Consider the following 72,089-nt stretch of genomic DNA (forward strand, 5'->3'; position numbering starts at 1 on the left):
GAAAAAATCATCCTGGATTCATAATGTGGCTCAAAGTTCTTTTAAAAATGTTCAATGCATTCTTTATTGATGATCTCTCTCTTCTTTACATCTCCACATGCAGCTTTGCTCTTTCAGAATGTGAACACCAATCTGCTCTTAGTTCTGTTAATGACATTCTTGAGACACCACTGGAGGTGTCCAAGAGCAGTTAAAAGTTCTTCTCATCTCCCCATCAACACGTACACACACATTTTTTGATTGCATTGCCAAGATTAAGAACTCACTCTGTGCAAATATCATACTTGAGCCTATGTCCAAACCATCTTAACGACTGAAAAGCATATGCTTCTAAAGTCCATCTAATAGAATATATCGAGAAAGAACTCGCAATTGTGAAATGCATTTCACAACCTCAGGACATCCCAAAGCACTTCACAGCCGATGAAGTGCCTTTGCCACTGTCTTAATGTAGGTAATTGAAAACATTTAACATTTAAAAGTGAACAGAACAGAAAAAGTTGCATCTAAAACTATCTAAATCAAAAGAAGTAAAACTTGAGTTATTGAGGCTAAGAACTGAAGAGAATGAGAGGAGACCTTCTCGTGGGTATAACATACTAAGCAGATTAGACAAGATAAATTTAAGCCGTGTTTCAGGTTAAACCTTGATTGCAGGACAAGGGGCATAGGCATAAACTGGTAGAAAGCACTTCTTCACGCAGCGTGTTCATTACCAGGAGTGATCTTCCAGTGGAAGCACAGGCTTTCAAATCATTGAAGGAGTAGTTAGATGCGGCAATTGCGAGGCGATATGACAGGATTAGGTAGATGGGCTGAATGGCCTGACCTCCCTTATGTGCTTTGTGAAATCTAAGTAATTTGGAATGGGACGGGCTCCTCTTGCTTTAAAAAAAAGTGTATTTTGATGTATGTCACTCGTAACTGTGATGAGGGTGCCGTATATGTGACTGGGTTTTGTAGTTCTGACATTTCCCCAGTGTTGGCAGCTCTGGTCAGCCTGTGGCTTTAAAGGGCAAGTGTTGCTATGACGTCACCGAGCCCTGCGCATGCGGCGTGCCTCGGGCGCGGGGGCTGACGGGAGGTTCACTTCCAATATGGCTGAAGATCCCGGGGGAGTGTATTTTATTCACCGACTCTTTTTCTCTTTTCTCTTCGTCTTCCCTGTTGGTTTCGCAACATGGAAGAGCTCTCGATAGCGTGTTTCGGTCCCGTGTTGTCGTCGCAATGCCAAAGAAAGGGAACAGAAAACGGCTGAAACACCGGGGCAACATTTCTTCTGAAGCAGGTAAAAGAGCGAGAGAGAGAATTGAATCGGCGCGGCGGCGCAGCCCAACCTGCTACCCGGGCGGCCCGCCCATCGCCTCGCTCTGATTGGCCCGAGTTGTCCAATTCGTCTGATGATTGGCCGCTGGAGCTGTCAGCTCTGGAGCTGAGCCGTTATCAAGTTAGGTGGCGCTGGGTTCCTTTTTTGTCATAAACCCCAGGCCAGATTCCGTCCTCGTCCCGGAAGGCCTTTTTTTATTCGTTTGTGGGATGTGGGTGTTGCTGGCAAGGCCAGCATTTATTGCCTGTCCCTAATTGCCCTTGAGAAGGTGCTGGTGAGCTGCCTTCTTGAACCGCTGCAGTCCGTGTGGTGAAGGAACTCCCACAGTGCTGTTAGGCAGAGAGTTCCAGGATTTTGACCCAGCGATGATGAAGGAACCGAGATATACTTCTAAGTCAGGATGCTGTGTGACTTGGAGGGGAACTTGGAGGTGGTGGTGGTCCCATGCGCTTGTTGCCCTTGTCCTTCTAGGTGGTAGAGGTCGCAGGTTTGGGAGGTGCTGCCGAAGAAGCCTTGGCGAGTTGCAGCAATGCATTTTGTAGATGGTGTACACTGCAGCCACGGTACACTGGTGGTGGAGGGAGTGAATGTTTAAGGTGGTGGATGGGGTGCCAATCAAGCGGGCTGCTTTGTCCTGGATGGTGTTGAGCTTCTTGAGTGTTGTTGGAGCTGCACTCATGTCGCTTTCATTATGGACCCTGGAAACAGTCACATTCCATCCCAAAACACTGGTGTATTCTGGTCAATTGGGAGGGTTGAACAGTTGGACCAGTTTGAATGCACTCTGTGCCGAGAGATACTCTGAAGCGAAGTGTCTGATACCACCTGGTTGCAGTAATGTACAAATACATTACAGTAATTACAAATACAATGCGTTCCGCTTGAGGGGAGAGGCGCTGCTTCACCTTCAAAAGCAAAATACTGCAGATACTAGAAATCTAAAATAAAGACAGAAAACGTGGGACATACTCAGCAGGCCAGGCAGCATCTGTGGAGAGAGAAACAGAGTTAACGTTTCAGGTGTATGATCTTTCGTCAGAAGGTCTGAGAGGGTGGAAGGCAGGAGAGATTAAATGACAAAAGGAATGATGGTGCAAAGTAAGAAAGTGGTAATGGGACAAGAAAATAAACAAAAGGTGGGTCGAGAGGAGCTGAAAGTGACAAGCAGAATCATTAATAGCAACTGCTAGTTGAAAAAATGGGAGCAGTGGCTATGTCCTCATGCCTTCCTCCCTATCACAGACCTTTCCTTTTGTTTCCCCCCCCCCCCCCCCCCCTTTGCCTGCCTCTGTACTCGCTTACAACCTGTTCCATCTCTTAACTTTTTCCAGTTCTGATGAAAGGTCATTGACCTGAAACATTAACTCTGTTTCTCTCGCCACAGATGTTGCCTGATCATCTGAATATTTCCAGCTATTTCTGCTTTTGTTGCAGCTTCACCTTCCTTGCATTAAGCAACTTGAGCTCATCCAAAGCTCTGCTTATTGTATGCTAACTCGCACAAGTCCTGTTCATCCATCACCCCTATGCTCGCTGCTCTACATTGGCTCCTGGTGCCGCAACGCCTCAATTTTCAAATTCCTCTCTATCTCTGTAACCTCCTCCAGCCTGACAACCCTCTGAGATTTCTGCACTCTTCCAAATACGACCTCTTGAGCATCCCCAATTTTCATTGCTCCACCATTGGCGGCTGTGCCTTCAGCTGCCTGGTACCTAAGCTCTGGAATTCCCTTCCCTAAACCCCTCTACCTTTCCCCTGAGACGATCCTTAAAACCTACCTCTTTGACAAAGCTTTTGGTCACCTGGTTTAAAATCTCCTTATGTGGCTCGGTGTCAAATTTTGTCTGACAACACTCTTGTGAAGGGCCTTGGGACATTTTACCACGTTAAAGGCACTATATAAATGCAAGTTGTTCGGCACTTTGTTTATGGGTACTACACCCACCACCCTTTTTGTGCAGTTCGAAGGCGGAGCAGTGTTGCAATCATGGATGCTTGTTGATGAAAATGAATAACTTAATACACAAGAAAGATCAAAAAGTTGATGTTTATTTTACCAATCAGACTTTTGGCGTCAAGTTTCCTTATCGATTTCTGAACTTTGCGGTCCAACACCAGACCTAACTTTGTGCAGCTGTTTGTCTTGTGGTCTTGAATGACATTGATGGCATGTACTGTACTACTGCTGTGGTGTTTCCTGCAAGTCACCTGGGGAAGAGGAGGAGGAGAGCACTGCTGTACTCTCTCAAAGAAGTGCTTTATTTCCAAACTACAAAGGAGCACCCTTCTGCTGCATTAATGAGATATTTCTATTTCTCTCAAGCCATTCTTGTGCCCTCTTAACAGGATATTTGGATAAGCATAATTTAATAGGACAGAGTCAGCATGGTTTTACAAAGGGGAAGTCATGTTTGACAAATTTGCTCGAATTCTTTGAGGATGTAAAATACAGGGTGGATAAAGGGGAACCAGTGGATGTGGTGTATTTGGACTTCCAAAAGGCATTTGACAAGGTGCCACACAAAAGATTACTGCACAAGATAAAAAATCTCGGGATTGGGGGTAATATACTGGCATGGATGGAAGATTGGCTATCTAACAGAAAAGAGTTGGGATAAATGGTTCATTCTCGGGTTGGCAATCAGTAACTAGTGGTGTTCCGCAGGGGTCAGTGCTGGGACCCCAACTCTTTACAATCTATATTAACGATTTGGAGGAGGGGACCAAGTGCAATGTATCCAAGTTTGCCGATGATACAAAGATGGGAGGGAAAGCAGTGAGTGAGGAGGACGTAAAAAACCTGCAAAAGGACATAGACAGGCTAAGTGAGTGGGCAGAAATTTGGCAGATGGAATATAATGTTGGGAAGTGTGAGGTTATGCACTTTGGCAGAAAAAATCAAAGAGCAAGTTATTATCTAAATGGAAAGAAACTGCAAAGTGCTACAGTACAAAGGGATCTGGGGGTCCTGGTGCATGAAACACAGAAGGTTAGTATGCAGGTACAGCAGGTGATCAGGAAGGCCATTGGAATCTTGGCTTTTATTGCAAGGGGGATGGAGTATAAAAGCAGGGAAGTCTTGCTTCAGTTATACAGGGTACTGGTGAGGCCACACCTGGAATACTGCTTACAGTTTTGGTTTCCATATTTAAGAAAAGATATACTTGCTCTCGAGGCAGTTCAGAGAAGGTTCACTCGGTTGATTCCGGAGATGAGGGGGTTGACTTATGAGGAAAGGTTGAGTAGGTTGGGCCTCTACTCATTGGAATTCAGAAGAATGAGAGGCGATCTTATCGAAACATATAAGATTGTGAGGGGGCTTGATCGGGTGGATGCGGGGAGGATGTTTCCACTGATGGGTGAGACTAGAACTAGGGGGCATAATCTTAGAATAAGGGGCTGCCCTTTCAAACTGAGATGAGCAGAAACTTCTTCACTCAGAGGGTAGTAAATCTATGGAATTTGCTACCTCAGAGAGCTGTGGAAGCTGCGACATTAAATAAATTTAAAATGGAGATAGACAGTTTCCTAGCTGATAAGGGAATTAGGGGTTATGGAGAGCGGGCAGGGAAGTGGACGTGAGTCTAGGTTCGGATCAGCCATGATCCTATTGAATGGTGGAGCAGGCCCGAGGGGCCGTATGGCCTACTCCTGCTCCTACTTATGTTCTTTCTGCATGAAGTGTGAATTAGTGCCAAATGAACAACTTTTGTGCTGTGTGCCCGTACCTGCTAGGAATGAGGTTGAGCTTGTTTAATTTGATTTCATGTTGGAAGATTGCATCATCTAGGGATGCACTGAATTCATACCTGGACCCCAGAGATGAAAGGAAAATGTGTTATTCTATTGCACCCTGTCCTGTGACTATTGTATGTGTCAATAAATTTGGAGACCAGCTGCCAATTACACGCAAATCTAAATTTGCTTAGATTCCTGCCATTTAGCTTGTTGTACAAAGAGTACTGCTTTTTAGTTTAGTGTTGGCTGAGCACTGCAAAGCTAGTGTGACATGAAGCTTTCCAGTAACAGTGCCCTCTGCCCATATGATGTGGCAGAACAATTTTGTCGTAACATTTTCCTTATCTTCTGTCAGGCAAACATTAAATCATCCCAGATTGACTCCGCAATCTAAGTTGCCCGCTAATAATGTATATTATGTAAATTGAATTAGTTGTTGAGACACAGTCAAGGGGTCCTGATGTCCTAAAATATAAGAGCAAAGCTCAAGTTTCTGCAGTATTCCCTGTTCGAACACAATTCTTCTACATTCAGTGTATGAGTCATTTAAGTATTGGCATACAAGAGGCTTTTTGTTGTAATGGAGATTCAACTTCAAAAGTCAAATTAAGTGATTTGGTATTGGTGTAGACTTGCAGGATTCCAATTAATCTTCATAATAACATGCATCAGCCTCATTGCCAAATATCCACGTGTTTCTGATACCATTTTAACATAACTTGGCCTTTTATCTTGACTAAACACTTTAATATTAGTCATATTATTCTTTTTAGTAGAAGGAATGGTATATATTCAGTGGGTAGGCGATTTAAACACTGCTTGAATAGAGGGATAGCATTGTTCATATTTTTAACTTTAAAAAGAATCTGTTTATTAGTAGCTATTAAAAACATGAATGCTATGTCACAGAAAATGGTTTGGAGGAGCTGCATAATTAACGAGTGCTAAATTGTCAATGATCGACTGATTTAATAACTTCATCACAAATAATTCAGTTTCTTTTCCTGTTGTGTTTAATCCCACCAAACCAGTTGTTCTTAATAATGCCTTTGGTACTCTACCTGTTTCTGTCCATCTTTATGAAAGGAATACCAATGATCACATTATCTTTTCAGTTTGGCTCTTAGAGTTCCTCAACCTGGATTAGATGTAGGCATACTATTTATTCTCCTGAAAAGGGTAGAGGTGGGGCTGTAAATCCTATCTTGAACATGGCTATCCAAAGGATTGGATGGTTGAAAGAATTAGCATTGCCCTTTTTTTTGCTCGGGGAATTCAGTCCAGGCTCATTGGCTTGATGGTGCTTTCTGCTGAATGGAAAGGTCCTGTGTGAAATGAGTTTGGGAAAGTCTGTCCAATTCCGAGTGCTTGTATCAGGAAGAAGAACAACTAGTATGGTGTAGACTGTATGAAAGAACCAGATACGTTGAGATTTGAGAAAATGCAGTTTTTTTTTTTTAATTGCTCTTTCTTTGTACGTTAAAGATTGCTTTTGCTAAGTTTCCACACATTATGCTGTGTAGCAAACTCAGTTGAGAGCCTCCAATCACACTTACAAACTCACAACTGTATTGGCAACAAATAATGTTTGATTTCATTTGTTTTAATTTCACATCAGTTTACTACAGTTTAAATGTTTAACCTTTGTTTTTTCCAGTTACTGTGGCAGATTATGCCGATTCAGACCCAGCTATCGTGAAGACTGGCAGAGTAAAGAAAGCTGTAGCGAATGCAATTCAGAAAGAAGGTTGGTTTGTCTGAATAATTTCCAAAATACTGTAAGATTTTGTCCAGCTCTTAACTTCTCTTTTTGACCCATAGGTTTCCAACCAGACATTCTAGCACAAATGATTAAACTTTTATCTTGTTTGAATAACTTTATTGATGAAGTTTAAGTTGTAAAAACTGCAAGCAGATTAGCTGCGTGATTGTTAACCTAAAGCTTCTGTAGGTATGTGAAAAGGAAAAGACTGGCAAAGGTAAATGTAGGTCCTTTACAGTCAGACGGGAGAATTTATAATGGGGAAGGAGGAAATGGTAGAGAAATTAAATAAATACTTTTTCTGTCTTCACGGAGGAAGACACAAAAAACCTCCCAGAAATATGAGAAAACCAAGGGTGTGGCGAGAACGAGGAACTTAAAGAAATTATTAGTAAAAAAACAGTGCTAGCAAAATTAATGGGACTAAAAGTCAATAAGTCCCAAGGATCGGATGACCTACATCCTAGGGTTTTGAAAGAGGTGGCCATTGGGATAGTGGACGCATTGGTTGTCATCTTCCAAAATTCTATAGATTCTAGAACAGTTCCTGCAGATTGGAGGATAGCAAATGTAACCCCGCTATTTAAGAAAGGAGGGAAGAGAGAAAACAGGGAACTACAGACCTGTTAGCCTCTCATCAGTAGTTGGGAAAATGCTGGAATCTATTATAAAGGATGCAATAACTGGGCACTTAGAAACTAATAAGATTGGGCATAGTCAACATGGATTTATGAAAGGAAAATCCCATTTGACAAACCTAATTGGAGTTCTTTGAGAATGTAACTAGTGGAGTAGACAAAGGGGAACCAGTAGATGTGGTGTATTTTGATTTTCAGAAGGTCTTTGATAAGGTCCCACACAAGAGGTTGGTGAACAAAATTAGGGCTCATGAAATTGGGGGTAATATATTAGCATGGATTGAGAATTGGTTAACAGACAGAAAACAAAGAGTAGGGATAAATGGGTCTTTTTCAGGATGGCAGGCTGTTACTAGTGGGGTACCACAAGGATCGGTGCTTGGGCCCCAGCTGTTCACAATCTATATCAATGATTTGGATGAGGGGACTAAATGTAACATTTCCAAATTTGCTGATGATACAAAGCTAGGTGGCAGTGTCAGTTGTGAAGAGGCTTAAAGGGGACCTCGACAGGCTCAGTGAGTGGACGAGAATATGGCAGGTGGATAAATGTGAAGTTATCCACTTTGGTTAAAAAAACAGAAAAGCAGAGTATTTCCTAAATGGTGAAAGATTGGGGAATGCATATGCTCAAAGGGACCTGGGTGTCCTTGTTCATGTGTCACTGAAAGTGAATGTGCAGGTGCAGTAAGCCATTAGGAAGGCAAATGGTATGTTGGCCTTCATTACAAGAGGATTTGAGTACAGGAGTAATGAAGTCTTACTCCAATTTATATAGAGCCTTGGTGAGACCACACCTGGAGTACTGTGTACAATTTTGGTCTCCTTACTTAAGGAAGGATATACTTGCCATAGAGGGAGTGCAACGAAGGTTCAGGAGATTGATTCCAGGGATGGCGGGACTGTCGTATGAGAAGAGATTGAGAAAACTAGGCCAGTATTCTCTTGAATCCAGAAGAATGAGAGGGGATCTCATTGAAGCATGCAAAATTATTACAGGGCTTGATAGGGTGGATGCTGGGAGAATGTTTCCCTTGGCTGGGGAGTCTAGAACCAGGGGCCACAGCCTCAAGATAAAGGGTAGGCCATTCAGGACTGAGATGAGAAGAAATCTCTTCACACAGAGGGTGGTGAATCTTTGGAATTCTCTAGCCCAGAGGGCTGTGGAGGCTCGGTCATTGCAAAACAGAAGTCGATAGATTTCTGACTGGTAAGGGCATCAAGGGATATGGCGATGGGGCCGGTGAATGGAGTTGAGGCAGAAGATCAGCCATGATCTCATTGAATGGCGGAGCAGGCCCGAAGGGCCGAGTCCTGCTCCTATTTCTTATGTTCTTAACATTTATCCCTTTTATACACTTCATGTTTCAGGTTACTTGTGCAAAAAATGAACAATTGAACTAGTCCTATACCAGTATAGAGAGACCTTTTCTTTTTTTCCCCAAATTACTGAAATACCTGCTTATTATTTTAGTTTTCAATTCTATTGACGAATGCACACTAGGAATGTCACAACCTAGAAAGAAAGAACTTGCATTTATATAGCATCTTTTTCGACCTCTGAGCGCGCCAGAGTGCTTCACTGCCAATGAAGCATTTTTGAATTGTCGTCACCGTGGTAAATAAGGAAACAAGGCAGCCAATTTGCGCACAGCAAATTCCCACAAACAACGAGATAAATGACCTCCTCTGTTTTAATGATGTTGGTTGAGGGATAAATGTTGGCCAATGCATTGGGAGAACTCCCTGCTCCTCTTCGAATAGTGCCATGGGATCTTTCACATCCACCTGCGAGGGCAGCCAGGGCCTCGGTTTAATATCGCATCCAAAAGCCGACAACTCCAACAGTGCAGCACTCTCAGTACTGCGCTGAAGTGTCAGCCTAGATGGCGTGCTCAAGCCTCTGGATTGGGCTTGTACACATGACCTTCTGACTCAGGTGAGAGTGCTACAGCTGAGCCATTGCTGACTGATCTGTGTGGTTCCACTATTTGCTTAACATTATTTCAAATCTATTGTTGTCCTTGAGCTGATTGCACTTGTGTGTGGTTGTGTACAAAATTGCAGTTGTATACAGAATGGCGTGTGCCCTCCCTTCACTACTCCCGCTGCCTCAAGTGATATGGCTAAGACCAGGAACTCCTGGCGTGGGGCATCATGGGTGTGAGCAGTGCATTGGTGTAATAGTGTGCATCATTGTAGTTTTAGCAACTGTAGAATTTTTTTGTTGCATGTTGAACAGAGGGCGTCTCTGTGTGAGGAGGGCTCTTGGGAGGTTTGATGGCATAGGGCATAGCCTTAGCCTCTCTAACCCTATACCCAAGTGGTCTGCAATGCGTAGATTCAATTCTTCTATTGTCCATATGCAACCTGTAACCTAGTAATCCAAGTATGCATAATGGAAGGATTAAAGCAAACAAAGAGGACAAACCTCGTCTCCTAGATTGCAGCTGCGTGATGAAAGTGAACAGATTGTCTTGAGGGAAATGAGGTGGCATTTGAACGTGTGATCCAAGAGCAGAGAAGTATTCAATAAAATATTGCATGAATGTAAAGTTAGCGATCCTAAGAGGTAAATTATCCTTATCTGGATAATCTCACAAGCTTCTTGCCAGATATACGTCCTTCTAGTTTACTAAAACTTAACGAATACTCCTTCTGTAGATCCTAATCCAATGCCTCTTGGCTTCATCAATAATACTTTATTTAAAATAAGCTTGGATTTAAAACTGGTGCTATTCAATTGGAACATTTCAGATGTGGCGGGGGGGGGTGGGGAGGTAGGTGGTGTGTGGATTATGGCTGTTGTGCCTTACAGTAAAGTGTGAGTCTTAAATTTCCTTTGATAAGCAGTCTTTCATTATGAAGTAACAGTTGAAAGCTCCTGTCAGAGTCCAGCTTGTGGTTATTGCTTTGGATTCAGAGCTCATGGTACATGATGACCAAAAGGCCCTAAGGACTTATGAACCTTGATGCTGACTGTATTCTTGATTGCAAAAATGTTATTTTGATCTATTGTAAACCTCCTCATAAGTTCCTATATAGCAGTGGCTGAATGTTTTACCAGCTGTAACTTGTATGGAAGGGTTGGCTTATAAAGGAATCATTCAGGATTTTCTTTATACGTAGGGTTGGCTCAGTGGAGCTAAACCTGGCACTGATATCCATTTCCCCATGACTAAATTAACTTTTTTATAGTCTCTAGAATAAACAAAGATTGGAAAACAAATGTTAAACAAAAGTTTTATTTGCTGCAGTGGTACATAAAATCCAGCTGCTTTCTCACTAAAGTGAATATGTAAAATTTCTGTTAACTGAAAATATAATGCACAAATTTACAGGGTTTCTTCTCTAAATGTACTTTTTGCCTGTAGTTCTGGTAACTAATTATTGTAAAACATTGGAGATAGGATTTAGGTGCATAAAATCAGCCAATTCTGGAGGATTTATATAATTGATGAAATTGGTTGATTCCTACATATAATTAGGCTTATTTAAGCTAGTATCAAAATTCCTTGGGAGAATTGTACACCAACCAATGTCCTTTAATGACGTGTAATAGCCTTAATTCGTCATGCCACCACCGGCGACAGTCGCGTATCCACTGGAATTTTAACACCTCTGGTGTTGTATTTTCAAGAGGCTCTTTCCAGACTGAACCCAGGATAAGAGAGAGGAATATCTGGAATTGTATTGTGGGGTGCTTTTCACAGGATATAGCATGAAAATTTGGCATTCTGTCTTTACACATCACTGAAACCTTAGTGATCCCACTAGCTTTAACTGTCTCACTTGTACATTTATAAAACATTTCATACAATAGAATACAATTAGTTGTTGTAAACCCTTTGGAATTACAGGTCTGTAGAGTTTAATGATGAACAAACACTGATAATTTAGTGGTTTTATTTTAGTGAAGTTGCTGTGTGGTTTGGAAGCGTCTCAAGTCCCTGTAGCAGAAGAGGCTCTTTCCTCTGTTCCTGTGGATCATTTGGACTGTGACAGCAGTGATGAAGTAGATGTTGATGGCCACTCTAATGAGTTGAAGGCTTCTAGGAAAAAGAAAAGCAAAAGACAGCAAGGTAATCCACCCTTAATACTACAATAAAGCAATTGGAAATTTGCACAGGAACTCTTGATCTCGGGTTTTTCAGTCAAAGTTAACTTTTTTGCCTTTTTTTACTTGTTGTTTTGAGATTATACATTGCATGAGATTATACATTGCATGCATATAATGTATTGCTGTTCAAAATGAATTGTTAGCTTGACTGTCCAAAGCTGTCTGCTGCAGTATTCTGTACATTGCATGAATTGTATTTACTTTTGTACTTGGGGCTTCCTCCTATTGAGTCAACCTCCTTCCCTCTGGGGTTCTTGCAATACGCTTCGAGTAAGCACGAGGCAGTTGAGTATACGGAGCCGACTTTATTCACACAGCATAGGTGATCAGTCTATTTTCTCCTCTCTCTCTCACTACCTAACTAGCCCTAGAAACCCTCCTTGTATATCTTCAAAAGTACATTTCACAGATAAGCAGACCTTCGCACTTCTAACCCCTTCATGATTAACTACTTCCAGACTTCATAATTTAGCCACCTCCGGACCTTCCCAAGGACAGCTTGTTTACCCAAATTGTAACAGGCATCCATTCTGTACTATGGTTAATTGTTCCCTCTGCTTATATTTGTTACAGTAATAACTAAAGTTATACATTAATCACTTATGGTTGATGTTCGAGTCATGTATTTCCTTGTACAGACATTCCTTGCAGATGAGACACTTGGAGCAGAACATAATTAATTCCTCCTCGCTCACAGGCTGCTGCCTACATTGCCATCTCTCCTCATGTATCGAGGCAGCTTGTTGTCCCATCGACCAGTTATGGTTTATACAGTTGATTATTAACTCTTAATTCTCCAACACCTCCAAATCCCAGCTGTTAAACAAAGGCTGACAGTATAATTGAGGATTCTTGGAATTGGGAGGATATGGATGATGCAATCACACAAGTAGAGCTTGTGCATTTAATGCAAGTATAGGATCCCAGTGTTGCATCACTGGAAATTCTCAAATGCTTTAATCTATATCTTGTAATACTGTGGTGTTTTTTCCCCTTTCCCAATAGAGAATACAGAGGACTGTGGGGAACAGTACCCTATAGATATTTGGTTGTTTCTGTCATCCTACATACGACCTGAGGATATTGTCAAGTTTGCTCTAATTTGTAAAAGTGCCTGGACTGTTACCTGTACTGCTGCTTTTTGGACCAGATTATACAGGAGGTGAGGTTCTTTCATTACTTTTTAATTCTGTAAATTATTGCTAGCTGTAGAAACTGATTCTGAAGTTACTAACATTTTCTCAAGGTTTATAGGGGCAGTAAAGGACATGAGGATTTGCTTTTTATAAATGGAATTTACACACCATTTCTGAACAGCAAACATGCCCATTCAGCAAAAGACTCACGAGAAAAAAATGAAGTGAAACTTTCAAGTGCAGTTGCAAATTGTCTGCTTCAGTTCATGTTTGCACATCAAGTATTTGAGAGTTTCAGCTTGGAATCATGCATGCAGCCACAGTGAACATTGCAGTGACACCCAGTTCTGCTTCTCCACCACTTCACTAGACATAAGAATTAGGAGCAGGAGTAGGCCATTCGACCCTTCGAGCCTGCTCCACCATTCAATTAGATCATGGCTGATCTTTGACCTCACCTCCACTTTCCCGCCCAATCCCCATATCCCTTGATTCCCTTAGAGTCCAAAATTCTATCTACAGGAAACTTTGTGTTATCCGGAGACTAACTGTCCGGAATGCTCGAGCCACTGGCAAAAATCAGGAGCCGTTTCGTTAGGTTTTTTTCCTTTTCGTTGCTTTTTTCTCTCAACAGTCAAGTTCTGCAAGGTCTCGCTGAAGTTGTTGCTAAGCTACAGAGACGCTTGGACTGTTTAGAAGCTGTTGCTTAGCAACAGCTTCTATTGCCAGATATGGAGCTCAAAATCTCCGTATGTTTCAACATTAGCGCTGGTTTGTCTGGCAGTTTTGAAGGAACGGCAACAGCTCAGTCCCGTCGGTGCCGGATAGCACAGAGTTTCCTGTATCTCAGCCTTGAATGTAATCAACGACTCTGCATCCACAGCCCTTTGGGATAGAGAATTCCAAAGATTCACCACCTTCTAAGTGAAGAAATTCCTCCTCTCAGTCTTAAATGGCTAACTCCTTATCCTGAGACTATGTCCCCTAGTCCTAGACTCTCCAGCTAGGGGAAACAACCTCTCAGCATCTACCCTGTAAATGCCCCTCAGAAAACCCCTCATTTTTCTAAACTCCAGAGGGGATAGGCCCAATCTACTCAATCTCTCATGGGGCAATCCTCTCATCCCCACGACCACCTCCTTTGCTTCCAGGCTGACTGTCAGATATTGAGTTGTTGATGAGCCAAAATTTCTTTGAATTGCATATTGACAAGACTGAAGCTATTGTCTTCATCCCCCACCGAAAACTCTGTGCTCCCTTGACACCAGCTCCATCCCTTTCATGGTTGCACACTCGAGTTGAACCAATGTGTGAAACCGCAGCTCTGGTTGCTTCGATCCAAAGTTGCGTTTCAAATCCTGCATCCTATTCATCACCAAAACTGTTTAGTACCACCTTCACAACTTTGCCTGTGTCCAGCCCTTCCTCACCCACTGTTGCCAAAACCCCTTTGTCACGTCTCGATTCAATATCTCCGATGCCTTGCTTGCCGCCACCACTCCCTACAAATTCCAACTCATTCAAAATCCCACCATCTGCATCCTGTTGAGTACTAGCTGCCACATGACTGACGCTCCTGTCCTTGCTAACCTACACTGGCTCTCTGTTCCTCAAACACCCAAAATTTTAAATCTCTCTATGATCTCATCCCACCCTACCTCTGCAGCCGCCTTCAGCCTTGCATGCCAGTTCTTTGGACTTCAGTGTATCGCCAATGCCTTTCTCCTCCACATTCAGTGGCAGAACCTTCAACTGTCTTAGCTCCACTCTATGGAACTCGTTCCCTAAACTCCTGTACCTCTCTACTTCTCTCTCCGTCTTTAAAAGCATTCAGAAAATCTGTATCTTCGACCAAGCCTTCGACCACCTTTCAACTGTCCCACAAAAGCTCAGTATCTGTTCTTTTCCTTTGTGGAATTTTGTCTTTTTACAATCCTTTTTAGAATTTTTTTTAACAATATAATTTTTTTTTTTACAATAAATGCAATGTCTGTTGAGCTGAATAAAACTGCCTAATTGGACACTTGCACCATCTAACAGAGGCACAACCACACACACTGAGGGTGCAGAAGAGGAGAGACATCAGGGCCAGTTCCATGATTATGAAGCAGAGGGTACATAACCGATGCCAAAAAGAACCTCCATGATTCAATTGGGTCATCATGAAGCCTCACTCCCTTTTACCAAGGACAGCAAATGTAATTTCCTGTTCCTTGTGAGACTTGCATTTCTGTTACATGGAATCCCTTTTGTTGCTCCTCTCTGTGCCCTCTGAGGCAATAATATCCTAATGTTTAGTTGACCAGAACTGAACATAGTTCTGCAAGGTAGGAAATACTCTGCTGCAAATTGAGACAAAGCTTGTTTTGTGCTATTAGGATAATTCCTATCTTGTATATATTTAACTATCAGGGTGAAGTAATCAAATTATGAATATTTGGTAATGTACATCTTTTGATGTGCAAGCAAACTGGTCTATTCTGTGCCAGATTGCTCTGATCTTCTCAGAGCAGTGATTGTGTTGTGTGCTTGCGGCTTTGAACTTCATTATAAACCTAGCACTCCAAATGTACTTGTATTCTGTACTGATTACAGGAAACTTTGAGTTATCCGGAGGCGAACCGTCCGGCAAGCTTGAGCCACCGGCAAAAATCAGGAGCCGTTTTTTATTCTTTTCATTTCTCTTCTTTGCTTTTTTTGAACAGTCAAGCTCCGCAACGTCTGTAGCTAAGCAACAGCTTCAGCTAGAGACACTACAGAGACGCTTGCCGACTGTTTAGAGGCTGTTGCTAAGCAACAGGGTTTGTTGATTCATATGTTTCAACATTAGCTCTGGAGTGTATGGCAGTTTTGAAGGAATGGCAGCAGCTCGGTCCCGTCGGTGCCGGGTAACACAAAGTTTCCTGTACTTGCAGTACGATCTAGTGAAATTGACTGAGACTCCAAAACTGAATGTGTTCACCCAGCTCAGACCAGGTTTAAACCGTCTACGGTGCTCATTAGTATTTCCAAGTTCCACAGCTCCCACTGAGGGTAGTAGCTTTTTCTTGCATTTTGCCCACTTGAAGCCAGTGCTCCTTATAAAATGAGGTAAGCAAACTAACCTGGGCATTTTTTTAATGTAGTGGGCCAAAAATTTAAGCCTTTGTCTGCCAGAAGGAGATGCAAAGATTTTCAATTAGTTGTCAGTAGTGAGGGCAATTAAACCTATTCCTCAGCATTAACTATTAATTCGATTACTTCTAATTTTACACTATTATCCCTTTAAACATCAACTAGACATTGACTGGTAGATTGTGTCTGGTAGTCACTCGTTTCTGCCACCAATTGAATTCAGTTTGACTCACGAGCTCATTTGCCTGTTGGATAACCAACAATTGAATTTGGAATCTTCCCTACATGTGCAGAGGGTAATGGACATGTGCTTTCATTACTGATTATACCTTTTTAAAAAAAAAACCAGATGTTTCCTTAAATCTCTCTTATACATCGAAGTCTTGTTTCTGACAATTTTTAGCATGGGAGTGAATAAATCATTGGCATTTGAGAGTTGAGTGTGATAGTTAAAAGTAAATAGTCAGTTTTCGTTTACATCTAATTAGAACGTGAGCAGGAGTTTGCTTGGTGCAATTCTTGGATAGTTAGTTTTAGTTTGGTCTCTGGTTATAAAAATATGGGCCCAGAAATTCGGGTCGGCGGCTTCCCCGACCTGCACTTACCTAGCGCGCCTGCCGTTGTGCTGTGGGCCCGCGTGGGATTCCGATCCTGGGCATCCTCCAGCTGCCAGCGTGTATCCCAGGGGCGCAGTTAGTTAGAAGCGTCCCCTGGGATCACGTGGGCCATGGAGAGCCAATCGTAGCAGGGAATCTCCATTCATAAATGTGACAGGAAGACCTGTCAAGTCTATGAATAGAGATTGGCCCCAAAACCTAACTAAAACTTCAAATAATTTTTTTTTTAAATCACATTTGAAAAAATTAATTAGTTTTTAACGGGGCTAAAAATAAACTTACTTTTCTTTAAAGTATATTTAAAAATAATAAACCTGTGGGGGAAAAAATGTTTTCATTTTACTTAATTCACCACTTGCCTTGTTAAAAGCAGGCCTTGTGCCTGCTTTTTAAACGCACAGCTGCTAGAGACTTACCCTCCCGGAGAAATTTGTAAAAAAAAAACGGAAGTTCCAGGCGTATGCGCTGCTTCTCCGGCGCACGCGGTTGACCTGTGAACCCCTTCAAGAGAATGGAAGTTCGGGTTTCCAGTGCATGCACGAAACCGGCACTTTCGTTGGCCCTGTGCGTGAGTACACAGCGCGTACTCACCCGTGGGGACCCGAATTTCTGGCCCCATATGGTTAAATGCTACTTTAGTCATCTTAAACTATTAACCTGTACAGTAACTGGATTGTACAGTGAAACCGATAAATTACTGACACCTTGGGGACTGGGATCAGTCTTTTTTGCAGGAACCCTTATTTTCTAAATGGTCATTGTATGTACTTTTTTTAAAAAAGCAGTAGAATGGGAAGTGCTTTACCCAGCATCCATAGCGGCAGTGAAACTGCTCTATCTCTGGGATAGAGCCTTACAAGCATTCAATCCCAGAGAGAGCGAGTGATTTTTCTGCTACTATGTATGCTGGGTAAAGGGATCCCCATTCCACAAAAGCCATTTCTTTCACGAAACCTGCTGCCACCTTGCGCGGACCTGCATTCCTCGTGTTTTAAGTTGTAAAAGGGTTTGGTACGTTGAATGCTGTCCGCAGTTCGGAATTTGCGAGTGTCCATGGTTTCATAGTGCCTGCTGTATATTTTTTACCATGCGAGTTATTTGGGTCTCTGTGTCCATTTTTTGCAGCTGCCCATCTTTTTGGAGTGTTCGTTTATACAGGTTTCACTGTATATGTACATCAAGAATCTGGACTATATTTTTAATGTGCAAGTTAATCTTGAAGTCCTGTTTGCTGTGCTTTTCATTTAACTGATCCATAAATCTGCTTCATATATAGGTACTATTGTTCAGATGTGTACTTGCCTGTACGTTTGCAACGTGATGTCATAGGAAAGTTGAGTTCGCTGCGTGCCTGTGTGATTCGTTCTTTGTACCACATGTACGAGCCATTTCGTTCTCGTCTATCTGAAAAACCTACAATTCCTGAGTCTACTCCAAACACATTGCAGAACTGTAGTGTAAGTGGAAATTTAATCCTCTGATATTTGCCATTGTTTGAAACAGTGAATTCTGATTAAATAAGTTAGAAATCTTTTTAATTGTGATAAACAACCTCTAGTTTGCTCCTGATCGGATTAGCATTACACTAAAATAATGTGAAGTGCAGATTTCTCACTTTTCATGTCTGTAGTTACAGCTCTTGTCTGGGTGCTAAACCTTTCCGGAGCTACACTTATGGAGGTATCTGCATTATTACCTGTATTTATACATGGATTATTGTTTTGTGGGGGAATAAAAAAACATTTTATTTTTGCACCTTGTCTGTGACCTGTTTCAGATGGAAGTGTGTCTGCAGAGCTGCACTGCGTCTCTTCAGTGCCGCTCCATAGATGACAGTTTTGCAGATGTGCATGAGTGGGACAAATGGCTATCTTTTTCTCTGCTTCTTACAACAAAGTACCTGAAGTTAGGAGTTCATGGCTCATTGCAGGTGCAAACCCTCACCCTGCCAATCTGGAGTTTGGTGTGGCCTAAAATGGCACTCTTTTTTGTTTGTGGAAACTTCTAACACACTAGAAAAGTTACTAATGCATTAAAATGGAATGTGGTAATTAAAAAATATATATAATGGTTCCAACTACAAAACAATTCTTACGGAGTGGGTTATAGATTGAGCTGTATACCTGCCCCTATGCTAAGCTTAAGAATCTAGTGTACATGAAGCACTTTGAGAGATACATTTAAAACTTTCACTGGACCATGCTTCTGCAAATGCAGTTAGCACTGAGCTTTGATTATTCTAATGAATTAGCTGTTTTGAAACATGCCTTTTTAAATTACACCTACTTCCTATATCTTGCATTCACAGAACGACGCATGGATATTTCTGTTTATAGCTGAAGGTTTGTTGAAACTTAATTAAAATGTGCTGAAGTGGGTTTGTTTTAATGCAACCTTTTGGATTTTTGGTGCAGGGCTAATCCTTAGTAAAGGGGGTAAAATTAAATGATGCAAGTGCTTAACTGACGTGTGCTTGTACTGACTGGTTACGACAATTTGCTTGCTAGTTCAAAAAACCTGTCCACGGAAATGTGCGAATATATTTTTAAGCCCAATGTATCTTTTTAATGGTTTTAATTACAATGTGTTTAATAGATTTTGGTAACTAAAAACATTTTGTCATGTTTGCACATTACCAAGCCGTTATTGAAGCTGTAATTTCTCATTATTTGCCTTTCCTCTTTGCTGTGAAATTGGGACAGAACGAGCTTTGTGTGTGTGTGTATAACTAAGATGTGAAGCTGAACAGTTCACCATTAAGCACAATCGTATGTTCTGTTTCTAGTGCTTGCTCTACTGGTGCAAGAAAGGAAGTGGAAATCGATCAGACCAACGATGGGAGTTCAACTACAAATTCAAAAAGCAGGTGTGCAGTTGAAGTTTTAAGTTTGTAATTGGTGCTTTGTTTTAAAGACGGTGTCATTTCATTTTTTGTTTTTTTATTTTAGCAATAATATAAGTGCTTATTTCAATATCTGTGTAAAATATTAGACTATTTTGAAGCTGCGCTCCCACTTTCCTCCACCCTCAAATGAATTCAAAATCTGAATCTGTGTGTGGTTTAGTCCCACTGAGTGGTAAGTTTACAGTTCTGTTCCTAATTGCAGCAAAGTTGCTGTTAGGAAGTGCCAAGCAAAGTCCAACTTGCTCCCTATGGAGAACCAGTTTGCTTCTGTTCGGCTCTTGTTGATTGCAACATATTTGTAGTTAAACTAACTATAACCAGAGAAAATCTGGAGAAGTAAATGCACATTTTAGGGGCAGGTGAGCTGGTCAATGGGGATGGGAAGAGCCAAAGTTGAATCACGAAAGTAAGAGTTGCAGGCCAAACAGAAGTTCGCCAAAGCAGGAAAGGTCCCCCACCTGGTTCTCTCGCTTAACTTTCTAGCTTCTGTTCTCATTCTCGCTTTGGTAGACTGTCCTCATGTATACACCCTGAACTTTTTTTTGTTAACTCCAAATAGACATCTTGGGGGAAAAATTGGGTGAATAGCGCCACCTGTTAGCGCCTAAAGAGGCAGTCAGTGGCTGTAGCGCCACTGGCTGCGCCTCCCGTGATATTCAGCAGGGGCGCTAATGGTGGCGTTAGCCTTTTGCGCTGCGCCGCCACCGATGACGTCATCGGTGTGCGCAGCGCCTCGATCGCGATATTTGGTAGCGAACGCCGCTGTAGCGCCGTTCGCTACCCGCCCCCGGTTCACGGGGCCTTGCTGCGCCGGCAGAGGCGCAAGTTAAGGTGGAGGTGCGGGGCGGCCGCTTTTTCGGCGGCTGCCTGCCAGCACCTCCGTCCCTGGCCTCCTGGTCCCCCCCCCCCCCCCCACGCGGCATTGCCGGCTGTTTCCCGAGAGCCCGGCACCACTTCTTGGTGCCGGGCTCTCTTGCTGGCACTCGCGATCGGGGCTTGCGCTGTTGCAGGTCCCTCCCCCTTAACAGTGGGAGGAAGGCCTGCAGTACCACAGCGCGCCGTAGCGCTGCGAAATTCACTTTCAGCGCCCTAAGAGGGACGCGGAGCACCTCGAGCCGTGCCCCGTCTCCCTCTAGGGGCACTTCAACTGAATTTGCGGCGATCGCAGCGCAAATTCCAGCGCCCAGGTGAACTTGGCGCCTCGGGCCAATTTCTAGGCCCTTAAGTCTTTTATCCAGCTGTCCAATGGCTCAACAAGTTCAGGCAGTGAGCAGCTGAGCCCTATAGACTAAGAAGGTCCCAGGTTTGATTTGCCCAGTCATGAGTTAGCCAATCTTAGCTGGGGTAACGGAAGGGTGCTACGGTTGGCCTCGGCACCCCTGGACTAGGAGGCAAAAATTGGTCCGGAATCTCATTTCTGATCACTATCCAGCAACCCCTACTAGAAGGCACACGTGAAGTTGTTGATTGAGGACAAGATTGGACTCTGCTATAATACTCTCCCATAACTAAATAGCCTGTAAATGTTCATTGTTAAGGCTCACATGAATAATGGACACTTGGGCAAGTTACTGGAGGGTGAGTTGTACCTGTGGATTTCTAATGCAGCAAGGTGTTCACACCTTCAGGAGCAGCAAAGAGAAATTTGGCAGAAAATTAAATATTTAATCACCAGTAAGCTTTATAAGAGCAATAGCCTAATTCCTAGTTAAATTCTTGTCTTGGAGAAGTTTTGCTTTATGTTCCAAGAATTGCTGTCAGACCTTTGTTTGCCGAATCATAGAAAGTTACAGCACGGAAGGAGGCCATTTCGGCCCATCGTGTCCGCGCCGGCCAACAAAGAGCTATCCAGCCTAATCCCACTTCCCAGCTCTTGGTCCGTAGCCCTGCAGGTTACAGCATCCCAAGTGCACATCCAAGTACTTTTTAAATGTGGTTAGGGTTTCTGCCTCTACCACCCTTTCAGGCAGTGAGTTCCAGACCCCCATAACCCTCCTGGGTGAAGAAATTTCCCCTCAAATCCCCTCTAAACCTTCCACCAATTGCTTTAAATCTGTGCCCCCTGGTTTTTGACCCCTCTGCTAAGGGAAATAGGTCCTTCCTCTCCACTTTATCTATGCCCCTCATAATTTTATACACCTCAATAAGGTCTCCCCTCAGCCTCCTCTGTTCCAAGGCAAACAGACCCAGTCTTTCCTTGTAGCTAAGATTCTCTACTTCCGGCAACACCCTTGTAAATCTCCTCTGTAACCTCTCTAGTGCAATCTCATCTTTCCTGTAATGTGGTGACCAGAACTGCACGCAGTACTCTAGCTGAGGCCTAACTCAGTGTTTTATACAGTTGAAGCATAACCCCCCTGCTCTTGTATTCTATGCCATGGCTAATAAAGGCAAGCATTCTGTCTGCTGCCTTAACCACCTCATCTACCTGGCCTGCTACCTTCAGGGATCTGTGGATGTGCACTCCAAGGTCCCTTTGTTCCTCTACACTACTTGGTGTCCTACCATTTTAATGTGTATTCCCTTTCCTTGTTGGCCCTCCCCAAATGCATTACCTCACACTTCTCTGGATTAAATTCCATTTGCCACTGTTCTGGCCACCTGACCAATTTATTGATCTCTTCCTGCAGTCTACAGTTTCCTTCTTCAGTATCAACCATACAACCGATTTTAGTATCATCTGCAAACTTCTTAATCATACCCCTTATATTCAAGTCAAGATCGTTGATATATACCACAAAAAGCAAGGGACCTGGTACTGAGCCCAGTGGAACCCCACTGGAAGCGGCCTTCCAGTCACAAAAACACCCTTCAACCATTACCCTCTGCTTCCTGTCTCCGAGCCAGTTTTCCAACTTGACACTTTGCCCTGGATCCCATGGGCTTTTAACTTGTGATCAGTCTGCCATGTGGAACCTTGTCAAAAGCCTTGCTGAAGTCCATATACACTACATCAAACGCACTACCCTCATCTACCCTCCTTGTTACCTCCTCAAAAAATTCAGTCAAGTTTGTCAGACACGACCTTCCCTTAACAAATCCGTGCTGACTATCCTTGATTAATCCGTGTCTTTCTGAATGAAGATTTATCCTATCCTTCAGAATTCTTTCCAATAATTTTCCCACCACCGAGGTTAGGCTGACTGGCCTGTAATTACTCGGTCTATCCTTTTCTCCCTTTTTAAACAAGGGTACTACATTAGCAGTCCTCCGGCACCACACCTTAAGCCAGAGAGGATTGAAAAATGATGGTCAGGGCCTCTGCTATTTCCTCTTTTGCTTCGCTTAACAGCCTGGGATACATTTCATCTGGGCCTGGGGATTTATCCACTTTTAAAGCTGCTAAACCCCTTAATACTTCCTCCCTCACTATGTTTATTTCATCTAATATTTCACACTCCCCCCTGATAGCAATGTCTGCTTCGCCCCTCTCCTTTGTGAAAACAGACGCGAAGTATTCATTAAGAACCCTACCAACGTCTCCTGCCTCCACACACAGATTACCCTCATGATCTCTAATAGGCCCTACCCTTTCTTTAGTTATCCTCTTACTCTTAATATATTTATAAAACATCTTTGGGTTTTACTTGCCAAGAATATTTCATGCTCTCTCTTTGCTTTCCTAATATCCTTTTTAATTGCACCCTTGCACTTTCTGTATTCCTCTATAAAGATTCTGGAGTATTTAGCCCTCAGTATCTGTCATACGCCTCCCTTTTTTTCTTTATCCTACCATGTATGTCTCTAGACATCCAGGGGCCTCTAGATTTGTTAGTCCCACCTTTTTCTTTTAAGGCACATATTTGGTCTGAACCCTCCGGATCTCCTCCTTGAAAGCCTCCCACTGCTCTGACACTGATTTACCTTCAAGTAGCTGTTTCCAGTCCACTAGGCTAAATCCCCTCTGAGCTTAGTAAAATTTGCGTTTCCCCAATTTAGAATTTTTATTCCTGGTCTATCCTTGTCCTTTTCCATAACTACCTTAAACCTAACAGAATTATGGTCACTAGTACCAAAATGCTCCCCCACTGATACGCCTTCTACCTGCCCAGCTTCATTCCCTAAAACTAAGTCCAGAACCACCCCCTCCTTTGGGCTTGCTACAAACTGGCTAAAAAAGTTCTCCTGGTTGCATCTTAGGAATTCTGCACCCTCTATACCCTTCACACTAATTTTATCCCAGTTAATATTGGGATAGTTGAAATCCCCTACTATTACTGCCCTATAGTTTTTGCACTTCTCAGAAATTTGTCTACATATTTGTTCTTCTATTTCCTCCTCACTGTTTGGGGGTCTGTAGTACACTCCCAGCAGTGTGAGCGCCCCTTTTTTGTTTTTCAATTCGACCCATATGACCTTGTTTGATGATCCCTCCAACATATCATCCCTCCTCACAGCTGTAATAGTTTATTTAATCAATACCACGACCCCCCCCCTCCTTTTTTACCTCCCTCAATCTCCCGTCTGAAAATCCTGTAACCAGGAATGTTGAGCTACCATACCTGCCCCTCTTTCAGCCACGTCTCTGTAATAGCTATAATATCATAGTCCCAAGTATCTACCTGTGCCCTCAGCTCATCTGCCTTGTTCGCTATACTCCTTGCATTATTGTATTACAATAGATGAGTCAGGGTTTGCAGTTTGTTTTAAATTGCTCAGTGTATGTATATGTCACAATTTGTATCCTTCAGTCTCCCAAGTTGAAGAATGGCTGTCGAAATGGACTTCAGTTTCCCAGACAGTATGAACAGGTACACAAGAACCCTGACCAAGACTGCTACTTGTTACAGATCACCACTCTCAATTTCATCTTCACGCCTGTGGTTATGGGCATGACTCTAGCATTGGTAAGAGCAAATCTGAATGTTCCAAAGATGGATTCCAATAGTGTACATGATCTAAGAGTGTTTCATATTGAGACTTGGTTTTGTTTTCCTCCCTCTGTCTCCTGTTAAATTAGCCAGTGAAGAAAATTAATCAAGAAATGAAAAAATGGAAGGAAGATTTTTTCACTGGCCACAAATTCAGGGATGGCTTGGGGAAGGGAAATAAAGTCACGGGGAAAAATGACCCTTTTTTCAAGTAAGCTTGTCCTTTTTAATCATCTAGTCCAAGTCTTTGTAGCTCAAGTGCTATTTAAGATGTTGATCTATGTTTTCTCAGAGTTATGGGATAACTGGGACAATTTTCAAATTCCTGTAGTTCACTTGATAGTAAAAGAGCAGATCGTACACATGGAGTTGAAAATTATTGGCTTATTCTAATCGTTAAAGGTTTTGCCTGCTGTGACTTTTTTTTCATAGGTTATGAGTTCTCGCTTTGCACTGCATTTCTGCGCTCAATCAAAATGGATTCTGCAACTGCATACTGGGAGATTGCTTCTATTCTTTCAACTGTGTCTGCACAAGGGTCATAAAAACATATTTAATTGCTAATGGAGATGTTCGGGAAACTAGTCACCAAGCACACCCAAATGCTAGAAACAATTAATGTGCGTCACTAAGCTCTTAATCAAGCAACATATGTAATCGGGTTAGCCCTAGAATCGACAGTACAGAATGTATCCTGTGCACTCTTGTGAATGTGTTATGGGACTTGCTGTTCATTGTTTGAAGAAAATACCCCCGTCTCCCACATTGGCTTCTTAAAGGTGTGACTGTATTTCAGAGTTTCATGGATATAAGAATTGGACACTAGGTGCTCCAGTTAGTTATGCTTTGATCTAGTTGCAACAGATGCAGAAGCAAGCTCTGTAGTTAGAAATGCCAGCATCATTTTTGAGAGAATCTAACTGGTTGGGATCAGATGGCTATAAAAGCAAATCAATGGAGCTCAATTGACTGGTTTATCTGCTTAACCCTTTCATGAAGTGGCTCAAAGCTGCTGTTTTGTTTAAACTGACTTAAACTATTGGCTATTAGTTTCTGTAAAATGATTATTTGTGAATAAACCTATTTGGTAATGTAGTCTGCTGTGCCTGATGGTGATCTTCTTTTGAAGTGATATGGGCATAGTGGAAACTCTCCATGAAATCCGAGATAAATAGGTTTGTTATTTTGCCCAGGGCATGCTATCCCAGATTATTTGTGCTTACTTCAGGTCACAGGCTTCTATAGGAGCTGACTTTTGTGTTGGTCATGAGGAAAAGTATCTGTGGAAGCCCAAATCTCAACACTTGATTTTTGTTTTGGAGGAGTAATTGGGTTGCTTCTGAAATTATTTTACACCTAAACCATATTCATCAGATTCTATTGGAACACTGTACCTACTTATTTAGCATCTTGCAAGGTGTTTTTCTTGCATTACAACAGTGACTATACTTCAAAGTTAATTAAGCACTTTGGGACGTCCTGAGATTGTGAAAAGCATTCTATAAAATGCAAGTCCTTTACTTTTACTTTTTCTTCTACAGATTACAATAAATGTGAGCACTGATATGAGGCACCACCGTGTCCGGATGCTGTTTCAAGACTCCCCGCTTCTACATGGGAAGAAGCCTAAAAAGGACCAAGGACTCCAGGTTACCTTGGACCCTGTGCATAGTGTGCGTTTACTGGACTGGTGGCATCCACAGTATCCCTATTCTGCCAGCATTTAATACTCTTTCCCGTTAAAACAACTTAATGTGAAACCGCTGGACAAAAATTGGACACTGGAAAGTGCATTGCATGGTGGATATGGAAAATGAGTTCAGTTTTTAGAGCAATGATTTATGGAATTTAGAATTTTGAGATTCATATGTTTGTTATGTCAAAGGTAGAATTAGCAACTGAAGTGCAAAAATTAAGGGCTGAAATGTTAACACTATTTGGAGCCTGAGATCTGAGAAGCAGGGAAAATTAATCTTGTGTCTGAAAATAATTTTATATAAAGGCAGTGCTCAACTTTACACCTTTCTTGTTATTTTATAACTTCTGTTAATTTTGCAGAATGTTTGAGATGTGGTGTAGACCGTTTTCTCTTGTCTTGGAATGTATGAAATTGTTTCTCAGACACTTGCAGCGATGTACAACGGCTACGACAGTTGCTTACATACAGTACCCCCTCACTTAGGTTGCACTCATGTAGTGTGCAGTGTTTATTTGGCCTTAAAGGCAACCAATATAAAATATTTGTTTCCACTAAAGACTGTTATAAAATAGCTTTGCTGCACTACATAGAAATAGTGCTTTGTTAGGAGATTAAATTTAGCTCCGGTAAAAGTCACAAAGTCTCAGATGATCACCATGAATCACAAGAAAAATTAGTGCCAGCAGTTAACTCCTTCCCTAGAAAACATTTGTCTGGTACATTGTGTTTTGAAATTCAGTCTCTCTCTTTTTCCCCCCCTCCCTCCCCCAACATTTTTTATTCTAAAGAGTCAGAAATGGAGTAAAAAATAATAAAGTCCTATTCTCTGTTTTGTGTAACTTGGGGGTGGGGTCTTGATTGCCAGATTACTCCTGGAGTAGGGACAATGATTTAGTCAACTTCAACCTTAGAAATGAGCGAAAGGATTTTGAATTGTAAGGGAGTAATCTTGAACATTACCCACTCGCTATGTCTGGCCCATTATTTTCCTAACATTGCATGAAGTACAATGGAGTGAAGTCTCTGGAAATCCATCAGTGTTTTAATTGCCACATGTACTTTGGAAGTTAGTCCGATCATATTTTTGTGGGGGGGGGGGGTTCCTTGACCCTCCCTCAGAAAGAAGTTAAATTTAAACCTTTGCTTTTTGCTGTCCCTGGCCAGGAATTGCAGTTAGTGGCTGATGTGCAGAGTATCAGAAATGCTGATTTTTATGAAGCGCTTTCAGAATCTTAAACAAAAATGGCTAATTTTGTTTCAGTTGCAAACCTGTTGCTTGGTGCAGTTCAGTTTTTAAACAGGAATAACCGTTGAGCTGGATTTTTAATGATTTTGTTTTGAATTTGTCTTCACTACGTAACCTGCTGTGTGAGTCCTATAAAGACCAAAACACAGTGGGAGGTCGACCATTCTGTTGATCTATCCTGGAATGTTGTCTGACATGCTACTTATTCCCAAGTCAACATTATCTTTGTAAGCGGGATAGAAGACTGTACAAATGGAATTGTGCAATTTGAAGATGATCTGTACTATCATTGAACACAATATCCTGGATGCAGCTGAGTCTAGTGTTTCTGGTTGAGAAATTTGAATATGACAGGACATTGCTTTCTCCAGCAATACTGATTTATACACAGAACAATTGCAGCTTGTTTCGGTCTAATAGCACAAATATTTCAGTGCAATCTGAAGCTTGCAGAGTAATGTTTTTTTCTCAGAGCAGACACTTAAACTAATATGTGACTATGATAAGAGTTGAAGTATTTTGAGTTTCTTTGTCATTGGTGTTGCAGTCAATGTACTTTGTGCTTATGTTCTTCAAAAGCTATATTTCTCATTAAATATGTATACATACAGCACATTGAGGTACAATTTTGATTTGTGGACAGTTTACAGATGCAGCGGTCCCAAAATGGTGTGGAATGTGCACAAAATTTAGACTTGTATTTACTGCTGTGCTTAAGAAATATGCAGATTTTTTAATGTTCAGGAGAAACCATTTGGTCACTGCTGGTATTTTACCTCAAAGGACTTGTTCTTGAAATTGCTACGCAAAGCCTCTAATTGTGATGACCTGGTTCAGATTCCACCTTCTGGTACCAGAACTATTTACCTGTACAGGTATTTAACTGAAAAGCTCTTGAATAGAAAAGCAAATCAGTGAGAACAATTTTATTTTTAAAGCAGTATTGATTTAAGCATAAACTAAATTTAAACTTGTAATTTTCAGCTGGGAAAGACAAAATATTTGCAGACCCTAACTGCATAACTTAATACTGTTAATCCTAGTGAGCGTGTATTTCCTGCTAAACGTATAATTCCCGTATTACATTTTCTTGTATGTTTACTAAAAGCAGAAACTAGCTTTTGGTGAAATGTGATTGGTTGCTCATTGACACCAGTACTGTACAGAATGGAGCAGGGTACATGTTCCAAATCATTTGGAGAAATTCAGTTTGCAAACATTGAGGTTTTCGTTTGTTAGAAGTAACGGTGACGGACTTCCTGGAGTGTTTAACATTGAGAGAACCAGGTTCCCAAGTGTAGCACGATGTCCAGGATAGTCCAGCAAGTTCTCTGAATAATGTATTTCACGTGGAGCTTATTTCCTCCAAGAAACATTCCAATTGCTTTGAGATGCTGTTTCAATACAAACTTTATTTTCCCAACATCCAGTTTTTGCAGTTCAAATAGGAAGGCAGTCAAAACATTTAATAATTAGCAATCAAAAAAGATTTTTTTTTAACGGGTGAGATTGTACACTGGCTTACAATGGGTGATGTATTTTTTTAACACAGATACAAGAGGATATATTGATGGGATAGCTTTACATATTTAGACAGTAGTTTTCCATGGTTCAGGCAGCTGTTGAAGGATAATCTGACATGGGGATCCTGTACTGAGTTACTACGCACTAATGCAGATGCAAATTAAAACCATTTCTTCAATCACTCGTCTCCCTAGTAATTGACAAAACAAAACTGAAGAAAGAAAAAAAAGTGAAAACTGAAGTAACCAGAATTTTTTTTTTCAGCAAACACTATGTACTGCTGGCTAAGTGTATGGTACTGTAGTGCTGCTGTGATGAGCTAGATGTCCCTCCTGCTACATGCAATGGCTTCTGGACAGAAGTCTAATTAATGGTTTATACATCTATGCTGAGTAGCCAAATCTAACTAGTAATGAATCTTATGTTGCAAAGAAAATGATTTGCTTTTTAGGTTTAAGTTTTACATTTTTAATTTTCTGTGACTCATCATTCCAGTTTTTGTGCGATTGTGACATTTGAGTTGAGACTTGCCTATTCTATAACTGGAAAACTCATTCATTTTAGTTAAAGTAATGAAGTATCACCATGGAACATAACTGTAAATAGAGTTGTTGGGAAGTTGTTTTTAATGCCCTGGCCCATTTAAAATCGAGACTTGCACACTTATGGAAATTGATGTCCTGTTTTCATTAAACTTTTGTCTCTTGAGATTGAATATTTAATAAGTATTAGAGTTGAAGAAACCAGCGTGGATTTGTTTATGTAAAATACTGGTATAAACTGAAATTGCACCACTCACTGTTGATTGCTTATGCAGCAAGGCTTCTAGCAAGGCAGAAATCCATGAATTACAGGAAACTTTGTGCTATCCGGCACCGACGGGACCGAGCTGTTGCCGTCCCATCAAAACTGCCGGACAAACCAGCGCTAATGTTGAAACTTTTGAGCTCCGTATCTGGCAACAAACCCAACAGCTTCTAAACAGTCGGCCGTACCTTGCAAGCATCTCTAGCTTAGCAACAGCTTCAGCGAGACCTTGCAGAGCCTGACTGGTTGGAAAAAAAAAAGCAACAAAAAGGAAAAAAACCTAATGAAACGGCTCCTGATTTTTGCCGGTGGATCGAGCATTCCAGACCGTTAACCTCCGGATAAACCAAAGTTTCCTGTATATGCTAAGCTGTTCAATTCTACTCGAGCAATATATTGCAATTGTACTGTTAAAATCATTAAAACGTACTGGAATATATCATGGCTACTTCAACTGGACTTTGTAAGCAAATGTTTAACTTGACGTAGGTCGACAGCTCGTGAGCATGATTTCCTGCATTTATTTATTTCTTTCATAGTCTGAGATTCTATTGTCCAATTAAAAAAAGTAAAACTTAAAAATTTTACAAAAGTTGGAATTGCTTATGTGAAACTAAAATTATTTTTCAGATGGAATAGATTGCATTTTTACACTGTACAGTTTCATCAGCCCAATAAAGTTTGCGTAAGACCATCCGAGTTGCAAATTCTTTCATCTTTGCTACAAGATATATCAAGTTGAGCATCGTGCAACGGCTTTATCGGGCAATGGCCCTGATTTCTCACTGAAGAAACTTGGTTGACAAATTTCAGGACCAACAACCTATTAAAGAAAAATCGAATGAAGTTCTTCACTTGAATTTTGTTTAAATGAGGAATCTTTCATTTCAGTGTAGAGAGAGAGAGAATGGATGTTTGTTTTCAAATGAAAATGGGAGAGAAAATTCAGTATTGCAATAGACAGAAGAAATATTTCAGCACTTAGTCACTTCATTTCTGTTACTGATTTATGAACAATGCCACAACAGGTGTGACCTCCTTGTCTCCTGTAAACTTGTGGATGACTTTTGGTTACAAAGAATAAACATTTTATCATCTGTTACTGATATTGATCACTAGGTGGCAGTCTGTTACTGTTTCAAATATCTTGCCTTCCTGACTCAGACTATGCAGCATTACTGAATGAATATACATTCAACAAATCTAGCTGCAGTTCAATTTTATCACTGTTGAAAGCTTACAGCGGGTAGCCCATAAATAAAAGATTGTTGGGTGTCTTGTACAACAAATCAAATTGACTACATAACATGGGCAACTGTACAAATGCAGATTCTCATGTCTGTATTGTCCTGATACTGAAGGGGTGTACTATTGAATTGCTGAAAAATAAATGGAAGGTTTTTTCTTCAGTGGTTCAGCATATTTACTCAATGAGTGACTAAGCCCTTAAAATCATGAAGATCCAAGGTTCGATCCCAGGGCTGGTGCTGTTGATCTCAGGTAGGGGGTAAGGCGAAGGCACTATAATTGGCCACATGCACGCCTGGTTTAAGGGAGGGCAAATAGGTCAGGGTTCTTGCTCTGATTGGTATCCAGTATATCTTACTGGAAGTACAACTGTAGATGTTGGGTGAGGGCAATGTTGGGATTGGATGTGCTTGAATGCACTGGCAGACGCTCATGATCAAGGTTTATGTCTGACTGGGCAGTTGGTCCGGATACTTGAGGGCGACTGGCACTGTGAAACAAAAAAGGTGTTAACACCCTCAGGAGAGGAGAAACTTGGTGAGAAAAAGGGACCACATTTATTCACAAAGATGTTTTCAGCGTGGTTGCTTGTTTTGAAGACCCATAATATGATTTGAGCCATCTTGCAGCAAAGTGGGATAGGGATAGGCTTTCCAAACTGTTCTTGGGGCACATATAAAATCAGAAGTGTGGGGGATTGGAAGTTAATGCATTGAAAAACATGTGTTTCTGATATTTTGGTTACAGAATCCCAAGCTCTCATCAACTGGTACTAATCAATGTCCTACACATTCTACTCACTAGTGCATTTTATTCTGCGAGTAACCCTACACAATATGAATTTCCAGTTTGGTAATTAGTTCCTTTTGGGAGCTTCAGAAGTAATCTGTGGTATCCCACTACTTTCCGCCTCAATGTAATAGATTTTATTTAAACGTTGCTTTGAAGATTGAATTTCAAACTTCCTGCTACGAGGAAATACAAATACGAAGAATGACTTAAAATTGGGTCTTTTTCGTTAAAATAATGCAGGTTTTAGGGTGATTATATAAGTATTTAAAACTATGAAAGGAATGTGAGAGAGTAGAGAGAAGAAAACTTGTCGTTGAGGGGTCTAGAACAAGGGGCCATAATGCAAGAGATTTAGAACTTGAGGGCAGGATAAACTTTTTCATCCAGAGAGTTGTGAGGCTGTGGAATTCACTTCCAGCATTGGGGGCTGGGTCATAAACAATATCAACATCCAAGATCAGATTGAATAGGTGGATGAAGAAAAAGGAGTTGAATGGATACAGGTGGGTAACTGGGATTAGAACTTACTATTTGCATATTGGATTGGTATAAACCGAGAACTAGAGTAGGCCGTTTGGCCCATCAAACCTGTTTTGTCATTTTATTTGTCGATCAGCTCTATTTTACTAATCACAATTCCCTCCCTGCCAAATCACTTAATTAACTTACTCCCAAATATATGCTGATCAACCACTTTAAACAGTTCAATTGGTGCTGCATGTATATCTAACTGGGCAGTACATTCCATATCCTCCTCATTTTTTCTGGCATTCACTTTTGATGTCTTGCCTTTAATTTTAACATTGTTCCCTGGTCTGGATTCCCACAAGAGGGAAGAGTTGTTCGCTATCTTGTCAATTCCCTTCCTTATTTTTTGTTAGAGATTGCTACTTATTCTCCATCTCTAGGGTATATAATGCAGCAAGATGCATTGTGCTGAAATTTTTGTAAATTTTGTAAAGTGCACGGTCGAAAAATACTTACAAATCTGTTAAGCTTTAAGTTCAAATCCCACCACGGCAGCTGGGGAATTTAAATTCAATTAAATAATACAATCGGGAATAAAAAGCTAGTATAAAAACCATGAAACTATCGAATTGTTGTAAAAACCCATTTGGTTCACTAATGTCCTTTAGGGAAGGAAATCTGCCGTCCTTACCCGGTCTGGCCTCTATGTGACTCCAGACCCACAACAATGTGGTTCACTCTTAACTGCCCTCTGAAATGGCCTAGCAAGTCACTCAGTTGTAACTAACCGCTACGAAACATAAGAATGAAACTGGACAGACCACCCAGCATTGACCTCGTCACCGGCTACGGACACGGCAATGGCACACCCAGCCCAATCGACCCTGCAAAGTTCTCCTCACCAATATCTGAGGACTTGTGCCAAAATTGGGAGAGCTGTCCTGCAGCCTAGTCAAGCAACAGCCTGACATAGTCATACTCACAGAATCTCACCTTTCAGCCAATGTCCTGAACTCCTCCATTACCATCCCTGGGTATGTCCTGTCCCACGGGCAGGACAGACCCACCAGGGGTGGCGGCACAATGGTATACAGTTGGGGGGGAGTGGCCCTGGGAGTCCTCAACATTTACTCCAAACCCCATGAAGTCTCATGGCTTCAGGTCAAGCAGCAGCAAGGAAACCTCCTGCTGATTACCGCCCTCCCTCTGCTGATGAATCAGTACTCCGCCATGTTGAACACCACTTGGAAGAAGCACTGAGAGTAGCAAGGGCACAGAATGTACTCTGTGTGGGGGACTTCAATGTCCATCACCAAGAGTGGCTCAGTAGCACCACTACTGACCGAACTGGCCGAGTCCTGAAGGGCATAACTGCCAGTCTGGGCCTGCGACAGGTGGTGAGAGAACCAACATGAGGGAAAAACCTACTTGACCTCGTCCTCACCAATCTACCTGCCGCAGATGCATCTGTCCATGACAGCATTGGTAGCAGTGACTACCGCACAGTCATTGTGGAGACAAAGTCCCGTCTTCACACTGAGGACACCCTCCATCGTGTTGTGTGGCACCACCACCGTGCTAAATGGGATAGATTCAGAACAGATCTAGCAGCTCAAAATTGGGCATCCATGAGGCGCTGTGGGTCATCTGCAGCAGCAGAATTGTGTACCAACACAATCTGTAACCTCATGGCCCGGCATATCCCTCACTCTACCATTACCACCAAGCCAGGGAACCAACCCTGGTTCAATAAGGAGTGTGGAAGAGCATGCCAGGAGCAGCACCAGGCGTACCTAAAAATGAGGTGCCAACCTGGGGAAGCTGCAACACAGGACTACAAGCATGCTAAAAAGTGGAAGCAGCAAGCTATAGACAGGGCTAAGCGACCCCACATTCAACGGATCAGATCAAAGCTCTGCAGTCTGGCCACATCCATTCGTGAATGGTGGTGGACCATTAAACTACTAACGGGAGGAGGAGGCTCCATGAATATCCCCATCCTCAAAGATGGTGGAGCCCAGCATGAGAGTGCAAAAGACAAGGTTGAAGCATTTGCAACTATCAGCCAGAAGTGCCGAGTGGATGATCCATATTGGCCTACTCCTGGGGTTCCCACCATCACAGAAGCCAGTCTTCAGCCAATTCGATTCACTCCACATGATATCAAGAAACGGCTGAGCGCACTGGATACAGCAAAGGCTATGGTCCCTGACAACATCCCGGCTATTGTGCTGAAGGCTTGTGCTCCAGAACTAGCCACGCCTCTAGCCAAGCTGTTCCAGTACAGCTACAACACTGGCATCTATCCGACAATGTGGAAAACTGCCCAGGTATGTCCTGTCCACAAAAAGCAGGACAAATCCAACCCAGCCAATTACCGCCCCATCAGTCTACTCTCAATCATCAGCAAAGTGATGGAAGGTGTCATCGACAGTGCTGTCAACTGGCACTTACTCACCAATAACCTGCTCACTGATGCTCAGTTTGGGTTCTGCCAAGACCACTCGGCTCCCAACCTCATTGGTCTGAACATGGACAAAGGAGCTGAATTCCAGAGGTGAGGTGAGAGTGACTGCCCTTGACATCAAGGCAGCATTTGACCGAGTGTGGCATCAAGGAGCCCTAGTAAAACTGAAGTCAATGGGAATCAGGGGGAAAACGCTCCACTGGCTGGAGTCATACCTAGCACAAAGGAAGATGGTTGTGGTGATTGAAGGTCAATCATCACAGCCCCAGGACATCGCTGCAGGAGTTCCTCAGGGCAGTGTCCTAGGCCCAACCATCTTCAGCTGCTTCATCAATGAGCTTCCCTCCAATATAAGGTCAGAAATGGGTATGTTCGCTGATGACTGCACAGTTTTCAGCGCCATTCACAACTCCACAGATAATGAAGCAGTCCATGCCCGCATGCAACAAGACCTGGACGACATTCAGGCTTGCGCTGATAAGTGGCAGGTAACATTAGCACCACAGAAGTGCCAGGCAATGACTATCTCCAACAAGCGAGAGTCTAACCACCTCCCCTTGACATTCAACGGCATTACCATCGCCGAATCCCCCACCATCAACATCCTGGGAGTCACCATTGACCAGAAACTTAACTGGACCAGCCACATAAATACTGTGGCAACAAGAGCAGATCAGAGGCTGGGTATTCTGTGGTGAGTGTCTCACCTCCTGACTCCCCAAAGCCTTTCCACCATCTACAAGACACAAGTAAGGAGTGTGATGGAATACTCTCCACTTGCCTGGATGAGTGCAGCTCCAGCAATACTCAAGAAGCTCGACACCATCCAGGACAAAGCAGCCCACTTGATTGGCACCCCATCCACTGTTAAGTCTGTGTGTTATACTGAGAATTACTACACAGACCACAAGAGTAAATTTTAACAGGTCTTTACTAGTCGAAGGTCAGGGCTGAACTGCCCAATAAATCATTACACAGCACTTATATACCGGTGTGGTCACCACCGGTATTACAGTATACAGCAGCCAAGATAAAGTAGTGCAACTCTTAAAATAGTTCTCTTAAAGGTGGAACGGTTACATACACCACAATCCTCCCTTTTTAGCTTAACAGTATATGTTCCCCATTAACATAACATAATACATATATACACAACTTCATGTAAAAACAGTTCACAGATTCAGTCTCTCTGGCGGCTTCCTGACTCGGTCCGGATAACGCCTCGGTGGTGTAGTAGTTTTCGGTGGTGTAGTAGGTTCTTTTGGCAAGGTCGATTCGGCTTGAATGCCAGTGTCGGGTTCATCTGATTCCAGTATCACCGGATCGGAGGTAGATACTATGGGTATCTCTGCTTCATCATTAGGCGTATAGAGTTGTGGAGTAGGTTGTCCCTTTTCGGATGACTCTATGATCTGGTCAACATGGCGCCTTATTATGCTTTCACCAATGTCCACGGTATACATCAGCGGTCCTAGTCGTGTGCAAATAGTTCCAGGCTGCCATTTCTCGGTACGGTAGTCCCAGGCCAAAACTTGTTGACCTATCTGGAAGGTTCTAGTTGGCCTTTCATTCATGCCTTGAAATTGCCGGTTCTCTACGTCCCTTCTGATGTTTGGCTTGATCAAATCCAGCCGGCATCTTAGTCTTCTATTGAAAAACATCATGGCGGGAGTTTGGTTTGTAACCACGTGTTGCATTCCTGTACGCCAACAAGAAGTTATCTACCTTATGTTGTAGATTTATGTCTTCATTACCCATGGCCTTTATGGCCTTCTTGAAGGTCTGGACAAACCTTTCAGCTAATCCATTGGTGGCGGGATGGTATGGGGCGGACGTGTAGTGCTTAACCCCATTGTTTTTTAAGAACTTCCTGAATTCTTCGGACACAAATTGCGGTCCATTATCAGAACAGATCTGTTCCGGCAGCCCATTCCTGGCAAATATGGTCCTTAATACTGTGATGGTTTTTTCCGTGGTGGTGGAGGACATCTTTATTACCTCCGGCCACTTGGAGTGTGCATCCACCGCGATTAAGAACATTGAGTCCATAAATGGACCAGCAAAGTCGATATGTACCCTTTGCCATGGAGATGAGGGCCACTCCCATGGATGTAGAGGGGCTTGTGGTGGGGCGTTTTGGACCTTCTGGCATCCTAGACAGCTCTTGGTCATTTCTTCGATGTCTCCATCGATACCTGGCCACCACACAAATGCTCTGGCTAGGTTCTTCATTTTCACTCCACCCAGATGCCCCTCGTGAAGCTCCTTTAGCACTTTATGCTGGAGTTTGGGTGGAATCACCACTCTGGATCCACACATCAAAGTTCCTCGGCACACTGACAGCTACTCTCTTTGCGAGAATGCTGGCAACAGTGGTTCGCCATGTGCTGGCCATCCCTTCACCGTTAAATCGTAGACTCGTGAGAGAGTCAGGTCATTTCTCGTTTCCTTTTCGATGGTAGAATTTGTTACTGGTAGACATTCCACTATGGTTGAGTGGAACATCTCCACTGGGTCCACTGTAGGCGCCTCTTCTACCGTTGGCAACGGTAGGTGCGATAAACCGTCAGCATTCCCATGCTGTTTTGATCCTTTGTATTCTATGTCATATTGGTGTGCCCCTAGGAAAAGGGACCACCTCTTGTAGCCTTTGCACTGTCATAATGGAAACGCCCTTTTTAGGGTTGAATATGGATACCAACGGCTGGTGGTCTGTCAGCAGTGTAAACTTCTGGCCCTGCAGGTAATGATTAAACTTCTTTACTCCCCACACCAGGCTGAGAGCCTCCCTATCTATCTGAGCATAGTTGCGCTCAGCGGAGGTCAATGGTCTGGATGCAAATACGACTGGCCTTTCCAAGCCATTTGGCAACTTGTGTGAGAGTACTGCTCCAATACCATAAGGAGAAGCATCACAAGCTAAACGAATAGGTAGCGTTGGGTTGAAATGAGCCAACACTTCCTCTGAGGTGATCAATGCCTTGCTTTTGCAAAAGGCCTTCTTACAGTCCTCGCTCCACTTCCATGGTACTTCTTTCTGCAAAAGAGCATTCAGCGGGTGCAGCACCGTGGATAGATTTGGCAGAAACTTATGGTAATAGTTAATCAACCCTAGGAACGACCTCAACTGGGATACATTTTCCGGAGCGGGAGCCTTCACAACAGCTTCGATCTTGTCAGGTGACTTGTGCAGCCCCTCCTGGTCAATGACATGACCACAGTACGAGATCCGTTTCTGAAAGAACTCACATTTCTGGCGATTAACTCGAAGTCCATATTCCTTCAATCTGGTGAGCACCAGTTTCAAATTTGCAAGGTGTTCCTCATCGTCATCTCCTGTAATCAGGATATCGTCCAAGTAACATTGAGTGTTTGGAATTCCCTGTAATACCTGCTCCATGGCCCTCTGCCAAATTGCTGGAGCCGAAGCCACTCCAAAAACCAGTCTATTATATCGATACAAGCCTCTGTGCATGTTGATTGTGAGATACTGGCGCGACTCTTCCTCAACTTTCATCTGTAAGTACGCTTGCGCCAGGTCTATCTTGGTGAAGTGTTTCCCGCCAGACAATGAAGCAAAGATATCCTCAATCCGCGGAAGCGGATATTGCACCGTGTGAAGCACCGGATTAACTGTGATCTTGAAGTCTCCACAGATGCGGACCTTCCCCGGTTCCCCTGGCTTGTTACTCGATGAACGCTTCATGACGGGAACAATGGGCGTGGCCCACTCACTCCAGTCCACCTTAGACAGTACTCCTGAACGTTCTAGCCCTTCCAGCTCAGCTTCCACAGCAGGTCGTATCGCATAAGGTACCGGTCTGGCTTTGAAAAATTTTGGGTTTGCATGTTCTGCAATCTTGATTTTTGCCTTAATTCCTCTTAGTGTTCCCAGTCCCTGTTGGAACACCTCTTTAGCCTCATCCAATATTCTGGACAATCGTTCAGGTTTGACATTTTTTTTTCCGGAACCTACCGTCATTGCTTTTAGGGAGTGCCAGTCCATATTTATTTTCCTGATCCACTCCCGTCCCAGAAGTGGTGGACCTCCCTCAGGTAGTACATATAAGTCCATTCCTTGGTGTTCTTTGCCCTTGTGTATCACCTTGACTTTTATCTTTCCGATGGGGTATACTCTTTGCCCCGTGTATGTCTGCAGTACTATCTCCGTATCCCGTAGGGGAATGTGTGTGAATAACCTTTTGTAATCTTCATGACCGTCAACGCCGATCCGGTGTCCAATTCCATCTTCACTTGGACTCCTGCTATCTGCAGTGTGACCCAGATAGTTTGTAGGTCAGCTTCCTTACTCACATTGTGAATTCTCAGACTACCCAGTTCCTTGCTGTTGGAGTCTGAATCCGAATTCTGTTCATCCGAACTCTTCTCAGCCACCTTATGTACCTTTCTGCACTTTTCCTGCGGTGACTTTTTGTTGCTGGTCTTCTTTCCTGACCGGCATACTTTAGCTATGTGACCAAGCTTGCCACATTTTCTACATTCCTGGTTTTTAAACCAGCATTGGTTCTGATCGTGTGTTGTCTTTCCACAACGATAACATTTCGTTGTACCCAAAGCCATTTGATCTACGCTGAGTACCGCTGCCTTCAGCTGCATTTCCGCAGTGCCTCTCGCTGCGGCTTCGTGCGATGCTGCAATAGTGACAGCCTTATCAAGTGTAAGATCATTCTCTTCAAGCAGCCGCTTTTGTGTTCCTTCTTTCGACAATCCACACACGAATTTGTCTCTCAGTGCCTCTGTCAGACTTTCCCCAAACTGACAGTAATTCGCTAGATTACGCAGTTCAATTAAATACTCTGCGTTGCTTTCCTCTTTCAGTTGCGTTCTCGCATAAAATTTAAATTGTTCCGCTAACATCAGCGGTGTGAGGTTCAAATGATTTTTCAGGACAGCAACAATTTTAGCGAAAGTCTGATCCGCCGGTTTAGCTGGTGATAGAAGATGCTTCAATAGCCCGTATGTCTTCGCACCCATTGAGTTTAGTAAGGTTAGTGTTTTATCTTCATCTGATATTTTATTTGCCTTACAATATATCTCTATGCGTTCTACATACGTGGCCCAATCTTCAACATCGGGATCGAAATCGTTGATGTTACCACACTTAGGCATCCTCGCAATCTTCTTGAGAAACAAAAAGAAATTTTTCTTTTATTTTTTTTCTTCAAAATGGCGGTTTCCCACGCTTGTCTTCTTCCCCCGCCTACGAAAATGGCGGCTTCCCGCGTTTGCCTTTCTCCCCCGCTGGCTGTAATGGCGATTGCCGTATTGCTGCGTTCGCCCTCCCCAGCGGTTTTCAAATCGTGCCTCCCAGCCCCTCTTGCAGTCCGGTCCTTTCCCCCGGCTGCGGCTGAGTTCTCCGCAGTTTTTAAAAAAAAAATTCTCCCGCGCCTTACGCTGACCCGGTCGCTGCGCCTCGCGGCCTCGGTAGCTGCCCGGCCTTTTTCATCGGTCGCGGTCGAGCTCTCTCTCGACGCTGTTGCATCTCCCAACCCGCTTGCAGCCCGGTCTTTTGCACCGGCTGCATTTGCATTCACCGTGGCTCCCGTGCCTTACGCTGCCCCAGTCTCAGCGCCTCTGGCCCCGACTTCTGTCCGGCTCTTTTCCCCGGCCGTGGTCGAGTTCTCCGCCCTTATATCCTCCGTTTTTCCCTCCCCTACTTCACAGCCAACGTGGCCGACTTGCTGCTTGTCGCTGATCGGCTTACCCACCACCGTGATAGAAGGGATGATCACTGCCTATTGCTGATGGAAGACTTCATGTCAGGATTCTTCCTTTGCTCTTAAGATCTGCGTCTTTTCTCAGCAGGATGATGAGGGCGGATGCCTCCTCTCAACGCCCGTCAACTGCCTTGGATGTATCTCTGCCGCAGGGTAAGATCGTACTCGTCGCCACTGTTAAGTCTGTGTGTTATACTGAGAATTACTACACAGACCACAAGAGTAAATTTTAACAGGTCTTTACTAGTCGAAGGTCAGGGCTGAACTGCCCAATAAATCATTACACAGCACTTATGTAGCCTGGCGAAATGGAGCAGCACAGGACACGAACTTTCGTTTTTGGGGTTTTTTTATTCTGTATTAATAACTTGGGTCTAGGTTTAGGATGAAATTGTAAATACATAAAACACAGTCGATAAAATACGGCAGTGGCTTGCTGTAAAACAGAACATGAGGTAAACCACAGGTGCAGGTAGTTAATTAGCTAACAATCATTATACAAAACAAAACATATCATACCATACATTCGTATGTCCCATTATCACTTGTTACCTCTTACAAGCAAACAGAAAGTATTAAACTCATTCGAAACGTAGCCCCAAGGACTCAACAACAATTTTAACAAAGGTTAACACCAGCACATGGTGGGACAATCTGCAAGCATCCCCGTGATATCGAGTGATTTGGGAAACAATATCACTTTAAAACTATGTCTGGCTGCACTAAATGCTGTTTTAGTTGTACTTTACGCAGACTAAGTTCATTTCAAAAGTCATATTCACCCCAGCTCTCCTCAGAGCACATCTCTCACGCTGGATCTAGAAAATGGAGGCTGTGAAGAAAGGGGAGGTTCCTTTGGCATCACATGGCCCTACCCATAACCCTTTTCTCCTTTTTTTAAATTCTAAAGGGGAAAATGAACCGCGCCATCTAGTGGACTTAAATATTCACTGCATTTTCCCACTTGGCTACACTTATATACCGGTGTGGTCACCACCGGTATTACAGTATACAGCAGCCAAGATAAAGTAGTGCAACTCTTAAAATAGTTCTCTTAAAGGTGGAACGGTTACATACACCACATCCACCACCTTAAACATTCACTCCCTCCACCACTGGCGTACCGTGGCTGCAGTGTGTACCATCTACAAGATGCACTGCAGCAGCTCGCCAAGGCTTCTTCGGCAGCACCTCCCAAACCCGCGACCTCTTCCACCTAGAAGGACAAGGGCAGCAGGCGCATGGGAACACCACCACCTCCAAGTTCCCCTCCAAGTCACACACCATCTTGATTTGGAAGTATATTGCCGATCCTTCATCATCGCTGGGTCAAAATCCTGGAACTCCCTCCCTAACAGCACTGTGGGAGGACCTTCACCACACGGACTGCAGCGGTTCAAGAAGGCGGCTCACCACCACCTTCTCAAGGGCAACTAGGGATGGGCAATAAATGCTGACCTTGCCAGTGACGCCCAGATCACATAAGCGAATAAAAAAAAAGTTTGAATTTGTGGTGAACACTTCAGTATATGGAAAATTAGTGAACCGAGCAAGTCTGTATACTGCTAAAAAATGCACTTAATTTGAATCTAGTTTCATTTAAACTTGAGAGCTACAGCGGACGATTCCCACTTATATAGTTTTGAGTGTTATTCTAAGGAAACCAGACAGCTACTGCTCATATGTGATGTGATAGTGAAATCCAACCTTGAATTTTATTAAATATCCAGTAACGGTGCTTATGGAATTGTTTCTTAAAACGTTCTCTTTCAGGGGATACTACCTTCATTATGGAAGAGGAAAGAACTGAAGTAAGTGCCTACTTATTCTGATTGTGCGTGAAAGTGACATGACTGGTACATGAATGGTGCTGAGTGTTTGCCATGCTGAACTTCACATGCTTTGAAGAAGCCCGTTTGTTTCTGTAATGTGTAACAGAGGAACAAAAAATAGGAAATGAAGACCACATTTTTAGTCTTAACTCAGGAACCAAGAGAGTAAAGTTCCTCAGTGCAAATACAGAAAGCCTCTTTCACCACCCCCGCCCCGTGACAACAATCCATGAAATTGCAGTCTCAGAAATCAAGTTTCAAAGCCACGCTTCCTGCAATTTTGTTAAGGGGTCATTAATTCCTAAGAAAAATGTGCAGCATTCTATTTTTCATAAGGCTGAGCCGAGAGGATGTGATCAAATCAGACATTCCCCTGAAATGGTTGCAAATGTAAAAATTAAACAAAGTGACGGTGAAAAGAAATAAGGAAACAAAACAGCAAGGGGGATGGAGAAAGCAGAATGGAACAAGGAATGCAAAATAGCACAAAAATCAGTTAAAAGCAAAACATACCAGCAATAGTACAAGATCAAATGAAGTGACTACGTGAATGGCAAAAATGGATTCAAAAGTTTTGGGGCAGGATTTTCATTGTGCCGTGGAGTCGGGATTGGAGGCGTGCGGGGGGTTAAAATCCCGAAATCAGGGGTCCCGACCGCTTCCCACACTCAAACCCGCCTCCATGCCAGTTTCAAAGGAGGCGGGTACCCGCCCGGCACTGGGACCCGCCTACCCGAGGCGGGAAGGGAATAGTGCCAATTAACGGCCTGTTAACAGGTAGTTAACAGGCAGTTTTTAGCCTAATTCCTATTTTTGATGTTGAAGTGTGGGATTCCCGACGGCTCCAAACCACGCCAAGTTAGAGGAGGCGGGCCGTCGGGTTGAAGGACTTGGAGGGGTTGAGATGTCGGTGTTCAGGTGAGTGATGTGTGCATGAGTGCAAAGGTAAGTGTGTTTGGTGTGTCTAAAGTGATTAAATAAGTTTTACATACCTTTTTTTACCTTTTCAGCCTTCCTTCCTTTAGGTTCCGGGAGTCCCTCATCTCACCGGCACAGAAAGCAGAATGGCTGCGAACTGTCAAAAGTGACAGCCTTCAGCTTTCTGTGCAGGAGAGATTTCTAACTGAGTCTGTGGAGAAGGACTCAGGTTAGAAGTAAGACTGTCAGTGTTTGACAGCTTCAAACAGCTGTGAAACACTGATATTTCATCTGTCAAAATCTCTTGACAGATGAAATTTCAGTCTGTGATGTCACCTGTTGTCGGGTGGCCCTTAATTGGCCTGCTGAGCCCACTGGGCGGGCTCAACAAGGTCAATCAAGTTAAAATCGCGTGGATTGGCCGCATCTCGATGGAGGCGGGACTACAACCCCGAAAGTTGTAGTCCCGCCTCCAACCCGACTCCTGAGTTAAATTCCTGCCCTTGGTATCTGTACTGTCTGCATCTGTATCATTTATATCACTGCAACTATACTCTTAATTAATTTTCTTACCTTAAAGGAGTACAGTACCATCAGGCCTTGCAATACTTGCCGTTGAATGTCATAGAGTCACAACGGCACAGAAGGAGGCCATTCGGCCCATCGAGTCCGTGCCGGCTCTCTGTAGAGCAATCCAGTCAGTCCCATTCCCCCGCTCTATCCCCGTAGCCCTGCAAGTTTATTTCCCTCAAGTGCCTATCCAGTCTCCCCTTGAAAACATTGAGTGTCTCCGCTTCCACCACTTCCGTCGGCAGCGAGTTCCAGGTCCTCACCACTCGCTGCGTAAAAAAGTTTTTCTTCACGTCCCCCCTGTATCTCTTGCCCAAAACCTTAAATCTGTGTCCCCTAGTCCTTGTACCATCAACTAGTGGGAACAGCCTTTCCCCATCTAGCCTATCCAAACCCGTCATAATCTTGTACACCTCTATCAAATCACCCCTCAACCTCCTTTGCTCTAATGAAAACAAATTCAGCTTCTCCAACCTGTTCTTGTAGCTAAGATCCCCCTTCCCTGGAACGTGTATAAAATGGCTGCCACTTTATTTTTTTTTCAAATAAAATACCTTGCTGTGCTTTTCAGGATGTGAGTGCTGTAAGCAGGCAGTTTAATTCAGTCTGCTTTAATTTATGTTAAAAAGATTGTACCAGCAATCATCACAGTTTATGTTTCTAATGCTCATTCTCTCTTTTTCCTCTCCACTTCGAATTTACTGTTCCCCTTCCCTGTATCAGTGGACCATTTTTCAGCTGAAACGATGAGTAGAAAGCGTGCTGCCACCCAGGACTTTTCAATATGGCTCTTATGGCCAGTAATAGAATGTGAAGATTTCTGTTACTTGTTTTCTGTGTTTATCTTTTTCCCCGGCGGGAGCTTGTTATGAGAGAGGGCGAATTGCAGATGTAGCATCCTCCATGGGACAGGGTCTCGGTACTAATGTGCAGTTTACCCAGCACTGCAATACCAGGCCCATTTGTAACACTTTCAAATTTCTTTCATTGGCTTTTAGTACTGTTTACATCATTGGTGCAACCACTGACCGCTATGATGGGACAGTACTGGCCAACATTTAATATGAGATTGTAAATTTCTCACTCTTTCCCCCCTACCCCCCGCTCTTTATAAATCCCTGCTGCCCATGCTCTTTTTAAAACTCCACCTCTGCTCTGTTTAAAGTCCTTCTCCTCCTGCTCTGTCTAAAGCTCCGCTCCTCTATGCAGTCCTGTAACCGATCTGATTGAGAGGCCTGTCTAGCTCCCTCATCTTTCCTCTGTTGCTCCTCACACGGCAGCTCCAACACTGTAGGAAGGAAGCTGAAAAGAAAATCGTGGAAGAGGGGAAACTGAAAAAAAAATCAGAGAAAAGCGAGAGCTACAAAGTGAGAGTGAAAATTAAAATGAAGACAAAATAAGGGAACAGCAAGAAAGGGAAATGGAGGAGAGAGTGAGACACGTGGGAGGGATAAAACACGAAAGAAGAGAAAGAGGAACCAGTGAAGGAGTAAAGAGAGAAACACCTGAGGTAGCAGAGAGAGGCATTTTGTTTCAGACTTTACTATCATTATCCTTGGCTAAAGGGACTATGATTTTTTTTGGTGGGGCCCAACCTGAAAAGATTTGAGAACCGCTGAATCAGATCGTGTACAAATCTATTGTCAGTGATGAAAATTGGCTTGAGTGAGTGGGGTATGTATGGGGAGTGGGCCTCTAGTATCCTGCATTAATTTGCGTGTAGTTTTGGATTAAATTAATTCCACAACAACACAACAATTTAATCAGGGAAATTCACTGGAAAAGGAGAGTTTAAATATTCCTGTGCGACTGCTGCAGTTCCCTCACTAGCCAGCAGTGTCACTCCAGTTCTTTACAAAATAAGGGTTTTCAGAGAAATCAACAGGGATTACTGTGCAAGAGTAAAGAGAACTAGAACTGGGAAGTGTGCGGTAATACAGCTGGGATTACTGTATCACAGGGCTAGAACTGGTAAAAGTACAGCAATGGAAGGCTTAACGAGTCAGTAAAACAGTCTAAGCCCAGAAATTCCTGTTTGCGATTTCAGTGCACAGATGTTTTATCTGTCCCATATGGTATTCCCTATTTTAAATTCTGTACTGTGTGGTGTCATTTTTCTGATGGCTACTGCGTAACCAGAAAATTTGAAATCTGGATTTTTTTACTTGTTTAATTAACGATCAACTATAAAGACTTTCAAAATGTACTTAATTTAATGGGAATGGGGTCAAGGGAGCAGGAGGTGAGTCTCATGGGGAATCAAGGGAGCAGGAAGTGAATCTCATGGGGAATAAAGGGAGCAGGAAGTGAGTCTTGTGGACAGGATGAGCTTAGACAGCATATGAGGAAAGATGGGAGAGAAACAAGAGAGAGATCCGGGTTCAGGGATAGGGTGGAGTGTGCCTGAGGGACGGTTTGGTTTGCTGGGCAAGTGGAAGGAGTGGAGGCAGCTGAACAGATGATCTCAATCTTAATGTCAAAGAAATCCATGAGCTCAGCGCACTTGTTGGAGGTGAGGGTGGAAGTGGCAAGGGAGAGATGTTTAAGGAGACAATTGGTAGTGTAGAAAAGAAACCAAGGGTTATCTTTGCTCTCCAGGATGATCCTGGAGTAGTTGGTGGTTTTGGCAGAGGTGAGCGAGGGCCAGTAGCACTTGATGTTGTCCAGCCAGATCTGGTGATAGATACTAATCCAGTTGTGTGCCAGAGTTGCTGAAATCGCTTGGGAGGACAGTGGACAACGAGTTTAGGATGCGGCCTATGTACAAGTTGTCATTTTTTCCGCTGGGGTCTCAAATTGGGGGAAAGGCAGGTGACTTATATGAATTACTACTTTTAAGAGATGGGGAAGAAAATATGTTCATATGAGGAAATAGGAAAAAAAAGCAAGTGCAAGACACTAAAGACTGAATAAGGAGGTTAATTGCTTACATAATAATAGTGACTACACTTCAAAAGGTAATTTATTGGTTGTAAATTGGGTCTGGAATTCCCTCCCTAAACCTTTCTGCCTCTCTACCTCTCTTTCCTCCTTTAAGATGCTCTTTAAAACCTACCTCTTTTCTGCCCTAATACCTCCTGATTTGGCTCGGTGTCAAATTTTGTTTGATAACGTTCCTGTGAAGCACCTTGGGACATTTTACTACGTTAAAGAGCTGGGTGTCGTCAGCGTACATGTGGAAACTGACGCTGTATTTTCGGATGATGTCACCAAGGGGCAGCATGTAGATGAGAAATAGGAGGGGCCCAAGGATAGATCCTTGGGGGACACCAGAGGTAACATTGCGGGAGCGGGAAGAGAAGCCATTGCAGGTGATTCTCTGGCTGTGATTAGATAGACAAGAATGGAACCAGGCGAGGGCACTCCCACCCAGCTGGACAACGTTGGAGCGGCACTGGAGGAGGATGGAGTGGTCAACCGTGTCAAAGGCTACAGACAGGTTGAGAAGATCGAGGAGGGATAGTTTACCTTTGTCACAGTCACATAGGATGTCATTTGTGACTTTGATAAGAGCTGTTTTGATGCAGGGGCAGAAACCTGATTGGAGGGATTCAAAGATGGAGTTCTGGGAAAGATGGACACGGATTTGGGAGGCGACAACATATTCAGGCGCTTTGGAGAGGAAAGGGAGGTTGGAGATGCACAGTAGTATGCAAGGACGGAGGGGTTAAGGGTTGTTTTTTTGAGTGATGACGGTAGATTTGAAGGAGAGGGGGACAGTACTTGAGGAGAGAGAACCATTAACAATGTCAGCTAAAATGGGAGCCAGGAAGGGAAGTTGAGTGGTCAGCAGTTTAGTGGGAATAGGGTCAAGGGAGCAGGAAATGGGTCTCATGGACAAGATGAACTCAGAGATGCATGAGGGGATTTTGGAGAAAAACTGGATAAATAAATAAATTCAGGACTGGGACAGGGGGGAACCTTAAAGGAAGTTTGACCCAGTGGACTAGGGGAAGGGAGGAAAGTGACAGTGGTAGCTGATCGGATGGTTTCAATTTAGTGAAAAAGAAATCCATGAGCTCCAAAGAAGCTGGGGTTATCTTTGCATTCCAGAATGTTCCTGGAATATTGAGCAGTTTTGGCAGACGAGAGCAGGACCCGATAGTGCTTTATGTGGTCCAGCCAGATCTGGCGGTGAATGGCTAAAACCAGTTGTCTGCCATATCTGTTTAAGTCTGCTTCCCTTGGACTTAAGGGAGCGGAGATAAGGGCCGTACCAGGGGGAATGGCCAGGGTGAGAGCGTAATGGTTTTAATAGGGACCAGGGCATCAAAGGTGGTGGTGAGGGTGTGGGTGAGCGGATCGGTAGCTGCAGAAATGTCGTGGTGAGTGGAGGGCCAAAGGCTGGACAGTTGGGATTTTGAAAGTGCAGTTGTAAATGAGTTGGGAGAGAGTTTTTTCCAGGGGCGGACACAGAAGGAAGTAGGGTTGGGAGGGGGAAGGGGGATGTGGGTGGAGAGCGATACAAGGAAGTGATCTGAGATGAAGAAGTCAACATTGGGTTAGGCAGAAACTTAAATGTCGATGAGATACCGAGACCAGATGATTGAGACCCTCAAGGAAATGCAGGAGCGGCATTTGCCTTGTGGGGGGCCCTGTGCAAATGTTCGGTTTGGGACCCCTCCATTTTACCAGACAACGATACTAAATACTACCTACTTAATCTGGTGTCAATTCCGCACATGTATAATCGTGAAAAGGCATTTTTGGAATAGGTAATATAAAAATAGCTGATTAAATGATCTGGGTTCAGCTATTACCATTGTGTAAGTGTTCTTTCACTGGATCTGCTCGGGGGCTCGTGAAATTGTGTGGGTTGCACAATCAACAACAACAACAGCTTGTATTTATATAGCGCCTTTACCTTAGTAAAACGTCCCAAGGCACTGCACAGGAGTATTTTAAGACAAAAAATTTGACACCGAGCCACATAAGGATAAATTAGGGCAGGTGACCAAAAGCTTGGTCAAAGAGGTAGGTTTTAAGGAGCATCTTAAAGGAGGAAAGAGAGGTTTAGGCAGGGAATTCCAGAGCTTAGGGCCTAGGCAACAGAAGGCACGGCCACCAATGGTTGAGCGATTATAATCAGTGATGCTCAAGAGGGCAGAATTAGAGGAGCGCAGATATCTCAGGGGTTGTGGGGCTGAAGGAGATTACAGAGATAGGAAGGGGCAAGGCCATGGAGGGATTTGAAAACAAGGATGAGAATTTTGTAATCGAGGCGCTGCTTAACCGGGAGCCAATGTAGGCAACACAATTACATCTGTGCATCCTGGTCCAATTATGCCCTTCCATCTAACCCCGCTTCACCTGAAGATTTCATGCGGTCTTGACTACCTGTGCTAAGCCACAGGAGATCAACTAGTAATATGTTAAAATCAGCACAGTGGATATGCTTTCCATTGAAAAATGTGAGGCAAACGTTCCTCTGCAAATTCTCAAGTGGCCACAAAGTTTGTTGTGGGGGAAGCCATAAACAAAAATTGGCCTGTAATATGAAGCCCAGACTCTTGCCCTTTCTCCACTGCTCCCTGGTCCACAACCTGTCCCTTGCCAACTGGTAGCCTTTAGCATCGGCTAAACTCTCAGGCCCAGCTGCAACCTCCTTCCTGCCACCAGGCAGTCTCTACCTGGTCTTGGCTGGCGTTGGGCCAGTCCTAGGATGTGAGTGAAGAAATTGATCAGAAACTCCACAAATGCAGCAGCTGTATTCCAGGACAATTACTGGAAGATGGTGACCTGTTATCCTGATATTCTACAAAGGACTGGGCTATAAATCAAGGAACTTTTAGGCCATTTTTCTTATCAATAATGGAGAGAATGAACAAGGGCATTTTTCAAGAAGGTATCAGTACTCTTATGAAGTAGACTCGGCCTATATTCTCTAGAGTTTAGAAGAATGAGAGGTGATCTTGTTGAAACATATAAAATTCTTACAGGGCTTGACAGGGTAGATGCTGGGAGGATGTTTCCCCTGACTGGGGAGTCTAGAGCCAGGGGTCACAGTTTCAGAATAAGGGGTCAGCCATTTAGGACTGAGATGAGGAGATATTTCTTCACTCAGAGGGTGGTGAATCTTTGGAATTCTCTACCCCAGAGGGCTGTGGAGGCTCAGTCGTTGAGTATATTCAAGACAGAGATGGATAGATTTTTGGATATTAAGGGATTCAAGGGATTTGAGGATAGTGCAGGAAAGTCAAGTTGAGGTCGATGATCAGCCATGATCTTATTGAATGGCGGGGCAGGCTTGAAGGGCCGAATGGCCGACTCCTGCTCCTATTTCTTATGTTCTTATGTTCTAAAATAGGTTATACTTCATGAATCTACTGTAACTCTGAAAAATTCCACTGGAGGACGGCTATCTCGTCACTATACACTAGTTGGAATTTCAGAAGCCATTTGATAAAGTACCGCACATGAGTCTTTTAATATAGATCATGGAATTAACCACAAATTAGCCAACTATGTTGAAAACTGGCTGAACGTTAGAGGTGATAACAATTGAAAAACGTTCTACAAGGTGGCAGTAATGATTGAAGTTGTCCGAGAGTCCCTTCTGACTCCTCTGCTGTTCACTCTATTCTTAAACAATGTGAAGGAGGGTATAAATGCTGGTGGTAGTATCAGGCATTTGGTATCAAGTGCTGAGTGTGTGAGGTGAGGTAATTTCTGAGGAAACCCTCAGTCATATTGAGGCATCCTTATTCTCCCTGACTCAGTGTGACTAAGGGTTACCTCAAGGATTACCCTAGCTCACATACTCCATGTGCGATGCCTTATTCCTGTTACTGGCACCATGCATCACCCTGCACCATTCCCTGACCATGCCTATGCATAAGGCATATTGAGGGAGGAGCAGGCAAAGGGGAAGAGAGGGAAATTCATACAGAAAGCAAGACAGATGTATAGACAGAAAGCATATGAGAGGCAAACAGAAAGAATAAGAGACATTCAGATCAGAGGATGCAGAGGAAAGGAGAGACTAACAGAAAAGCGAGAAAAAAATGAGAAAAAGCATCAGAGACAGATTCAAATATGGCAACATGAGGTGTGTGAGATCCATACAGAGAGAAAAAGAGAGACCGATAGAAAGTGTGGGAAACAAACATACAGACAGAGATAAAAACATAAAGAATTAGTGAGACAGAGTCACAGAGAAACAGTTACAGGGGGAAAAAAGATACAATTTTGATAAATTTGTGCTTCAGATGAGCACCACAGGAGATCAACTGGTATATGGTCAAGAGTGTTTGACCAAAGAGAATGTTACATTTCATAGAGATGTAACCGACCCACAGTATAAAGTCACATGGCTTCATAAAAATTTAACTTTCAATATCCGGAATAAACTAGATGGCCGACGAGACTGGAAAACAGAACCAACGTAAAGGAAATTGTTTGAAAGACACACAACAGTCAGTTTATTACCACAACAGCTGCTGCCAGGAATATTCAGCAATAAGAAGATGGCACAGTTTGAATGAATTTAATCATGAGGAACTTTATGATATCATTACATTGGAAATCTAGCATTAAATTGTCCACCTTAATGATTATCCAGGTAATCATTAACACTTGGATTCACATAAGACTGCCCATTACTTACTGGTATTAAAATTAAACCTAGCATTGCTCTGTTTGCTGAGAGAAATGACAACATTAAATAAAGCAATAAAGTACCTTAAAATATCAGAAATGAGAAGGCTGTAGGAAGAGTGGACATCCCTTCTTTGAGGCTGGGAGCTTTAATGTTTAAAATGGATGAAGAACATTGGATGATAAAGCTGCAGAAAGTCTTCTACCCTCTTCTTGCTGTGATTGGAATTCCATGTGAGTACATGTCTGTGTGTAAGACTTTAATGAAATAAGCTTCATTTAAAAGCACAGTACCAACATGATGTCGTGTCTTGTGGGTATGTTAACGCTCCGAGAGTTCGGAAAACATGACAGCTTTGTGATGACCTCATTGCATTCCTGATCGTGTCTGCTGCCACAACCTAATTTGTTTTTATCTTTGTTTCTAAAATTAAAATGAAAAACATGAAAATGAATTGAAATTGTTGCACTGTGTAGATAGCACCTGCTGCAAAGTGGGCAGCCAGAGGCAGCAAATACACCAACTTTACAGCAGGGGTTTAGGGGTAACTCTTCCTGCTTCTTGAGGCATTAACCCCACAGCAAACCCGGCAATATGGGGATACGGTGCCTTTTAAGCTATATAAAGCTTTTCGGATAAAGTTAACTCAGTCACACAATGAGGGCTAGAAATTCCCCTCGAGCCCCGTTTGTGGTGCTAAATCAGAAAAGCTGGATAAGTTAACGTCAAGCGCTAACCTCTTTCAGCCTTTCTAAAATTCCCAGGCCTAGAAATTGAGTGGGCTTTGTGCCCATTTTGCGGCGCTAGAGGTCATTGCGCTGGACTTACAGCCGGTTCAGAAATTCCCTGGGGCCCTACCATCGGCGGTAGACCGGTTGCGCTGCGCCGGCACCGATGACGTCATCGGTGTGCGCAGCGTCCCGGTTGCCGTGGTGACGGGCCCCAGCGCCGAAATTGAGTTGCGGCCGCCTCGCCCGTGGCAGCCGCAACTAAGACTCTGGCAACCGAGTCTTACAGGAGTTTGCGCCGGCGCATTAAGGTCGCGCGGCGGTCGGCCGCTTTCCCGCCGGCCGCCTGCCCGCACCTCCCTCCCCGGACTCCTCCACCCCCCCCCCGCGGAACAGATGCTTCTGGGCTGCGAGCCCGGCACTTCCCCGAGGTGCCGGGCTCATTTTTGTGAAGATTTTACCGGCCAGCGGGCGGGTGCAGGCAGCTCCTCCTTAACTGAAGGAGGAGGCCTGCACTTCCCGAGCCTGCCGCACCGCATCGGGCGCCGCAGCACCAGAATAGCGCCGCAATGCGGCAGGTAGCGCCCATTTTCAGGCGCAAACACCCTTCAGTAGCGCCGGCAGCCGTTTGGGCGCGGCGCTACTGAATTTTTGGCGCGCGCAGGGGGACTTAGCGCCGGCGCTAACTTTCCGGCGCTAAAGCCCTGGCGCGGCGCCAACTGAATTTCTAGGCCCCAGTTTTTGCTCCAAGAGAGGAGCTAAATCAAGCGCTCCACTTCCTTCTTGGAGCGCAAGAGGGGGGGATGTTGGCGACCCGGGGCGCACAGCTCAGCAGCGCCACACCTGAATTAAAGGGAAGGGCCCCACGCTGTGAACCCTGCAGTTTTTTTAACTTACCTGCAGCACCGGGGAGCGGGGGTGCTGCGCGATCATCCTGGCACTTCAGAGTGCCGGGCTGACCGATCACAGCACGGACCCCGCGTCCGGAACAAAAAAAAATTTTTTTTAAAAAGACACTTTTTTCAGGGCAGCCGGCCACCTCGCCTTTAACTTCCGCCCCCGCTAGCGGCCGTCCGCCCTGCTCGCGTCCTCTGCAGCAGTCGCTGCAATTGCCCGGCGCTGCTGCTGGGGGGTGAAGGGGAATTTGTCTGCCGGGGCGCTACTGGGGCGATGCGCCCGGAGATGACGTCAGGATCTCCGGGTGCTTCAGATCGGGGCGCAACCCAGTAGCGCCGCCGCTAACCTCCCGTGGAATTTGGCGGGAGGCGTGGTCAGTGCCGCGGCCGGGCCAAAAGGCCTTTGCGCCCCCTAAATCTTTAATGCAAATGAGTAGAATTATAATGTTAAATAAACTGCATTAATCAAACAGTTCAGATTAAACAAAGATTATTCTCTAAATATATCTGATATATTTTCGATTCAAATGACTGGCGATGATGCTGCAGCAAGGAACTATTTTTTAAACATTTGAAGTGATTTTGGAATGAATTACAGATGCATTTCAGTATTAAGCACATTAATACTATTTTGCTTAAAATATTATAAGGAAACAAATTCTTCCAGTATTGTAGTGTTAAAAATGAGAAGATTGTATCATTGCCTCTTCGATTGTGTGATGTATTGAAGACTTTCTTTTCACGGTGCCCCCTCCGGTCATGTCATCTAAAAGTCGTGATGCCTTCAAAATGGTTTTAACTGCTACACTACATCAAAGATAGATCATATCAAAAGTAGTTTTCATCCAAGACAAATTCACCAAAAAAATTATTAAAATTCATATTCGTACCAGTAGCTGTCATGGAAAAAAGGCCGAATGTGACAATGGCAAATACCATTTATTATACTTGACAATACTTCAAAGTTACTCATGTTTTTTTAAATTATTACAAGATATACTAGTTAATTTATATTCTATAAAATAACAGTTGCACCATATCACAGGCTGTAATCTAATGCTGGATAAAGGCTTTCAGTGTACTACACCCCATTGTTATTCCACATGCTAATATTTTAATAACAAAATATATTCATGAGATTTTGTGCTTATCAGAAGTTGGTAACCTTGACAACAGAAAAAGCATAAAAAATCCTTCTTACAGACTTGCATTTATATCAGGCCTTATCACATCTCACAGAAATATCTCAAAGTACTTCACATGAAGTTCAATGTCTCTCTTTCTCCAGGCAAACATAGCAGCCATTTTCTTTTTTTGAGATAGCAAGATCCCACAAACAGCAATTTGATAAATGACCAACTAATATTTATTTTGCTGGTGCTGGTAGAAGGAAGAATGTTAGTCAGGACCCTTGCTCATTTTCAAATAGTGCCATGGGATCGTCACATCCACCTGAACTATTAAAATGGGCTAGGTTGGGTCTCAGTTGAATGTCTTATCCAAAGGAATGTGCCTTTGACAATGCAGTACTCCCTCAGTAGTGATTAGACTTTTTGCCTAAATTGTATGTTCAAACCCCTGGTATAGGGCTTGAATCTACAGCTTTAAATAATATAACAATTTGAAGGCATCACTACTTTTAGATGTTTCCGCTGGTTGGGTAGTCTGGAGGTCTCCGTCTCAAAATAAGGGATCGGCCATTTAGGACGGAAATGAGGAGAAAATTCTTCATTCAAAGGTTTGTGAATCTGTGGAATTCTCTGCCTCAGAGGGCTGTGGATGCTCAGTCATTGAGTATATTTAAGACAGAGATCGATAGAGGTTTGGATACCAAGGGATATGGGGATAGTGCAGGAAGGTGGAGTTGAGGTAGAAGATCAGCCATGATCTTATTGAATGGCGGAGCAGGCTTGAAGGACTGAATGGCCTACTCCTGCTCCTATTTCTTGTGTTCTTAGATTCGTATGTTCTAACAAAGATTTTAAAAAATCTGAATTACTGATGTTTTCTGTAATAAAGTGAGTAATGCTCTAAATACAGTGTTAATTTTTATATTTTTTTATTTTTCAGCAAACATTGTGACCTTCTTAATATTCTGGCAAAGGAACTGCATGATTTCCAAATCAAGCACTTATTACCTGATGGCAATTTCAGTCGCGGACACCCTGGTGCTTATTCTAATTGTAATAATTGAGCTAGTCCTCAGGTTCCACGTTGTTGAACCATTTTGGGCTAGAGATCCATGGTGCACTATCAGGGACATTTTTAATTATGGTGCGTACAACGCTTCAGTCTGGCTTGTGGTGACCTTCACAGTTGAACGTTTCATTGCCATAAGTAGTTTTAGACCCAAAACTAAATTATGCACGTCAAGATGTGCCATCATGGTTATAACTCTCACTTATGTCTTAAGTTATTTGCTTGCTATTCCTTACTTTTGGTCTAATCACTCTCAAGCCAAACCGATTCCTATCAATGCTTCTGAGACGTACAAAATTCTATATGTATGTGTTTACAAACGAAATATCTCACATTTCTTTGTTCAAGGCCTGGTGTGGTTTCAAACAGTTTTAGATTATATTATTCCATTTATAATTATTTTCACACTGAATGGTTTGACGCTTAGGCTGATTGTACAGAGCAATAAGGTGCACCACTCTTGTGAAGTGAAAGGAATAGGCAACTCAGCAAGTTCTCTTTATTTCAGGGCTCAGAAAACAAAATCTATTGTCCTCCTGATCACAGTTTCAATGAGTTTTGCTCTTTTATGTGCTACTCGACTGGTTACTCAGCTTATCATTCGTATAGCGTACTATGATATTGACCGGGCAGACTATTCGCACACCATCAATGTTGTTGCTGATATTGGGTCTATGCTTGGCTTGACCAACATGGCCATTAACATGTATCTGTATGCATGCACGCAATCCAAATTTCGGAAAGAGCTGCTATATTGTGCAAAAGCCATGCTGTGCCCTTGCAAACACTGCAAGCAACTGCATGCGGACTCCCCAACTGCCATCTATCAGCTCTAACAACATGGACAAGACATTGGAAAGTGTAACACATTTCAATGGAATACCGAACCATGCATTTATGCCCCATCTGGAAACTAATTGCTGCATCCAAGGAAGTTGCAAAGCTGTGCATTTGCTTCAACATGGGTTATGAAGATATAAGCCTGAACTTCCTGCCTCAGAGTATTTAGGTTGGGGTTTAAGATATGAGGTTGGTAGCAAAGCATATTCAAGATCATTTGAAAATATACCGTCACAGTGTATCTTGTAGGGGACAATCCTGTCCTTCCCAACATCCACTTCTAACCAGGCTTGCTAATCGTGATCAGGAGTAGGAATTTTACCTGATTTGTTTCCTTCCTAAACCAGGAGTGCTGAGGCCAAGTGTAGCACCTCCGCTGCTGCCCTCATTGAGATCAACTAACTCAGTACAGATTGGTGATCGAACCTGGGACCTCCCTGGTCAGTATGGCTCAGCTACTCGCTAGATGAACTTGAGGAGTTAAGGGGGGAGCCCAGCCAAGCATATTCAACTTGAAAACAGGAATCAGCCAGGTAGGCATTACTGGGCCCCTTTTTGTTGCTTTAGGAATTCAAACAAATATGCAAAATTTTGTAAAAATGTCAACATCCTAAGCAAAAAAGAGTTTTGTCACCTTTTAGGATACATTTTATTATTATGACTAGTGTATTTACATGGAGGCCACATCTCACTGTTACTCCTTAGCGCTGGGGTCCTATTGAAAATTACTTTTTAAAGGTGCCATATCACAGTTACTATAATACTGCATACCGTTACATTGAGCTGTACTAGCAGTAACATATAAAATATTGTATGCAGTAATAGCACATTATCCATAATAATGCATTACAAGAAACAAACTGCACATTAAAGAGGAAGGCAAGTTTGGGGATTTTTTAAAATTCAAGATACTACCACTTTTTATCGTGAAAATACAGTAATCATAAAAATACTTTTTTCTAAATAAAGTCAAACAGGATATTTATGCTTGTTATTATTTTTCAGGATAAAACAGGCAAGTAGTTTGAATAAAAAATAGCCTTACCTTTCTCTTTAAGTAGTAGGACAGTCCACTAGTAGCATTATCTTACATGTAGACGAATAATATTGTGTGTTTGTGAGGATGTACAAACAGTTTGATATACTCTATTTTAGCACAGTCTCTTTCAATGTGAAAAATAATTTCACTGTAAATGTAAGCAGTGATGAATGCAGCTCTTTTGTGTATAATTTTGCATATGGCCTAAATCTCTTAACTTTTTAGTATGGCTCTGATTGTCAAAAAGGTTGCTGTGTAAGTTGGGTAATATTTTGTAAAAGCCAGCCAATGTAGACTAGCAAAAGGCCATCTCCTTGAAAATTGTGTGAAGCCCTTTTAGTAAGAATTTATTGTCTGACAGTAATTGTATTATTCGGGAACATTATGTACAAAGGGACAATTCCTCACACGTTGTGTCTTTCTTCTGTAACCTTTAATTCTGTACATAGCCATCCTTTAAGCACTGTGCGTATGTGTAACTAGGTTACCAAAGAACAAAATTTGCTGCAATGAGATTAAATGCCTTTATCGCATGTGTCTTTCAATTGATTGTGACTAACACATAATGAGTGCGCTAAGTTCTGCTAAGCACTTCTTCATGCCCTTTTGTTTTTGTTATAAGGCGTCAGTGCCCTTTGGTGAATGTCAATGTGCATCAAAGTCAGGGGCACACTGACTGCTGCTGGGTGTACTGAGAGCTGGCAGCTGCGCAAGCGGTGCCTAAAAGTTGAATTCAAAATGCACAAATAGTTTTTTTTAATACAACTATGACAGGGCTGTGCTCTCATACTGGAATTCAGACTGTAGTTATAAACTGCCGGTGCTCCATATTTTATGCCTTATTAAATTGTCTTATTTAGGCCACTATGTCATCTGAAACCACTGATTAGCATTCAGGGGCTACACATTCAGCTATAACAGAATCCAAACGCATCTTCAGCATTCGCCCAATACAAAGGCCTACTCCTGACCCCGGCCAGTTTTCCAGCCTTGGGGTTATTTAAGTCATTTTGGCAGGATCCCCAGCCTTTGCGGGGTAGTCCACCTATTGGGGGAAGAAGAGAGCGATCGGCTGTGACAAGCCTCTGAGTAGCATGGCCAGTGGCCTCTAAACTGCCAGTTCAATTTTTAGCAAAATATTATTTTGTTTTAAAGCCACGCCTAAGCCTATGCAATCAATAGCTCTGATGTAATAAAACTCACTACGCACTTGGTTTGAGCATAAAGCAAGGCTTTAATCAACTTGTTTCAGAACATGGAGGTCTAGTTGTACTTCACTAGTTCCTTGTCTTTACAAAATGTCCCTGAAAGCTGGGGCCGACGCCTGAGTATTTATACTCCTTGGATGGCGCCACCAGCTGGCCATCCAGCATTATTTCACGAGTAGTTTTTTGATGAATGATGAGATTTATAACAAGCTCCATTTTAATTTTAAAGGTCACCTTCATTCTCCAGAGTAATGCTGGGTGCCAAGAATGAACAGCTATAACTTGCACCCAGCATTGCTATAGTGAAATGATGGAAAAATATGTCGATTACATATTTCCATCATTTGAATATCATTACAATATGCCTACCATATACGGGCGGGCATTTTGTGTGCCATCTAGCACTACTAGCTGGACATCGGGCCATAAAAATGGGCAGCAACCTGGCAGGACAGGTCCCTCGACCCTCAGCCATTTCATGCCCTCCCACCTCAGTCCTGCCAAAAAAAAGGCAGAGGGTGGAAAATGTATTCACAGTTTTTAAATATATTATCATTTATTATTATCCATTCAGCTGTGTCAACCATGGCTCAGTGGGTAGCACACTCGCCTCTGAGTCAGAAGGCTGTGGGTTCAAGTCCCACTCGAGGGACTTGAGCACAAAGCTAGGCTGACACTCCAGTGCAGTGCTGAGGGAGCGCTGCACTGTCGGAGGTGCTGTCTTTCAGATGAGATGTTAAACTGAGGCCCTGTCCACTCTCTCAAGTGGACGTAAAAGATCTCATGGTACTATTTCGAAGAAGAGCAGGGGAGTTATCCCCGGTGTCCTGGCCAATAGTTATCCCTCAATCAACATCACAAAAACAGATTATCTGGTCATTATCACATTGCTGTTCGTGGGAGCTTGCTGTGTGCAAATTGGCTGCCACATTTCAACAGTAACTATACTCCAAAAAAGTACTTCATTGAGATGTCCAGTGGTCATGAAAGGTGCTATATAAATGTAAGTCTTTCTTTATTTAAAGGTGCACTGTCTTCATGGGGTCGATTCTGTCTTTGTGTGATATTGTAAAACGGGTGGTAAAAGTCAATGGAAATAAAAATGGTGAGAGATTCAAAACAATCTGCTCATTCGCTATCACCTGTTTTACACTATCACAGAAAATCAAAATCTAGCCCCATGAAAAGCATTTCACAAATCTTCCATTTTGCTCATGGAAAGAGCTGTGCATCATTTTATTCGCAAATCACTAAAAGCACCAGAAACACAAATCACTAAAAGTAGCGATGCGGGTTAATAAGGTCATTAAAAAAAGCAAACCAAGCACGGAGGTTCATTTCTAGAGGGAGAAAATTAAAAAGTAGAGAAGTTGTGTTAAACTTGTATAGAACCTTGGTTAGACCACATTTGGAGTACTGTGCACAGTTCTAGTCTCCATATTATAAAAAGGATATAGAGGCACTGGAGAAGGTGCAGAAAAGATTCACAAGGATGATACCAGAATTGAGAGGGTATACTCATCAGGAAAGGCTGAACAGGCTGGAGCTCTTTTCTCTACAGAAGAGAAGGCTGAGGGGTGACCTGATAGAAGTCTCTAAGATTATGAAAGGGTTTGATAGGGTAGACAGTGAGAAAATGTTTCCACTTGTGGGGAGTCCAAAACTAGGGGTCATAAATATAAGTTAGTCAATAATAAATCCAACAGGGAATTCTGGAGAAACTTCTTTTCCCAAAGAATGGTAAGAATGTGGAACTCGCTACAACAAGGAGTAGTGGAGGTGAATAGCATAGATGCAAATAAAGGGAAGCTAGATAAGCACATGAGGGAGAAAGGAATAGAAGGATGTGTTGATGGGGTGAGATGAGGGGTGGGAGGAGGCTCGTGTGGAGCATAAACACCGGCATCGACCAGTTGGGCCAGATGGCCTGTTTCTGTGCTGTAGACTCAATGTAACTCGATATAATCACATGCATGAGACATGATAAAGTGCCAAAATGCAATTTACATTATTGCACCATGTGTTTGTAAACAAACAAAAGCTGATTTGCCAAGCTCCTTTTTGTTGAAGACGTTGCACCTTAAGCACTTTTGTTTCACCTTCTTAAATTCCTTTATTAGTATTTCACTTCTGCCTAAATGAATGACTAAAATCCAATTTTGAAATTGTTTGTTACAGGAAACTCTTTTTTATCCGGCACCGACGGGACCGGCGTGGTGTCGGTTTATCAAAAAGTCCGGATTACAGAGAGGTATAGTAAAAGGTACGAGAGCCCCGCACACGGCCACAGATCCAGGCGTCCTGTTGCATGGCAACAGGTGCAGGAACCCCGGCCACAGACTAAGCGTCCCTGTTGCACAGCAACAGGTGCAGGAACCCCGTTTCCATGGCCACAGATCCAGGAATGGCCACCAATATGAAGTAAAACTTACGTGAACCTACTCCTGAATTTCGCCGGTTAACAGAGATTTCCGGTTATTTAGGTGCCGGTAAATCGAGAGTTTCCTGTATTAGAAATATTGGTCACTCCATATTCCTTATATGATATTAGATTAACAAGGTTCATTATAGTTGTTTTTTAAACTATTTAATACTAGATGGTGAATTTTAATTTAGCCCAGTGATTAGCTAACGTACAGTAGGACTGGTTATCTAGTAGGTGGTACCTAATTAAATTTAGGTACTGACATTTTGTGCAGGCTCCATATAAGCTTTTGCACCACATTAGACTGATTCAAGAGTAACAAATTCAGTTTAGCTTGTTGGTTATTGGACTAACAGTTTACAGCACAGTACAGTCTTAATGGTTGACAGCAAAATCCTTTAATGGAGAATTGAAGAAATTCAGAAAAAAGCTCAATTTAGAATAAAAATATAAATGATTCCACACAAACCAACAGCTAATGCTGTAACATGATTGGGTAGTTTCCAGTAGTTAGTTTTTCTCTATTATTGTAGAGCCAATTCAATGGTACAGTGTAGCCTCACTATAATCTGTGCGACCAGATCAGTGACATTTTTAGAACATTCATATATCTACAGTGACCTAAGGCTTGCTTGGTAGGAAGCCTGAACCATCCGAAGTCAGATATAGCTGAGTTCAACACTTTATAGTTGTGATTGACAGCCTTGAAAATCCTAAAATGAATGGATGAAAAATTATCCACTAATCAACTGGAAATATATTTGACTTTATATTTTGATGTTAAATGCTATATAATAAGGCCCCTAGCTACTTAGCAGTCAGCAGCCTTTGACTTTCTCCTCGCGTAGAGCTGCTGACTGTATCTCAACCTCGAGCAAAAAGTTTATGTCTTACATTTCAATATTGTGGAAAACAATTTCAATCATATGGAATGACCTAAGGTTTGCAACCGATTATATCTGAAATTGGTTTTCACACCATTGCACAGTCTGATTGTAACATATAAATGGACATAATTATAAAGGATTGTAGAAAGTACATAAACTATGAGGAAGCCGTTAACTCACGCCTCACTGTGGACTAGGCTACCGAAGAGGCCTAGAGGCAAAAAATCTTCAGTTCCCTCATAAAATTCATCACTGTAATTGAAACTTGGTTCCTAAATTATAAATTACCATTTCTCTAGCATTCCCATAACTCTATTTTTGCCATTGCAGGCTGCATGATTGTGCCATCAACATCTATCTCCAATGAAAAGTTTATTTTTAATTAAAGGACTCAAATATAATTTTGATTTATTTGATCAAAGGTCCTGTTTTAAACAATCTATAGAGATTATCATGTTGATTATTATTGTTCCCAGCACAACATAGACTATCAGCTCACTGACAGCAGCTATTTGCTGCCACCAAAATTTGGTTCATTGTAAAGACTTCAGAAACTACACATCAGACTGTGGGAAATGGTTAAGAATTCAAAGAAATCACAAAATAAATTAAATACACATGTTTTATGTTCTGTAAGTAACAATACAGAACTAGGCAAAGTCTGTATAAACAAACGATCCAGATGGCATTATACAAATAGAATAGCACATTATTTTATTAACATATAAAGCTCTCAGTTAATTTATAATATTTGACTGACTAGAAGCTGTAGACAAAATAAATAGATAAAATGAAAAACTGTCAACCCTGGAAATCAAAATAAAAAGAGAAAATGCTAGAAATGCACAGGTTTGTCAACATTTGACAAGAGAAAATATGATTTAATATTTTATGTTGTGATCTTTTTGCCAGAACTAATGAAAGAAAATGGGGCAATCCCTTAACAGGAGTCACCAAAAAATAGAGGGGAACAGGAAAACAGGGAAGTGAAAAAGTAGACATGAATAAAAGTGGTATAACGTTGACAGACGTTAGGACTTAATTTTTTTATGTTTAGAAAGAAAGATTTGCATTTATATAGCACCATTCATGACCTCAGGATGCCCCACAGTGCTTTACAGGCAATGAAGTACTTTTGAAGTGTAGTCACTGTTATAATGTAAACGTGGCAGCCAGTTTGCACACAGCAAGCTCCCCCAGCATTGTGATAATGACCAGATCATTTTTTTTTAGTGATGTTGGTTGAGGGATGAATATTGGCCAGGATATCGGGGAGAATTTTGCTTCTCTTCTTTGAAATAGTGTTATGTTTATGCCCACCTGAGAGGGCAGGTGGAACCTGGTTTAACGTTTCACCTGAAAGACGGCACCTCCGACACTGCAGCACGCCCTCACTGAAGTGTCAGCCTGGATTATGTGCTCAAGTCTCTGCAGTGGGACTTGAACCCACGGCCTTCTGACTCAGAAGTGAGTGTGCTACCAACTGAGCGATGACTGACACACTGCTGTCAGGATTCCCACCCATTAAATCATGAACACCTGCCAAAAAGTGATTAAAAAAAAAAAACCTCATAGACGAGTTGAAAAATGAATATTTTACTGGCGTTCAGACCTATCATTTAGTGAGTTTAATGAATGGGAAAACTTTTCCAGTATTGAATTGTACAGTAGAGAAGGAGACCATTCGGCCCATCGATTTTGCGTTGGCTCTTTTGAAGAGCGATCCAGTTAGCCTCGCGTCCCCGCTCTTTCCCTATAACCCTGCAATTTTTTCTCCTTCAAGTATTTATCCAATTCCCTTTGGAAAGGCTACTATTGAATCTGTATTCACCATCCTATCAGGCAGTGCATTCCAAATCCTAACCCCTCATTGTGTGAAAAAGTTTATCCTCACGTTCTAAGTATTACCATAACAGTGACAGAAGTGAATTGTACAGTAGCAGTGGTGGTGGGGGGAGGATTCAGGTGATTCCAATGAAATGAACTCGCAGCACTTTCTGTTACCAGCTCAGCTTCCATGTACTAGATTGAGGCTGAGGCACAACATTCTACTGTGATACTGCCACATGCTGCTTTAGTGTTTGGGGTTTTATAACTGAAATCACATTAGAAATCTGTGCATCATTTTTATAATGCAATAATGAATAAAATAAGACTCCAAACCTTATTAAATCCACACTGTAAAATTGCAAATCAGTCGCGAAATATGACACATTGGCCGAGATTTTCCTTACCTCGGTGGGTCCGGGATGGGTGATGTCGATGGCAGGTCTCGACCCCGCTGCTGGCTCCACCCCGCTCTGGAAAATGAATTTACGTTGATAGGGCTTGTTAAGCCCGCCCAGCGCGTTTCCCGGTCCAATTAGAGGAAGCGGGTCTGGTGACGTCATTCATGACACGTCATCAGCCGATTTCCTACCAGTGTCTACAGCATTGAGTTGCTGCAAACACTGACAATGACTGCACAGAGGTGCACGGCTGCACCCAGGTTCTCCCATGACTCCCTCCATATGCTTGTGGAGGGAGTCAGAGCACGCAGGGAGGTTCACTTCCCTTCCGATGCGCAGAAGAGACCTCCCCAGAAGACCAAAACAGCCTGGTTGCACATTGTATAGGAAGGCACAAGTAGGGATGTGTTCAGGAGGACCTGGGTGCAGTGCCACAAACCTTTCAATGATCTCAATAGATCATGAAACATTAGTACAAAGCCACACTCAACTTCATCCTGCTGTGCCTCTCATCACATCCCCATCACTCTGCCTTCCATACACTACTCCTGCACATCCTTACTCACACCAACTTACCTTGCACCTCCATTCATCCCTTTCTATCTACATTATCACTTCCCCATCTCACTAGCCACCCCTCACACTCACCCTCATCCTAGTGCAATCATACCAACTAACAACACACAAGGGTGTTTTATCCCATGTTTATGTAAAGTTTCTATTAATGTGCTGGCAAAAATTGAAATCTTTATTTTCAACACTTTGTGTTCTTGGACAGATTTGTGTGTACCTTTGGAAGTGGCTTAGTGAGTTGCAGTGAATAGTGAGACATAACAGTACCCCCCCCCGCAATGGTGGTGAGTGTGAAAGGATTGGCTTGGACATTGCAGGGATGCTTTATGGTGTTGGTGTGGGGTGGTGCCAACCTGGAGCATCACGCAGCAGCCAGGGTGTACAGTGCCAAGTGAAGTAAATCTGGCCATGGTGAGGCCATCCCTGGCCTCCCGGGCAGCAATGTGCTCGGGTGCTGATGCCCTCTGTCCTGTGCCGCATCAGGTGATTGTGGAGATGGTTGGTGTTGTTGTTGGTGCTGCTGGTGTGCCTGGTGCTACTGGTGTTGGGGCTGATCGTGGTCAGATTCTGAGGACCAAAGCGAGACAGTATAAAGGGCACCCATGTTGATGGAATAGATGGCAGGTGAAGTAGAGATGACAGAAGCATTCTGTCAATGGTGAGAGAGTTCTTCCAATGAGGTGATACTAGATGGAGAGTGGAAAGTGGAAAGCCTGCAGAATCTGTGCTGGAAATGGACCGAGAAACAGCTTGTGGCTGAGGAAAGTGATGATCTGTCAGGTGGGAGCTTTTACTGTACATTTGAAGCTGTCAAGTAATCAGCTGGAGCAATGGCCACTGAACTCCCACCTTAGGTTGATAGACGTGGTCCCCGAACAGCGTGGTTCCCGTGACCATGAAGTTAACGTTAAAAAGTAAGTTAAAAAAGTCTGTTCAGTGTCCATTAAGTAGATGAGTTTAATTGGGTCGTCCGCCGCTGCCTGTTGGTTATGCTCAGCGCTGACAGACCCAACATTGGGAAAGGTGTGTTGGGTTGACAGCGGGTTCCTGACTCTCTGTCAAAAATTTTTTTTCCCACCAGACCCGTCACCGATTACACCCACTGACTCCCCGGAAAATTCCGACCATAGTGACTCTATATGAGTGTATACAGGATTCATAACCACTGTAATTTGTGATCATCCATTAGTTTCAAGATCATAATCTTTGATTTATTGGCACCAATTTTTTGCACATAACAGAGCACAGCAACAGGCAAGGACCCATAACACTGGGTCTGAAGCACGCTTCCACTAGGCCTAGGGTTGGGTACTGGAAGCTCCTGTTTGAAACAGGTGGTGGCTGCATACTAATATTCAGATCACACAGGAATCTTGTCACAATGCCCCGGAGTCATTTTCTGGCCATGAAGACATTAAAGCGCCAGATGCAAATCATGCCCATATGCAATGGAGCAGTAATTACTCTGCTGGTTTTCTCCCCCTGCAGGTCCATTAGTGTCACCCATGGGTTCCCCAGTGGGAATCTCCATATATCTCAGCTTCCAATGGAAGCAGCAGAGGAAAACCAGCAGAGGGATGCCAGGCAGATCAGGCTGCATCAATACCATCACATCTGTAACTATGGACCGAGGTATACTTACTTCATTTTGGCAAAGGATTAGTGTATCAGACATGGACACAAGAGAAAGGTGAGAGTAGGTGCCCTCGACATTAAAGTAGCATGGCGCCATGAAAAGCTAAGGTACTGGGCTCAAGGGGAAAACTCTTCTGTGGCTGTCTGAGGCAAATCAGCACAGCCTCAGGACATCATTGTAGGAATTTGTCAGAGAAGCATCTACGACCCAACTATCTTCAGCTGCTTCATCAATAATTATCCTGCCATTATAAGGTCAGGATTGGGGCTGTTTGCTGACAATTCCACAGTGTTCAGCTCCTTTCACAGCACCTTCCATAATGAAGCAGCTCCTGCCAGCCTAGAAGCAAGACTTGGACAACATTCACGCTTTGGCTGACAAATGGAAGGTAACATTTGCACCACATTAGTGCCAGGTAATAACATTCAACGGCACCACTCATGCCGAATCCCCAACCATCAACATCCTGTGGGTCATCAGTGACAGAAGCTTAACTGCACCAGCCATATCAATTCTATGGCTACAACAGTATGTCAGAGGCTGGGTACTCTGTGATGAATAGATCACCTCTTGACTCCCTGATGGCTTCTCCACCATCTACAAGACTCCAGCTCGGAGTGTGTTAGAATATTCACCACATGCCCGATGGGTGCAGCATAACAACACTACAGGTTGCACTGCAGCATATCACCAAGTTTACTTTGACAACACTTCCCTGCCCGTGATCTCCACTACCAAGAAAGACAAGAGCAACAAGATCATGGGAACATCATCATGTTCAAGTTCCCCTCCAAGTCATACACCATCCTGAATTGAATATATATACTGCTGTTCCTTCACCTTCTTGGGCTGAAAACCCTGGAATTCGCTACGTAACACGATTGTAGGAGGGCCATCAGCGGAAGGATTACAGTGTTTCAAGGAGAAGGCTCACCACCACCACCTTCTCAAGGCAACAAAGGATGAGCAATAAATACGGTCTTGCCAGCATTGCCAACGTCCTGTGAACAAATAAAAAAAGATAGTCTTGTGAAGGCTGGACAAAGCATACTGATGGTTGGATCGTTGGAAGTACTTGAATATATCCTGCTTTCAGTGGTACTGCATGAAAGAAGGCTAGATCAACATCTAGCATCGTCTGATTAGCCACACCTGCCAAGATGTCATCAACTACATCTGTAGTCTTGTCGCAGCTACCTGCTAATGACCTTGGGAAACTGTCTTTGCAAGCTCTGAGTCAGCAGAGAGCCAGATGCAGCGCTATGCTATCTGCTGAAACAACAGCTGCAGTTAGTGTACAGCGTAGTGCTGGTACAGCCAGTGATATCAATGCACAACTGCAGCCTTCAACCTGCCTCCACCTCCTTTCAGGCATGCTGCAGTGCTGATCTATGGCATGGAATCGTCAACTGGCAAACAGGGTTATGCGCCTCACAGCTCATGCAACATGACCTCCACTTCAGCAGCCATCAAACAAAGGGTCGGATGTTGGGTTGCTCTTTCACTTGCATTCAGTCTCATGCCTGCACATTGGGTGTCCTTTGCCTTCATTTTACCTATCACTTTTTAGCCCTTTCCCCCATAAAGGCTTGGAAAAGGGTGGGAATAGGTTGCAATGCCTCAAGCTTTTTCAAAGACTAAGAATTTTTGTCCACCTATTCTGCCATTTCCCTTTAATTCTTCGCGTCCCTTTAAGTTTCATCTACATACAATTTTCCACTTCCACCACTAGTGTGGTCCCTGTGTCCGACCAAAATTACGCCTAGAGCTGTGAAGATCTCATTAGTCCACAGGAATTAGCTTCACTCTATCTGCCTGTTCTGTAGTCAAAACATGCTCAACAACATGGGCCGCGATTTTCCTTACCTTGGCGGGTTCGTGGTGGGCGAGGTCGGTGCCGGGTTCCGACCCCGCTCCTGTCTCTATGCCGGCCTCCGACATGACTTTCCCCTGATTGGGCTTGTTAAGCCCGCCCAGCGAGTTTCACGGCCAATTGAAGGAAGCGGGTCGGATGACGTCATTTGATGACGTGTCATCAGCCGGTTTCCTTAAAGGGATCATGTGCAAATTTACTTTGACGTTTGTGCTGTCAGTGTTCTACAGCATTGATGTGCGGCAAATACTGAAAATGACTACACAATGGCACAGGGCTGCACCCAGGCTCTTCCATGACTCCTTCCGTATGCTTATGGAGGGAGTCACAGCACGCAGAGAAGTTCTCTTTCCTTCCAATGGGCGGAAGAGACCTCCCCAGGAGATCAACACAGCCTGGTTGCATATTGCTCAGGAGGGCACAAGCAGGGATGTCGTCAGGAGGACCTGGCTGCAGTGGCGCAAACCTTTCAATGATCTCAGTAGATCACGAAATGTTACTGCAAAGCCACACTCAGCCTCATCCTGGTGTGCCTCTCATCACATCCCCATCAATCTGCCTTCCCTACCCTACTCCTGCACATCTTTACTCACCCCAACTTATCTTCACCTCCACCCATCCCTCTCTATCTACATGATCACTTCCCCATCTCACTAGCCACCCCTTACACTCACCCTCAACCTAGTCTGATCATACCAACTAACAACACACAAAGGTGGGCATTTGGGTGTTTTAGCCAATGTTCATGTGAAGTTTCTGTTAATGTGCTGTCAAACATTGAAATCTTTATTTTCAACACTTTGCGTTCTTGGACAGATTTGTGTGCACCTTTGGAAGTGACTTATGTTTATGCTTTATGTTGTTGTGGGATGGTGCCAACCTGGTGCATTATGTGGCAGCCAGGGTGTACAGCATCAAGTGAAGTAAATGTAGCCATGGTGAGACCATCCCTGGCATCCCGGGCAGCAATGTGCTCGGGTGCTGATGCCCTCCGTCCTGTGCAGCAGCAGGTGATTGCGGAAAAGGTTGGTATGGTTGTTGGTGCTGCTGGTGTGCCTGGTGATGCTGGTGTTGCGGCTGATCGTGGTCAGATTCTGAGGACCAAGGTGAGAGAGTATAAAGTGCACCCATGCTGATGGAGTAGATGGCAGGTGAACTTGAGATGACAGAAGCAATCTGTTAATGGTGGGAGGGGTAATGAGGTCAGACTAGATGGAGACATGTGTAAAGACTTGCAGCATTCTGAATCTGTAGTGAAAATGTAGTTTAGAGAAGCTAGTGGTTAAGGGAACATTTCTCAATCAGTTGAGAGCTTTGACTTGACATTTGAAGCTGTCAACTCATCAGCTGATTCAATGGCCACTGACCTCCCACCTCAGCTTCACAGACGAGGTCTAGGCACAGCGGGAAACCAGTGGGCGACCTGCTAAATTCAAAAAGCTTGGAATAAAAGCATTGTTAAGTGGCTGTAAACAAACCACTAATGATTTGAATTGGGTCCCCTGGCGTTGCCTGTCGGGTCTCCTCAGCGCTGGCAGACCCGACATTGGGAAATGCAGTTGCGCATGTTTTGACAGTAGGTTCCCGACCCGCTGTCAATCATTTTAAATTTCACAACTGACCCTCACCAATTGGATCTGCTGAGCACCGGCAAAATTGTGGCCTTTGATTAAAAATCTATACTTCATAAAAATTCAACTGAAATCTTCATTCTCATATTGTGGATAAGGGCATATCAATTGGACATGGAGACATACTAATGCACCTTATGGGGGGTGGGGGGAAGGAGGGGTAGGGATCAGGTGGAATGGGAGGAACCAGCTTAGCATAAAAGGGTAAGGTTCAAGTGAAGGACAAAAAAAGTCTGAAAGAGGCTGGGAGTTTAAGAGTTTTCTGGGACTACTGTTTGTAGGTGAAAGGAGGCTCTGAGACAGTAGGACTGTGTAACAATATACTGAGCATATGTTTAAATACATTTATCAAATAATAATATTTATGGTATAGACTCTATGCCAACTAACACACTGAGATATTCCATCTTCAAGTTCTCTCCCCCTTATTACTGAAATTATTATGGAATAAGGTGCACTGTCAGTCTGTAACAGAAGCATGTATCATGGATACTGTGATCTTTAAATATACTGCACTAAGTGTCAGCATGGCTCAATGGTAACATTCTCACTTCTGAGTCAGACGGCTGTGGGTTAGAGCTCTATGAGCACTTAATTTACATTGACATGTGTGTGCAGTCCTAAGGGAGTGCTGCATTGTCAGAATCACCACCTTTTGGATAAAAGATTGAAACATGTTCATCCATCTGCCTGTTCAGGTGGACTTAAAATTTCTCATGGAACTATTTGAAGAAGTGCAGGAATTTCTCCCGGTGTCCTGGCCAACATTTATAGGGGGAGAAATTCAGTATCACCCCGTTTGGGGCGCAATTATTGGCTGGGCGCAAAGTTTAGCGCCTGGTGCTAATTATCGCCTCTGACTGCAAACTTGGCTTCTATTACCCCTGGAGGTGATTGGAGCACTAAATCAGGCTCTACACACCTCTCTTAAGGCGCGAACGCCAAGGAGCGAGGCGCTACCTCAGAGCGCTGGTGAAGTTCATGTGATGTCAGTCAGCAATGGAACACAGACACACTGGCGCTGGCCAGTTCTTAAAGGGGAGGGTCGATCTTGCTCTCCATCCACACCCTGCTCATTGCAGCCTTGAATCTCAGCCTGGAGAGACCTGTACATCAAATCTGCTGGAAAGAACAACGGAGAGGCCCAGGGAAAGAGCTCAGAGTGCAGCCCCCAAAGTCTCTTCTAAATCGATGCAAGGAAGGTCAAATCAAAATGAACCTGCAAAATGCTGCTCAGTACCCAAAACTCCTTCACACAGCATTGAATCTCTCCAGAAGTCTCTCTCTCTCAGAATGTGTGGTACAATAATGTCGCCGACAAAAAAAGGCAGGAAGTGGTCGCCTTTAAACAGCGCTCCCCCAGTCCCTTCCCGACTGCAAAACGCTCCCCTCAACCTGCCGTTGCTAGCGGCAGGTGGTAAGGCAGGGGGCACCACTCAATATCTGGTCCGGGGCGCTACCGCGGTGTTGCACACTCGACTGACGTCACGATCTGCAGGAGATCGTGGCGGTAGTGTTTAACGCCGCCGCAAAATGTCTGGTCAATTTCGCGAGCGATGCAAATATTGCCGCGCCCAGGCACTAGTTGCTTTGTGCCCCATTAGCGCCCTCTTAGGGTGCTAACAGGAGGCGCAAAGCAACCGAATTTTTCCCCCATGGACTTTAATTGCTATTTGTGGAACTTTGCTGTGTGCAAATTAGCTGCTGCATTTTCCGACAAAACAACAGTGACTATACTTCAAAAATTATTAATTGGCTATGAAGTGCTTTGGGATGTCCTGAGAACATGGAAGGTGCTATGTAAATACAAGTTCTTTCTCTAAGTTTAGCATCTAGAGCATTGAGGAAATTATTGATGTAAATGGATTTTGCAGTTTCCCAGGGCATTCTGTTTGTCGATGGAGCTGCACTCCACTGAATTATAGATTGTTGAAGTCAAATTTTCCTCTTTAACTTTCCAGGTAATAGAATATAATGACTGTGCTCTATGTATTAACTGATTTGTATGCAACAGAACTCCCTCTGAACAGAACTCCCTCTGATACCTTCTGTTAATACACTAGTATAATGCAGACAAATTCTGTTCATTGTTAAAGTCACAGGTATACAAGTCTGCCTAGTGGTCTGGTGGCACAGATCTCTATATGGGAAATGTTGAACTACATGGCAAGATGGATCAAGAACTCTCTCCCCCTTATCCTGACAAAACCACCCAGAAAACCTATTATGCTTAATTTTATCAGAAGGGGAAGGACTACACAGACTGAAGTTCAGACACGAGGGACAGTCTGATGCTGAGATGGGTCAGTCAGATATCAGGAGGGAAGGAACAGCGCAAACTGGCATAGATTTTCTTAGCACATTGTAGAGCAGTGCCAGGCCCAATCTTCCAGGTTCCTTAGTGAGCCAGACTGGCTGGTCAATTAATGGACCTACCTGATAAGATTGTTTTTAGGAAATATTTGCTATTTTACCACCAATTTGCATTATTGTACCTTCCATTTCCTTGTCCTCTTTCAACCTCTTTGAAGTATTCGACATGGTTGACCAGCCAATGCATTTCCTCTGTTGTTCAGCTCTATGTGACTGTGCAATCATGGTTCCATTCCCACCTATCCAAATGAAGCCAGTGCATCTCCAGCAATGAAAAAGGGTTAATTAATAACCTTGTAGTAAAGGGGCCTTTATGGAAGAGTGACCATAATATGATAGAATTTTATATTGAGTTTGAAAGTGATTTAGTTAAATCCGAAACTAGGGTCTTAAATCTAAACAAAGCAAACTACATAGG

The 72,089-nt window shown here is 43.2% G+C and overlaps 2 protein-coding genes across 3 annotated transcripts; both read left to right on the forward strand.

The window, feature by feature from the left end:
• The first annotated feature begins 1,041 nt into the window (after positions 1-1,041).
• On the forward strand, positions 1,042-30,199 carry tmem183a (transmembrane protein 183A). Of its 2 annotated transcripts, XM_086011460.1 has the most exons (9): positions 1,042-1,288; positions 6,724-6,813; positions 11,381-11,548; positions 12,592-12,748; positions 17,730-17,910; positions 19,239-19,319; positions 24,050-24,205; positions 24,319-24,440; positions 25,771-25,907. In XM_086011460.1, the coding sequence occupies exons 1-9, from the start codon at positions 1,228-1,230 to the stop codon at positions 25,778-25,780; spliced, it is 1,026 nt and encodes a 341-aa protein (XP_085867586.1). In that variant the 5' UTR covers positions 1,042-1,227; the 3' UTR covers positions 25,781-25,907. The 2 variants fall into 2 exon arrangements, with proteins under 2 accessions (XP_085867586.1, XP_085867585.1); XM_086011459.1 differs by lacking the exon at positions 24,319-24,440 and having other exon boundaries at positions 1,045-1,288; positions 25,771-30,199.
• Positions 30,200-46,076: 15,877 nt separating this feature from the next.
• Positions 46,077-55,794, forward strand: LOC147105276 (putative G protein-coupled receptor 139). Its single transcript, XM_086011795.1, has 2 exons — positions 46,077-46,170; positions 54,830-55,794. The coding sequence occupies exons 1-2, from the start codon at positions 46,077-46,079 to the stop codon at positions 55,792-55,794; spliced, it is 1,059 nt and encodes a 352-aa protein (XP_085867921.1).
• Positions 55,795-72,089: the final 16,295 nt, after the last annotated feature.

Source organism: Somniosus microcephalus, chromosome 18 (assembly GCF_052327205.1).
Source record: "Somniosus microcephalus isolate GS21.2 chromosome 18, FLI_Smic_1.0, whole genome shotgun sequence".
Classification (NCBI taxonomy): Eukaryota; Metazoa; Chordata; class Chondrichthyes; order Squaliformes; family Somniosidae; genus Somniosus; species Somniosus microcephalus.

What these genes read in the sequence shown, in the direction of transcription:
- LOC147105276 (XM_086011795.1), top strand. Translation starts at nt 46,077, where the DNA reads ATGTTTAAGGAGACAATTGGTAGTGTAGAAAAGAAACCAAGGGTTATC. An exon ending in AGTTGGTGGTTTTGGCAGAG is followed by an intron (nt 46,171 to 54,829) that starts GTGAGCGAGGGC and finishes TTTATTTTTCAG; the next exon opens with CAAACATTGTGACCTTCTTA.
- tmem183a (XM_086011459.1), top strand. Translation starts at nt 1,228, where the DNA reads ATGCCAAAGAAAGGGAACAGAAAACGGCTGAAACACCGGGGCAACATT. An exon ending in TGGACCAGATTATACAGGAG is followed by an intron (nt 12,749 to 17,729) that starts GTGAGGTTCTTT and finishes CTTCATATATAG; the next exon opens with GTACTATTGTTCAGATGTGT. An exon ending in ACACATTGCAGAACTGTAGT is followed by an intron (nt 17,911 to 19,238) that starts GTAAGTGGAAAT and finishes TTCTGTTTCTAG; the next exon opens with TGCTTGCTCTACTGGTGCAA.